Here is a 72089-nt window from a genome sequence, read left to right as displayed (position 1 = left end):
AAGCATCTGACTCTTGGTTTCAGCTCAGGTTATGATCTCAGGGACGTGAGATCAAGCCCTGCCTCAGGCTCCATGCTCAGCTTGGAGTCTGCTTGAGATTCTCTTTTCCTCTCCCTCTGCCCCTCTCGCTTGTTCTCTCTCTCTCTCTCAAATAAATAATAAATAAATCTTAAAAAAAAAGAAAAAAGAAAAAAGAAAAGGCCATAGAGTGCTAAACAAAAGATAGAAGGGAAAATCCACCCCATATTACAGAATATCATAGACAAACCAAAGAGCAAATTCTAAAAGCTTCTAGAGAGACACCAAAACACCCAAAAGGGAACAAAAACTAGATTGACATTAGGCTTCTCAACAGCAACAATGAAATAAGAAAAAAACGAATTTCATGAATTTAAGGAAAGGATTCTTGAATCTAGAATTTTACATCCAAATTATCACTTAAATATGAGGGCATAATAAAAATATAAAAATATTTTTAGGTATATAAATCTTCTACTTGCCACATAAAGTCTCTCCTTGAAAATACTTTTGAAGAAAGTAGTCAAATAAGTGGAAGTTTATCAATAACAACACAGAACTAAGATTCTAGACTCTTTTCTACAGGAGTAGGGGAGACCAAACCACATGAAAGCATGCTAAAATACCTGTCTTCTTTGGAAAAAGATTTATCTATCAATCTCTCAATTCTACATCCACAAAAAAGAGACAAAAAGAGAAAAATGAAATATATGTAAAAGGAAACATAGATAAAAATAGATTAAAATCGACATAAAAACAAAGATAGTAGAAAAAAATTCAAATATATTAATAATTATAGAAATGTTAATGTACTAAACTACAAAAATACTGCCAAATGCTATTTTGAAGAAGTATGTCTGAAGTGTGACAGAAGAATTGATGGCAAAAGAATGAAAAAAGATATATGAGGTGACTTACTTACCAAAAGAAAGCTGGTGAGTTAATATCAGACAATATAGACTATAAAATGAAAGGCATCATTAGACAAAGAAGGTCACTACAAGAATGTTAAATTTTTAACTTATGAAGAAGATACTAAAATTTTAATAAATTGGCCTCTAGGGGCATCTGGGTGGCTCAGTGGGTTAAGCGTCCGCCTTCGGTGCAGTTCATGATCCCAGGGTCCTGGGATGGAACCCCACGTTGCCGGGCTCCCAGGTCAGTGGGGAGTCTGCTTCTCCCTCTGCCTGCCACTTCCCCTGCTTGTGCATTCTCTCTCTCTGACAAATAAATAAATAAAATCTTTAAAAAAAAAAGAGAGAGACTTAAATATATTTCTCTCTGTTTTTAGGTCAAGCAAACAAGCCAAGTCAACAAAGACATAGAAGAGCTGAACAACAAAATTACAAGTTTAATCTAATAGACATATATAGAATTCTTTATTTAACAGAGAATATATATTGTTTTCAAGCACACATAAAATATTTGCAAAGCAAGCCTCAATAGATTTCTAAATAATAAATATAATATAGAGCAGGGGTTAGCAAACTATGGCCTGCAGGCCAAATCCAGTCTGCCACTTGGTTTTATAAGTAAAGTTTTATTTGAATACAGCCATACCCATTCATTTATATAGTGTCTATAGTGACTTTTGTGCCAAAATGGTACAGACCATATGGTTCACAAATCCTAAAATATTTATTATCTGGCCTTTTACAGAATAAGTTTGCCAACCCCATATTCTATGATCAACACAAAATTAAGTCAAAGTTAACAACAAAATGATAAATTTTAAAACTTCATTTTTTTGGAAATTACGAAAGTAAAAACTTAGAAGCTCTTTTAAACAATGAGTAAAATAAGAAATCAGAATGAGAATTCAAAATATTTGAAACCGGTGGTTAGGACAGAGAAGGTAGCAGCAGATCACTGTATTCACTTAACAACTGGGAAAAAATGGGCAGCTGAAAAAAATCATATTTATTTTTAGAGACACTGGAAAGCTATAGATACAAAGAAGTCTAATGGAACTAAATTCCAAGGCAGAAAGAACTCTTCTAAGGTGAATGGAGATTAGCTACTGCTTTCCTCTCTGAGGGCATTTGCTGAGTCTGGACATGAACTGACAGAAACTGGACTTGTCAGAGCAAAGGCAAACCTGCTGAGAGAGAATGAGAGAAAAAGCCAGCTTTTAATGGCCATGTAGGTTGGCTTGACAAAGTAGAATCTCAAGAAGCCTCAAGTGCACAGATGGTTTCCCCACCTACCAGTGCTCCCCCACAGGATTTTTACATGTTCAGGGCAATAGAGGAGTCTAGGGGTTAGAATGGAAATTCAGGGAAAGATTTCCTGAAATATTATGTTTGAGAAAGAGAAGTCTGCTTGAAAAGCAGGCCTGCAATAAACACAAGTTAAGCATCAATCTTAAGATATTAGAAGATAAAGTAGACTGATCCAACTGGATATCAAACTGGATTGAAGTAATGAGTCCATCATTTCAGCTGTCTCAGAGAAGAAAGGGCTGTTCTCTCTCTGGGAAAAAAGTAACATCTACTTCAGATTCTATGGCTATTATTATACAAGACAGAGATTGAGAGAGAAATAATGCAAAGTAGGAAAATGTGACCTATAAGCAAGAGAAAAAATAGACAATAAAAACAGTCTTACAGGTCACCCAGAATTGGAATTAGAGTTAGAATTAGCAAACAAGGACTTTAAAATAACTATTATAAATATGTTAAAGAAAATAAAAGAGAAGATGGGCAAAATGGATGAAGAGATAAAGAATGCCAACAAAGGAATTGAATTGCTTAAAAAAAAACCTCATGGATATTCTATAATTTATAAAACACAATATTTTAAATTAAGAATTAATTAATCCGGGGCGCCTGGGTGGCTCAGTTGTTACGCGTCTGCCTTCGGCTCAGGTCATGATCCCAGGGTCCTGGGATCGAGCCCCGCATCGGGCTCCCTGCTCCATGGGAAGCCTGCTTCTCCCTCTCCCACTCCCCCTGCTTGTGTTCCCTCTCTCGCTGTGTCTCTTTCTGTCAAATAAATAAATCTTAAAAAAAAAAAAAGAATTAATTAATCCATCTTTACACTTTCCCTATGCCTCACTCCAGCTTGCCAGTGTCTCCCAGAAAGAAGCTTGTGCACATATCTTGTGCCCCAGGTTTTGCAACTGCCACCCAGAGGATACCCCTTGATTATGTGGCTCTGGTGGTCAGTGGGCCTTACATTCCAGAGTCTCACAGAACTGTAACAAACAAACAACAACAACAGTTTTTAACTGCCTATCCCCTCAGGGCACAGCACAGAGGCAGTAGACTGAAATATCCAGTTTTTCCACATAAGGCCTATTTAAAGATCTTAAAACTGCAGCCTGAGGGTCACTAATTTAACACATATCTAGGGACCAACTGCAATCCCCTTCAGAGAAAGAGAGGCTGGCAGGTGCCATATTAACACTCTCCCTTTACCCTGCCCCAGGTTTCTTGTGTCTCCATAAAAGGAGCTTGTGAGTGAGTCTGGCACCCTGGCTTTTGTAGCTGTGGCCCAGAAGATACAACTCTTGATAGCCTGGCTCTGGTGGCCAGTATGGCTTGTGTTCATGGGCTCAAAAGGACTCTAGCAAGTCTAGTTAAGAACTGGCTATCTTTCCAAGGATCAGTGCAGAGGAAACAAAAAGAAATGCCCATCTCCCAGAATTCCCCTGAACGAGGTGTAGTTGCAAACCTTAAAAGCTGCTGCCTGAGACTAGAGCTTCCAATCAGCCTACATCTAGGTGCTGAATGAGATTCTTTCTCCTGGGACACTGACACACCTTAGCACACCCTCAACTACTGGGAGCCACTAAGAACAAAGAAGCCTGCTTGAACAATTACAAAGACTTGAGAGACAACAAAACCAAAAGCTAGGGTAGGATTGAATGATAAATTTCATCTCCTACATGAGGCCACTCTTTCAAGACTGGGAGAGGTGGCTGTATTATCTAATGCATAGAAACCAACTTAGAGAGTCAAGAAAAATGAAGAAACAGAAGAATATATTCCAAATGAAATAACAAGATAAAACCCCAGAAAAAGACCTTAATGAAACAGAGATAAGGGATTTACCGGATAAAGAGTTCAAAATAATGGTCAAAAAGATGCTCACCAAGGTCAGGAGAACAATGCAGAAACAAAATGAGAATTTCTTTTTTTTTTTTTTTAAGATTTTTATTTATTTATTTGAGACAGAGAGAATGAGAGAGAGAGAGCACATGAGAGGGGGGAGGGTCAGAGGCAGAAGCAGGCTCCCTGCCAAGCAGGGAGCCCGATGCGGGACTCGATCCAGGGACTCCAGGATCATGACCTGAGCCGAAGGCAGTCGCTTAACCAACTGAGCCACCCAGGCGCCCCAAAATGAGAATTTCAACTAGGAGATTTAAAATATAAGAAAATACCAAACAGAAATCATACAGCTGAAGAATACAACTAAACTGAAAAATTCAATAAAAGGGCTCAACATCAGACTAGATGAAAGAGAAGAAAGGATCAATAAACTGAAAGACAGGGCAGTGGAATGCATCCAATCAGAGGAGCAAAAAAGAAAAAAGAATGAAAAAGAATGACATAACAGTCATATAGAGAACACTCCATCCAAAAGCAACAGAATACATATTCTTTTCTAGTGCACATGGAACATCTTCCCGGATAGATCATATGTTAGGCCACAAAACAAGTCTTAATAAATATAGAAGACCCGAAATCATATCAAGCATCTTTTCTGACCACAATAGTATAAAACTAGAAATCAATTACAAGAAGAAAACTAGAAAATTCACAAATACATGGAGAATAAACAACATGCTACTGAATGATATGTCAAAGAAGAAACCAAAAGAGAAGTCAAAAAAATATCTTGAGACAAAATAAAATGGAAATACAATATATCAAAACTAATGGGATGCAGCAAAAGCAGTTCTAAGAGGAAAGTTTATAGTGATAAACACCTACATTAAGAAACAAGAAAGATCTCACATAAACAACCTAACTTTACACCTAAAGGAAGTAGAAAAAGGGCCCAAAGTTAATAGAAAGAAGGAAATAACAAAGATCAGAGTGGAGATAAATGAAATAAAGACTTTAAAAGACAATAGAAAAGATCAATGAAACTAAAAGCTGGGGGTTTTTTATTTTTCTTTTTTTTTTAATTTTATTATGTTATGTTAGTCACTATACAATACCTCATTAGTTTTTGATGTAATGATCCATGATTCATTGTTTTCATATAACACCCAGTGCTCCATGAAGTATGTGCCCTCCCATACAAATACCCATCACCGGGCTAACCCATCCTCCCACCCCCCTCCCCTCTAAAACCCTCAGATTGTTTCTCAGAGTCCATAGTCTCTCATGGTTCATCTTTCCCTCCGTTTCCCCCTCCCCTTCATTTTTCCCTTCCTTCTCCTAATGTCCTCCATGCTATTTCTTATGTTCCACAAATAAGTGAAATCATATGATAATTGACTTTCTCTGCTTATTTCACTTAGCATAATCTCCTCCAGTCCCATCCATGTTGATGTAAAAGTTGGGTATTCATCCTTTCTGACGGCTGAGTAATATTCCATTGTATATATGGACCACATCTTCTTTATCCATTCATCTGTTGAAGGGCATCTCGGCTCTTTCCACAGTTTGGCTATTGCAGACATTGCTGCTATGAACATTGGGGTGCATATGGCCCTTCTTTTCACTACATCTGTGTCTTGAAATCAGTTGCTTTCTTATACACTAACAATGCAACTGTAGAAAGAGAAATTAGAGAAACGATTCCATTTACAATAGCACCAAAAACCTAAGATACCTCAGAATAAACCTAACCAAAGAGGTAAAGGATCTATACTCTAGGAACTACAGAACACTCATGAAGGAAATTGAAGAAGACACAAAAAGATGGAAAAACATTCCATGCTCATGGATTGAAGAATAAACATTGTTAAAATGTCTATGCTACCCAGAGCGATCTATACCTTCAATGCCATCCCAATCAAAATTCCAATGACATTTTTCAAAGTGTTGGAACAAACAATCCTAAAATTTGTATGAAATCAGAAAAGACCCCAAATCGCCAAGGAAATGTTGAAAAAGAAAAACAAAACTGGGGGCATCACGTTGCCCAATTTCAAGCTATATTACAAAGCAGTGATCACCAAGACAGCATGGTAATGGCTTAAAAGATAAACTAAACAAACCTTCAGCTAGATTCTCCCAAGAAAAAAGTAGAGGACTCAAATAAAATCATAAATGAAAGAGGAGATGTTACAACTGATACTACAGAAATACAAAAGTTGATAAGATTCTGCTATGAACAATTATATGCCAACAAATTGGAAAACTTAGAAGACATAAATTCCTAGAAAATAAAACTATTAAGACTAAACCATGAAAAACTACAAAATCTGAACACACTAATAAGTTTTATGTGTGCATAGAAACCAACTTAGAGAGTCAAGGATCAGCAAACTGAAAGACAGGGCAGTGGAACATATTTATGGTCAATTAATTTTCAACAAAGAAACCAACACTATACAATGGAAAAAGGATAGTTATCTTTAATAAATGGTGTTGGGAAAACTGGACAGCCATGTGCAAAAAAATGAAACTGGACCACTATCTTAGACCATACACAGAAATGAACCCAAATGGATTAAAGACTTGAATATAAGGCCTGAAACCATAAAAGTCTTAGAAGAAAACAAAGGGTAAGCTCTTTTACATTATCAGTCTTGGCAATTATTTTTTTTTAGACTAAAAGCAAAGGCAACAAAAGCAAAAATAAACAAGTGTGACTATATCAAACTAAAATGCTTCTGTAGAGTGAAGGGAACCATCAACAAAATGAAAAGGCAACGTAAAGAATGAAAGAATATATTTTTAAATCATATATCTGATAGGGGCTTAACATCCAAAATATTTTTTTAAAGAGAGAGAGAAGGAGAGTACACATGACTGGGGGGAGGAGCAGAGGGAGAGGGAGAGAAGCAGACCACTGAGTGTGGAGCCTGACGCAGGGCTCATTGTGGGGCTCAATCCCATGACCCTGAGATCATGACCTGAGCTGAAACCAAGAGTCGGATGCCCAACCAACTGAACCCCCTTAACATCCAAATATTTTAAAAACACATGTTACTCGGGGCACCTGGGTGGCTCAGTCATTAAGCAGCTGCCTTCAGCTCAGGTCATGATCCCAGGGTCCTGGGATCAAGCCCCGCATCAGGTCCCTGCTCCACCGGAAGCCTGCTTCTCCCTCTCCCACTCCCCCTGCTTGTGTTCCCTCTCTTGCTGTGTCTCTCTCTGTCAAATAAATAAATAAAATCTTTAAAAATAAATAAATAAATAAATAAAAACACATATAACTCAACAGAAAAAAAGAATCTAATTAAAAAATGGGCGAGTATTTGAATAGACATTTTTCCAGCGAAGACATACAAATGGTCAACAGGTACATGAAAAGGTGCTCAACATCACTAATCATCAGGGAAATGCAAATCAAAACCACAGTGAGATATCATGTCATACCTGTTAGACTGTTGTTATCAAAAAGACAAGAAATAACAAGTGTTGGAGAGGATATGGAGAAAAGGGAAACTTGTACACTGTTGGTGGGACTATAAATTGGTTTAGCTACTGTGGAATAAATATGGAGTTTCCACAAAAAACTAAAACTAAAACTACCATATGACCCAGCAATTCTACTTCTGGGTATTAGTCCAAAGGAAATGGAATTACTATCTCAAAGAGATTTCTGTACCTCCATGTCCATTGCAGCATTATTTATAATAGCCAAGATATAAAAACAACCTGTGACTATCAGTGAATGAGTGGATAAAGTAAATTTGGTTTCTATATACAATGGAATATTATTCAGCCATAAAAAAGGAAATCCTGCCATTTGCAACAACATGGATGGAGAGTGAAGGTATTATGTTAAGCTAAGTAAATCAGACAGAGAAAGACAAATGCTATATGATCTCAATTATATGCGGAATCTAAAAAAAAACCCTGAACTCATAGATACAGAGAACAGATAAGTGTTACTAAAGGTAGAGGGTGAAGGAGGGTGGGCAAAATGGGTGAAGGCGATCAAAAGGTACAAACTTCCAGTCATAAGATAAATAAGTGCTGGGGCTGTAATGTACAACATGGTGACTATAGTTAACAATTACTATATTGTATATTTGAAAGGTGCTAAAGAGAGTACACTTTAAAAGTTTTCATCATAAGAAAAAAATTGTTAACTATGTGTGGTGATGGATTTTTAACTAAACTTATAGTGCCAATCAGTTTGTAATATATACATATATCAGATCATTATATACTTTTTAAAGATTTATTTATTTATTTTTAGAGAGAGAGAAAAGGAGAGAGAGTGTGGGGTGAGGAAGGGCAGAGGGAGAAGGAGGGAGACAATCTCAAGCAGACTCCCTGCTGAGCGTGGAGCCTGATGTGGGGCTTGATCTCACAACCCTGAGATCATGACCTGAGCTGAAATCAAGAGTCAGATGCTTAACCAATTGAGCCACCCAGGGGCCCCAATCAGATCATTGTATTTTATACCTAAAACTAATATAATTTTATATGTCAATTATATCTCAATAAAAAATTTAAATACTACTTTGTTTTATTTTGTCCTACTCTATAAGACATTTTCTTATCATTACCCAATAAAACTGGATATCAATATAAAATACAGCAAAAAACATTTTTTTATTAATCCAATGCTGTTGATAATCATTTATTGTGTGCACTCCCTAGTCATGTCCTCTGCTAAGTATTTCTCATGCAGTATTTTTGTTAAAAGAGAGAGAGAATTCATTGGCTAGGCTTAATGGCAAATTGCATACAACAGAAAAAAGAATCAGTGAACTTAAAAGATTGGTTAGTGGAAATTATGCAAACTGAAGCACAGAGGGAAAAAAAATTAATAAAAACAAAACAGAACATGAAAGATGTGTGAGACATGATAAAATAATCTAACATAGGTATATTAGAGTCCTGGGAGGAGAGAGGAGAAATACTGGGTCACAAGCCAAGAATTTTCAAAATCCAACAAAGACAGCAACCTGCAGATTAAAGAAGCTCTCAGCGAATCTCAAGCAGAACAAATAAAAAGAAAGCCACACCCACACACATTATAGTTAAACTGCTAAAAACTAAGGTTAAAAGGAAACCCTTAAAAACAGCCACAATAAAAAGACACATTACTTGCAAGAGAACAACACTAAGAATGATGATTGACTTCTCAACAAAAACTATGGAAACCAGAGGCACCTGGGTGGCTCAGTCGGTTAAGCGTCCAACTCTTGATTTCAGCTCAGGTCATGATCTCAGGGTCATTGGGTGGAACCCCATGTAGGGCTCTGCACTGAGTGGGGAGTCTGCTTAAGATTCTCTCTCTCTCCCTCTCCCTCTGCCCCTCCCCCCTCGTGTGTGTGCGCGTGTGTGTGTGTTTTCACACACACAAAAAAATCTATGGAAGCCAAAAAAATATGAAATAACATCCTTAAAATATTGGAAGAAAAGAATCTGCCAAATTAGAAATCTATTTCCTTCCAAAATGAGTCAAAAAAAAAAAAAAAGACATTTTCAGACAAATAAATGTTGAGCGAATTTTCCTCCAGTAGTACTGTATTACAAGAAATGACAATTGAAGTTTTCCAGATTGAAGGAGAATGATCCCAGATGGAATCATGGAACTGCACAATGAAAGAAAAAACAGCCAAGTGGATTAATATAACACAGTTTTTAATATAAAAAGACTATCAACTGTTTAAAACAACAACAACTATGTATTGTAGGTATTATAACAAATATATATGTAAACTATATGTCAACAATAGCATAAAGGGCAGGAGGAAGGTAAATAGGTTTATACCATAAGATTCTTACATTGCCCATGAAATGGCAAAACACTAAGTCAAGGTAGGCTGTGATACATTAAAAATCCATATTGTAATTCCTAGAGTACCACCTCAAACAATGTAAACTTTTCCAGGGTGAAGATAATATTGTATATTTAAGTTGTATGAGGGCATGCATTTGTTGAAACTCACCACATGGAAAATTTTAGTTTACTCATTTCATTGAATGCAGAGTTTATCTCAAAAGAAAGTAAAAGCATTTAACAATCAGAATAATTTAAAAGCCAATAGATGAAATAAGATGGAATAATAAAACTACTTGAATTAATCCAAAAGAAGTCAGGAAAACAGAAATAAAGAAACAACAAATAGGACAAATAAAAAACAAAGCATTCAGGGGATAGGATTAAACCCACCTGTAATAGTAGTTACACTAAATGTAAATAGAATAAATACTCCATTTAGAAAACAGAAATTATCAGACAACATAAAGACAAGACAAAATAAGAGATCCAACTAAATGCTGTTTACAAAAGACACACTTTAAATAAAAGGGTACACATTGTTGAAAATAAAAGGACAGAAAATAATATAGCATGCAAACATTAACCATAAAACAGCTGATGCAAATACCTTAGTATCAAACAAAGTAGACATAAATAAACAACAACAAAAAGTCTCTGGCAAAATTGATCAACAAAAAGAGAAAAGGCTTAGAATAATGTAATGAATGAAAATGGGGACATAACTAGAGATACACTATTTTTTTTAAATAATGAGAGAACATTAGTTAAAACTTCATGTCACAGTGATAGATACATAGATCAATAGAATAGAATTGAGAGTCCAGAAATGCACCCATACATTTATGGTCAATTGATTATTGACAAGAGTGCCAGGAACCTTCAATGAGGGAAGAATAGTCTTTTCAAGAAATGGTGCTGGGATTCAACAATGGATAGCCAAATGCAAAAGAAAGAAGTTGGTCCTCTCCCTCACACCATATATAAAAATTAACTCAAAATGTGTAAAAGACCTAAATGTAAAAACTAAAACTATAAAACACAGAGAAGAAAACATAGGGGTAAATCTTTACCTTGTGTTAGGCAAAAGTTTTCTAAATATAACACCAACAGCACAAACAAAAGAAAAAATAAATTGGACTTTATCAAAAGTATAACTGTAAGCTTCAAAGGATATTTTCAAGAAAATGAAAAGACAAGCTACCAAAATGGAAGAAATTGTTTGTAAATCATACATCTGAAAAGGGTCTAGTATCCAGAATATATAAAAAACACTTAAAACTCAACAATAAAAAGAGAAATAGTCAACTTTTAATATGGGCTAAGGATTTTAGCAGACACGTCTCCAAAGAGGATATACAAATGACCGATAAGCATATAAAAAGATGCTGAATATCAATAGTCACTAGGGAAATGCATATCTACACCTAGTGAGATATTACTTCATAAAAACTAGGATGGCTGTAATTAAAAAGACTGCCAATAGCAAGTGTTGATGAGGATGTGGTGGAACAACACTCCACTACACACGCGCGTACAAACACACACACTCTGCTGTGGTGGGAATGTAAATGATGCAGCCACTTTGGGAAACAATCTGGCAGTTCCTCAAAAAGTTAAAACATAGAATTACCATACGGTCCAGCAATCCTATTACTAGATGTATATCTAAGAGAATTAAAATCATATGTTCACACAAAATCTTGTTGGCAAATGTTCACAGCGGCACTATTCATAATAACCAAATGTGGAAACCACCAAATATCCATCAACTTGTAAGTGAATAAACAAAATGCAGTGTATCCACACAATGGAATATCATTTGGCATTTAACAGAAGTAAGTTTTGACACATGCTATAACACGAAGCTTGAAAACGTTAAGTGAGAGATGCCAGACACAAAAGGGGACGATATGGTATGATTCCATCACATGAAATGTTCAGAACAGGTGCCTCCGTAGAGACAGAAAGCTGATTAGTGTTTGCCTGGGCTAGGGTTCAGGAGGAATAGTGGTTATTAATGGGTATGGAGCTTCTTTTGGGACGCTGAAAATGTTCTGGGATTAGATGGTAGTGATGGTTGCACAACTTGTTGATATTTTAAAGAACCCTGAATTGTACACACTTTAAAAGAGGTGAATTTTATGTTGTTTGAGTTCTATCTAAATTTAAAAAAATTGTGTCATTATATTTTTAAAATATGACAATGTGGATAAATTCTTGGAAAAATATAACCTAACCAACCTGATTGAAGAAAAAATGGAAAACCTGGATAGTCTGATTATTCAAAAAAATTGAAGCAGTAGTTAAAATCTTAACCCAAAGAAAATACAAGTCCCAAATGACTTTTGAAGTAGATTCTACAAAACTTTCAATGAACTCTTTCAGAGAATAAAAATTCCTTCTATGAGGCTAGTATACACATACAAAAGCAATGACGGTATGAAAAAGAAAAATGATAAGCTTATTTTACTCATAAATATAGATGCAGAAATTCTAAATAAAATATCAACAAATCAAATCCAACAGTTATAAAAATGATAATAATATCATTTTAATATTTATTTCATAAATAATGAAAATAAAAATGACCAAGATGGGTTTACCCAGCATTGCAGTGATGCTTTAATATTATTAAATAGATGTCACTCACTTTTGTTAAGTAAATGAGAAAAAAAATTTTATACTACATCAATAGTGTAGTAAAATAATTTGATAAAATTCAATACCTGTTTGTGGGAAAACAAAAAGTCTTAGTAAACTATGACTAAAAGAGAACCTATGTAAGCTGATAAAATGTACTCCTAAAAACACATAAAAATCATTCTAGGAGGATGGAGCAGAGGCACTGCCTCACGGAGGGCCTGCATGGGCTCAGCCTTCAAGATCCACAGGTGGGGGGTGCCGCTGGGTGTGGGAGGGAACCCCCACTTTTCCTAGTGGCTCTGTTTCAGCCTCAGTCCAGCAGGTAATAGGGCCCGTGAAAATCAACAAGAACTTGCCATCAGGAAAACATGAAGAAATCCCAGGAAATTAGCAAGGGAAAAAGAAAGGAGTTTACCTTGACTACCTCTCAGAGGAAGCAGAGGGACTCTGAGATCACACAGCACAAGCAAAAGGCAGCTGATGAGAAGTAGTCTGTGCAGATAAGAGAAAAATGCTGAGTGACTGTCTGGAAAGCCCGGTGCTGCTTCCAACTAGATGTATCATAAGTTCTGTGAGCGAGATTTTGTAGAGTGAACAGTCATTACATATGTTATAACAGATCCTTATAAAACTATTTTAAATTTTACTGTACAGCTTGTGTTGGTGTGATGTTTCAGACCCATTCTTCAAAAATAAAACACTAACCATGCATATGAAAAAAAATGATTCTAAATGAAGAAATGTGTAGGAATAAGACAAAGATCCTCACCACCGCCATTTCACATCAACATTGTACTGTATGATTTAGGTGATATAGACAAGAAACAAAATTAAAAGTGGAGAAATAGAAAGAAAAACTGATAATGTTGGTGGATTATATAATGGTCTATACATAAAATCCAAACTAATTTAAATAACTAGAGGAGATTCCTAAATTTTATCATTTCACTGTGGTTGTGTAAGAGATTGTCCTTGTTCTCAATAAATACACGATGCGTTATTTAGAGGTGAAGGGTCACGATCTTTGCAATTCACTCTTTTTTTTTTTTTTAAGATTTTATTTATTTATTTGACAGAGAGAAACACAGCGAGAGAGGGAACACAAGTAGGGGGAGTAGGAGAGGGAGAAGCAGGCTTCCTGCTGAGCAGGGAGCCCGATGCGGGGCTCGATCCCAGGACCCTGGGATCATGACCTGAGCCGAAGGCAGACGCTTAACGACTGAGCCACCCAGGCGCCCCTTTGTAATTCACTCTTGAATGATTTTGCAAAACTAGAATATGAGTAGTAAATAATCCCTATTATATTACATTATGTATCTACACAGGGAGATAAAACAAATCTGGCAAATATTATCTATCAATGAATTTAGGTGAAGGATAATGGGAGTTCATTGTAACATTCTTGCCAGTTTTCTATAGATTTTGGATTTTTTCAAACTAACAAGGTTAATAAAAGTAATCCAAAAGTCTAGTAAGGTAATTGGATATAAGATTAGTAATAAAAGTCAATTGCATTTCTTTGCATTAGCAACCAGACAATTAGGAATTAAAACTTTTTCTAAAGGACTGAATTTTTAATCACAAAACTGTATCACAAAACTATCGCAAAACTATAAACTACTTAGGAATAAATCTAAGAACAAAAGTGTGGAAGATCTATGTAGGAAATCACAAAGCTTTTTGGAAAACATTAGGAAAGGCCTAAATTAATGGAGAGACAAGCCATGTTAATGGCTAGGAAGAATTAGTATCTTAAAGAGATCATTCTCCCCAAATTAATCTACAGATGCAATGCAAGATCAATACAATTACCAAAAGGCTTTTTTGAATTTTGGTTTTTGTGGAATTTAAGAAGCTTGCATGTTATGTCAATGGTGAAGGAGAGACTATTTAAGAAACAGAACTTGTAAAACTAGTTACTTAAAGGGGGAAAAATAAAATTGGCTTGTAAATTATCCATATGTAAAAATCATCTCCACTTGGATTAAGAACAAATGTCAAAAGCAAAACTTTATCATTTTTTTTTTAAGTAATATCTACACCCAACATGGGGTTTGAACCCACAACCCTGAGATCAAGAGTCACATGCTCCACCAACTGAGCCAGCCAGGTACCCCTCAAAAGTAAAACTTTTTTTTTTTTTAAGATTTTATTTATTTATTTTTTTGAGAAACAGAGACAGAGCATAAGCAAGGGTAGGGGCAGAGGGAGAGAGAGAAGCAGACTCCCCAGTGATCAGGGAGCTGACTCGGTGCTTGATCCCAGGACCCCTGAGATTATGACCTGAGCCGAAGGCAGCTGCTTAACTGACTGAGCCACCCAGGTGCTCCTCAAAAGCAAAACTTTAAATGTTTTTAGAGGACAATATTGTTGAAAATCCTTCTGACCTTGAGGGTAAAGAAAGATTGGTTAAGAAACAAAAAATGCAGGGCGCCTGGGTGGCTCAGTTGGTTAAGCGACTGCCTTCGGCTCAGGTCATGATCCTGGAGTCCTGGGATCGAGTCCCACATCGGGCTCCCTGCTCAGCAGGGAGTCTGCTTCTCCCTCTGACCCTCCTCCCTCTCGTGCTCTCTCTCATTCTCTCTCTCGCAAAAAAAAATTAAAATTAAAATTAAAAAATAAAAATTTAAAAAAAAAAGAAACAAAAATGCAAACATTTTTAAAGATTTTATTTCTTTAAGAGAGAGAGTGAACGAGTGAGGGCAGGAGCAGAGGGAGAGGGACAAGCAAACTCTGGGCTGAGCACAGAGCCCGACATAGGGCGTGATCCCATGACCCTGAGATCATGACCTGAGATAAAATCAAGAGTTAAATGTTTGACCAACTGAGCCACCCAGGTGCCCCCCCCAAAAATGCTAACTTTTTAAAAAAGATTAAGAATTTTGACAATATTAAGAACTATGTTCATCAAAACCTTAAAGAAAATGAAAAAATGAGAAGATATTTGTAATGCCTAAAACTGACAAAGGACCAGATCCATAATATATAAAGAACTCCTACAAATCAATAAAAAGGAAAAAAGAGCTCAACTTAAAAATAGGCAAAAGCCATGACTAAAACATTTCTTAGAAGAAGGAAAACATTTGGTCCATAAATATATGAAGAAATGTTAAATATCAGGGAAATACAAATTAAAACCACAATTATATACCACTATATACCTATTAGAATGTCTAAAATTAAAAAGACCAACCAATCCAAGTGTTGACAAAGATGTGGAAAAACTCAAAGTCTCATATACTACTGATGGGAGTATAAAATGGTTCAACTACTTTGGAAAATAGTTTGGCTTTTGCCTAAAAATTTAATTCAATGACCTAGCTATTCCACTCCTAGGTATTTACCCAAGAGAAATTAAAGTATATATCCAAACGAAGACTTGTATACAATGCTCATAGCTGTCTTATTTGTAATAACCCAAAACTGGAAACAACCCAAATATCCATGAATAGATGAATGGATAAACAAACTGTGGTATATCCATATAATGGAACAGTCAGCAATAAAAGGAATGAAATCGATACTTGCATCAACATGAATGAGTCTCAAAGTAAGTATACTGAGTGAAGAAAGCCAGATTTAAAAAGTATACCAACTATATGCTTCCATTTATATAAAATTCTAAAAAATGCAAACTAAATTATATCAAAACAGAAAGCAACTCAGTAGTTAACTGAGTAAAAGGAAAGAGAAACAGGGCAGAAAGGAGGTATTACAAAGGGTCACAAGGAAACTTGGCGGTGCAATGTTTATTATCTTGATTGTGTTAATGATATCATAGCTTGAAATATTGGCAGTTTGCTGCATGTCAAGGAAAAAAGTTCGCTGTAGCTTGACTGTAAGAGAACAGAATAATTCCTTTTAGAGAGAAAATCCCTCTTTTTATTCAAATACCTCAATGGGAACTTTTTGGCTGGGAAAGGTGAGGTCCCCTGGGCTGGCGTAGGGTTAGAGACTGTAGAAGAGTCATTAGCTCTATGAAACAAAACGCTGGGAATTTTTCATTTTATGGAAAGAGTCCAGAATTCATAGAAGAGAAGGATATGAGAAAGAAGCTTGCAGAGGAATTGGGGAGAATCCATAATCCATGTAACCAGCAGAGCCTATGGAGAATGATGGCCAGTGAAAAATTCTCTGGGGGGCGCCTGGGTGGCTCAGTTGGTTAAGCGACTGCCTTTGGCTCAGGTCATGATCCTGGAGTCCCGGGATCGAGTCCCGCATCAGGCTCCCTGCTCGGCAGGGGGTCTGCTTCTCCCTCTGACCCTCCCCCCTCTCATGCTCGCTCTATCTCATTCTTTCTCTCAAATAAATAAATAAAATCTTTAAAAAATAAAAAATAAAAAAAAAAGAAAAATTCTCTGGGGTGGAGACAGTCATAGAAATTTGATATCTAATATTCATATTTAAGTTGTTTCCTATTCTGTGAAGTAGTCCCTGTTCCATGGTCTCCAAGCCTTTAGTTCAGTCTGTTCCAAACACTAGCCTTGAGTTAATGGTGTTTGGGGAATCCAAGAGGAAGGGACAGTTCTGTACATCAGACAAAACAGAGAGAGAGAGAATGGCAACCCCTGCAGGAATTGTGACATCGGCTAAGATGAGTGGAAGCAGTTTACTGGAGGCAGGAATAAGAGGAGTAACTGGAAGATGTAAGCATTTCATTCAGGAGTGTTGAAATGTGAGTGCAGGAGACAGTCCTCTCTGCAGCATGTGGGATATGAACCATTTTATTTGAGTATTAGAGGAAAGAATGACTCCAGACTGGCTGACTTTGTGAAAGGTACTCTAGACTGTCACAGAGGTGACTCGGCAGGAACTGGGTCACATACAGACAGTGATTCCATACAGACTGGAATTGTCCCTGTGCTGTTAATGCATCCCTGCTTTTTAGGTCAATCCCCCAAACCATTCTGATTCCCTAAATTATCAATAACCTACCTTTCTGCTATCTCTCTTTCTTTCTTATATATTAAAACAAAACAAAACAAAACAAAACTGAAAGATTTCATTTTCTCACCAGCATCATTCTTTCCCTGGCTGGAACAGAAAGGAATTCAACTCTTCTACTCTAATTGACCCTCTTAGTTCACCCCAAATATGAGCTACCAGATCCCTCTATCATCCCTGACTTGGCCCAAGTCCCATCCTTCCTCTAACAAAATATGGTTCGCGAGGAGTTTCAACTGTGAAATAGTACAAGAGGGAATATATCAAGACAGTGGAGGTGGAAGGAAGGGGTTGTGAGAAACGCATTTCTCTCAATTGCCATTCTTTACCCATCTGCATACCTGGGCAATCAGCTTGGAAGGACTTTTGGGTTGATGTTCAAGGTGACCACACCAATCAGACAGGCCCCCTAACAATATAGCAACCACCATAACACAACTACCTCACATGCGTACCAGTGGCTCATAGCTTATCCCAGTGTCCACGTATTTAGCTTGTATAGTTGGCATAACCTTGTTAGCTGTTATATGTGAGGAAATTGCAGCTCAGAAAGGTTGAATAGCATGCCTGATTCTTTCTGAGTCCAAACCACACTGCCTCTCCGCCATCTAAGATGCTTTCCCTAATTAAGTGCCAGGTTTAGTAGGACATTTCCGTCAGAGATTATTAACCTAAGCCCCCACAGGAAAGACCCCCAAAATGGGGAGTCCCTAAGCTTCTTTGGGACTTATTTTCAATCACCTCTAATTGAAATTTGGCATTTCCTTCCATTTTGGATGCAGACAACAAACCACAGTACTGGCAGCAGCCCCTGGGACTCTGTCTCCAGGAGAAACCGTGGACATTTTCATGTCTGCACTGTGGTTGCAAATGTCTCAAAATACTACTGTTTCTACTCATCAGGATTTCAGAATTATGGTTGTTATCAGGTTCCTGCTGGATCTCATTACAGTGCAATAAAAAATAAGCACATATGTTACTTTAATCTAATAATTGTAATTCAATACCATTGGCTTCCCTTGTACCCCTACATATTTTAGGCATTTAGAAGCATTAGGTGGGGCGCCTACGGGTGGCAGAGTTGGTTGGGCAGCCGACTCTCAATTTTGGCTCAGGTCGTGATCTCTGGGTCATGAGATTGAGCCCCACATCAGGCTCCACGCTCAGCACAGAGTCTGCTTAAGACTCTCTCCCAGGGACACCTGGGTGGCTCAGATGGTTCGGCATCTGCCTTTGGCGCAGGTCATGATCCTGGGGTCCTGGGATTGCGTCCCACTTTGGGTTCCTAGCTCGGTGGGGAGTCTGCTTCTCCCTCTGCATCTCCCCCTGCTTGTGCTCTCTCTGTCTCTCTCAAATGAATAAATAGGATCTTTTAAAAAAAAAAAAAATTCTCTCTCCCTCGCCCTCTGCCCCTCCCCCCACCATGCTCACACTCTCTTTCTCTCTAATAAATAAATCTTTAAAAAAAGAAGCATTATGAGAAAGGATCTGTAGGCTCTGCATGATTGCCAAAGGGGTTTATGGTGCACATGTACACACACGCATACACATATATACTCCCACACAGGCTGAGAGTTCCTGATCTAAAGGACGAAGCACGTGGTCAGGAATTGTGTTCTCCTCTTGTTCCTGTTTACCATATTGTATTGCAGGTATTTATATGTCTTTCCCTCCTTGCTAGCATGTGAATTCTAATAAAGCAGGAGTGCTATCTTCTATTCCTTTGGGTCCTCGGTGCCTAGAACAGGGCTTGGCATTCACTGAACGATCATTTATAGAGTATCTCATGTGTATAAGGCTCAGGTCCCATTGGGGGAGGCTAAAGAATGAAGAGATTCAAGGGAGAGCAATAAATTCATTCACATACTTGTTTGAACATTCATTCATTCATTCATTCATTCATTCATCCATTTAGAGAATTATCTAATGGCTATTCAATGCCAGTCACTGTGGTAGGCTTTGGGGAAAATAGGAAAGATGAGATCCAAGTCCTTATTCTCACAGAGCCCCCATTCCAGCTAATGGGAAGAAGAGTACACAAGATTTCTGAAGACAGACAAATGGGAATAAGGTCACTTCTTCTGGAGAGTCAGAGTCATGGGGAAAACCTAGTTCTTAAATCTATCAGCTCTTTTTAGCCAAAAGGTTACTGGGAGAAACTAACCACAGGGTAGAAATGTAGACTAAGATGCCCCTCCTAAGAGGAAAAGTCGGGTCCACATGAGGATGATTTACCTTGTTGGTGTGGCTGCTGGTCTTGCCTAGTAAACTTTGAGGAGAAGTTAGCCTTCCATTGCCCCTGGTGTTTCAGGGGCTGGCCTGTCCAAAGACAGCAAGATGAATGTGTGCCCTCTCAGCAGTTCCGTTCTGATTCAAAGATTCTATGATGCTCTTAATTAGTCAGAATGTGCAAGGTTGCCTAGATACCTTGGGGGTTCTTTTTCTGGTAAGAGCCCAGAGCTGGATGAGCTCCTCAAACCTGCCAAATATGTGGTGAGGGACCAGGTATGGGACAATGTAATGGTCCAAGTGCCTGCATCTCTGGGCCAGCTCACCCATCCAGGTGGGAGGGTGGAGGCAGAGACTCCCATCAGAAGCAGGAGGAAAAGGGACTGGGGGGCTGGGTGTGTCTTACCAAGGAAACAGAGAACTGGGGAGAGATAACAAGGGCAACAGGTTTGGGGTTGATGAAGACAAAATCAGATAAGGTGGAAGATTTCCTGAAAGTATAACTTCAAAATATAAAAAGATAAATTCAATAAATCCATACAACATCTCCCCAGAGAGGTATAACCTTAAAATTAAAAAAAAAAAATTCATTTTGGTAAATCTAGGCCCCACCCACAGAAGTATCTCTCTACATGTTTACTGAATGTATGAAAAAATATTTCCTAGGGAACCTCAGCTCCCTCATCTGTCCCCAGCCCTAGCTGGCCTCTCTAACCCTCCTTCAGCCTCCTCCATTCTGTCTGTCTGAACATCCTGCTTCAACAAATGGTGACAATTATCACTAGGAATTAAGTACATAAATCAAAATAAAATCAGCCTGGATGATCTGGGATATTATCTCTTCAGTCTGTAGCCCATGATAATGGCCTCTACATTTTCCAAAGAAATTTTCTTGGAACACTTCATTTTTCAATCATGCCTCCATCTAGTAAGTGTTTAATAAGAACAGCATCTTCCTGGGTTCACTGGAGCAATACAAAAATGTATTTAACAAAGAGCTTTCAGTCTCCTAGGCTAGATGAGAAACACATACGGGCACCTCTGTGATGAGGTAGGAAGTCACAGGTGGTTCGGATTAATGGGTGGTGGGGAGGTTGAGAAAAAGCAAGGACATCCAGCGGGGAAATGGTCAGGGACAGGTCAACTCCACTTAGTTCTGGAGGCTAGAATGCAGACTAATGGGACTGGTGGGGACGGCTGAGTTCCAGTGAGGTAGAAGTCAGCTTGGAAATCAAAAGGACCTCCAGCCAACTTTAGCTGTTCAAAAGCAAGGGCTGTAGGATCATGTGGTAAATGCCCAGGCACGAGAAGTATTCGTTCAAATGAGATTTGGATAAACTGTTAAAGGTATTATAGAAGATATTCCATATATTTCCCCCTGTTGGGAAGAAGCCTGGGCTAGAGGGATGCTCTCAGAAACTTCAGTGTCCCTTATTCCACCAGCAGAGCATGAAGTTAGCAAGCGAGCCTCCCAAATGAAATATTGATACCTCATGCAAAGATTCTTAGGAAATCAAATATTTTTTATTCATTTACTGGATTTCATATACCTAACAGTCCTTAAAACAACTACCCACAGTAGCAACACAAACCACATGTAAAATGAAAACAGGTGCCCCAAACGGCACCCCTCCCCATCACACATGCAATATTGAGAAACAAAATCCTACAGATGCTAACATAACTCACTTTAAGCATGAAAGGATTTCTGCAGGGCCGCCTGGCAACCAACCCTTCTTCATCCTGGGGCTGATACTCCCAAGTCTTTATTCTCTTTCCATGTTCCAGGTCAGCATGATGAGTTAAGGACAAGTTAGATTAGATCTCCAGTTTATTACATGAATCCCTATCCTTCTCAAATGTGCATCCACAGGTGAGGACCCAATCTACTACAATCAATGGCTGAAGTTCCCCGGTGGGGAGCCAGCCAGCCAGGCCACATGGGCAACAGCCACAGGACCCAAAGCCATAGAGAACTACCAGCTCCGTCCTCAACTGAAAATTTGCTAAAAGGGGACCTCAGGCCCAAATGCTTTGATTTTACAAGTTGGCCCATCTTTGGCCCAAATATGCGAATCAGAAATATCATTTAATGCCCCTGAAAGCACCGAGTAACCAAATGCTAGAAGTACCCGAGAACCCGGGGTTCTCTTTCGGCCATCCAGAATGTGAAGTCAGCTAGAAGCCTGCTTCTGGTCCCTGACCAACGCATCTGCCAGAGGAAAGGCAAGCCAGTATCCAAGGCACATGGGGCCCAAGCCCGAGGGGGTTCCTAGTCCTCCTTCTGGGCCTGCTGTAACCTCTTGGCCACAGCAGTGATCAGAGCGGCTCCTTTTCCACTCCCATCTTCGGACAGCATGAGCGTCACATCACATCGAGGTGCTAGTTCTTTCACAGTTTCCTGTAATATCCGAGAAAAGCTATAAGAGAGAGAAAGAGAAACATCATCAGCACTTACATATAGGATCAACATATTTATGAATGATTCCAATCTAGTTTGTTCCTTCCAGCTTGCTTCTCCAGGCTGTAGAATGGCTTCCTATACTGCTTGCTAAAGAGCTGTTTTAATTGTACCTTTTATTGAGCAGCTACTAATGCCAGAGACTATTCTAGGTGTTTTATATACAGAATATACATATAGTCAAAGTGTAATAAATAACAGTTTTTGGGGGGGTTTGGTTTTTTTTTTTTTTTTTTTTAAGATTTTATTTATTTGACAGTGAGAGAATGAGCACAAGTAGAGGGAGTGGCCGGCAGATGGAGAGGGAGAAGCAGGGAGTCCGACGCGGGGCTCGATCCCAGGAGCCTGGAATCATGACCTGAGCCAAAGGCAGACGCTTAACGACTGAGCCCCAGGCACCCTTAAATAACAGTTTAAAAACAATTATTAGGGGGCGCCCGGGTGGCTCAGTCGGTGAAACATCCAACTCTTGATTTTGGCTCAGGTCATGGTCTCAGGTTCATGAGATCAAATCCCACATCCCTCTCCCTCTCTCTCCCCCTCAGCCCCTCCCCCCCTGCTGGCTCACTCTCTCATAAATAAATAAATAAATAAATAAATAAATAAATAAATAAATAAATAAAATCTTTAAAAAAAAAAAAAGAAAAAGAAACGATCACTTGGTTTTTGTCCCTTGGTCAAGTTTTGGTTCAAGAGAGAGGCTTGTAGGGATCACATCAGAAATAAGTGACTCTTCTGGAACCAAAGTAGTGAAAATATTCTTTAACTAATTTTGCTAGAATTAGAGTTCTTCAACTCTACACTCCATAGTATATATCACTTCATAAACAATCCCAGCACAATGGACCAACTTAAATAAAGATGTTTATCCAGGGGTCTCATTTGAGAGGACAAGAAGTTCTATTTCTACATCCATTTTTATTTCTATAATCCCAATTCTCTTATACCTAAAATCTCAACATTAAGGATATACTCTCTTTTGATAAGATTGGCCTATTTCCTTTGATTTTAAAATACAGATAAGCCTTAAAGTGTTAGGGCAGAGATGTGGGTGACAGAGGGAAAGGGGTGTGAAGTGCTGGTTACTAAGTAGGTCCATAAACCCTGCCTTTCGGCATATTGACCTTGGTGGTTAGATTGGCCATGGGATGCTTTCTGGTCAATAAGTTATGAATTAAGATTTTAAAAGTCGGGCGCCTGGGTGGCTCAGTTGGTTAAACGACTGCCTTCGGCTCAGGTCATGATCCTGGAGTCCCAGGATCGAGTCCCACATCGGGCTCCCTGCTCAGCAGGGAGTCTGCTTCTCCCTCTGACCCTCCCCCCTCTCATGTGCTCTCTCTCAGATAAATAAATAAAATCTTTAAAAAAAAAAAAAAACTAATGATGTAATGTATGGTGATTAACGTAACATAATAAAATAAAAAATTTAATTTCCTTTGTCATTTTTCCATTAATAAAACAAATGAGACAAATGTAAAAATAAATAAATAAATAAGTGATTCTAAGGGGAAAAACAAGAAAAGATACCAGTCCCTTATTTTGGATAAATTAGTCATCATCACAGGAAGAGCTAACGATCCAGGATTACAATAACAGTATATTCGTGTATATGTTTCAGTGTGATTGGAAATTGTTATGAACTTGTTAATACTTTTCCTCTTCACCAAAACAAAATGTTAAACATTAAATAAAAATAATAGCTTTCAAAAAAATAATAACAGCTTTAATGTTGACTTTTTTGTGACATGCCACGCACTCTACAGATACTGTTTAACTTCGTCCTCACAACAACCTATGAGGTAGGTAAGATTTTTGTCATCATTTTACAGATTAAGAACGGAGGCTCAGAGAGGGCAAGAAACTGGCCCTAGGCCTTCCAGCTTCTTCTTCTTTTTTTTTTTTTTAAGATTTTATTTATTTATTTGACAGAGAGAGAGAGAGACAGTGAGAGAGGGAACACAAGCAGGAGGAGTGGGAGAGGGAGAAGCAGGCTTCCCACTGAGCAGGGAGCCCAATGAGAGGCTCGATCACAGGACACTGGGATCATGACCTGAGCCGAAGGCAGACGCTTAACGACTGAACCACCCAGGCTCTAAGTGATGGAGCCAGGATTCAAACTCACATTAATCCTTCTGTCCACTGACTCTGAGCTAAGAAAGTTATAACCAGTTCACACTTGACAAATGCTCTGTGCTGTGCAAAATGTTCAGTTCTCATTACCTCCCTGTGAGGTCAGATGGGAGTACTTAGTACTAATCACTTGTATTTGTTGAGCACTTACTCAGCCCTACGAGGTAGAGATGACTACAGCCTTGAGGAGCATGGGGTTCAGAGAGGATGGCGAGCACTCCCACATCCTAACCACTAGGAAAGAGAGCCACGCGGGCTCCCTTTAGATGCAGTGGGGGCCTCTCTGGGGCACTCACTGCGGGTGCAGCTTGTACAGGGTGCCGTCCACTCCCACGGTGATCTTCAGGTACTCCAGCCCCTGGTCTTGCCTCCTCTTCTCCACGACAGCAGCCAGGCCGGCGCCATAGAGCTGGGCTGCCCGCCGGGACACGGCTCCGCACACCTCTTTCACCACAATGCTGTCCTCACACGTGCTGTCCAGGCCGAGCTGCTGCAGGATCTTCCTGACCTGGAGGAGGGCCAGCCGATCGCTGCAGGCAAGCAGAGCAGGACGTCAGGACCTGCTTCCTGGGGCCCTGGACCCTGCTCCGCGTGGCTCACAGCCCCCACATCCCTATATGCCTTAGGCGGAAGGAGGAAAAAAATGATCCAGGCAATGGCTGCGTTAGAGCAGAATGCCACAGCAGCTGGGACTCAAGGAAGCCTGCGACTCCCCCCCACCACCAGAAGTCCCACCATCTTTAAAAAATAAAGTGTGGCCCCTCTGGTGTTAGGCATGTTCAAACCTATTATCTCACTAGAAGCTATTCTTAGATTCAGCAACCAACACATCAGGTGTACATTTTCAGAAGATGAATCTGAGGTTCAGAGTTGCTAGAGACTTACCCACAGACAGCAGAGAGCGGGGATTCAAGCACATGCCTTCTCACACCAAGTCTATCCTCTCCCCTGTGCATGCCAGCTCCCATTACTCTGGCCCTGTTCACCTGGAGGCCAACTTTCCTTCTACTTAATTTTTCTGATTTTCTGCTTTCTCTTCCCAACTAGACTACATGCTCTTTGAGGGTAAGACTGTATTCTCAGTAGTAACCCGCATAGGGCTGTGTACATTCAATGGGGAAGTGAATAAATTAGTAAACAAAATACAATCAGCACTTCAGTGAACAGGAACCCACACACAGGACCATAAGCACATAAGCACAAAACAGAGAAGCACCTGCCATGGGGACAGGCTGGCCTCAAGTCTAGACCCTGATTATCTCCCAGTGAACTCCTAGAGCTCTGGCTTCCAAGCTAAACAAGGTAAAATTATATCCTTGACTGTTTCAAGGAATACAAAGGGAAGAAGAATGTTATTAAGGGAGAAAAACTGAGAAATAACCTGTCTGGCTATACAGTGGATTCAGCAGGTAAATGGTGGTGTAGTCAGAGAATATAATCCTTTGTAGACCCTAACAATGAGCTTGAGTGACAATGTTTAATGCTATGGCAAACGTTCATGACATATAAGTTAAAAAAATAGATGATAAAATACTATGTGCCATATGATCTTGGTTTGTTGTTGTTTTTGAATGTTTGTCTTTGTGCAGAAAAAAAAAAATCAGAGCAGAAGGAAATCTGTTCAGATGCTGGTAGGATTACTGGTAGTTCTTATTTTCTTCCTTTTGCCTTTTTTTTTTTTTTTAAATTTAAGTAATCTCTACACCCAGGACACCTGGGTGGCTCAGTAGATTAAGCATCTGCCTTCAGCTCAGGTCATGATCTCAGGGTTCTGAGATCGAGCCCCGCATCGGGCTCCTTGCTCAGTGGGGAATCTTCTTCTCCCTCTCTCTGTTCATGTTCTCTCTCTCTGTCTCTCTCAAATAAATAAATAAAATCTTAAAAAAAAAAGTAATCTCTATACCCAACTTGGGGCTTGAACTCACAACTCCGAGATCAAGAGTCATATTCTCTTCCAACTGAGCCAGCCAGGTGCCCCTTCCTTTTGCTTATGAATGAGTAATATTTGTATAGGATTAAAAAAGTGGATTTTTTTTTTCAGTATGTAAAATAATAAAACCTGAAATTCCTTCCACAGTCTAGCCCATCACAGTTTACCTAGTTCTTTGACGTACATTCCCCTGCTCAACCCTTGGGTCAATCACTGGGGTTAAACAGTAGAGCATTTATCTTCTATAAGGAAAGAAATTGTCATCCAGGGGTGCCTGGGTGGCTCAGTCGTTAAGCGTCTGCATTCGGATCAGGTCATGATCCCAGGGTCCTGGGGTCGAGCCCCACATCGGGCTCCCTGCTCCACGGGAAGCCTGCTTCTCCCTCTCCCTCTGCCCCTGCTTATGTTCCCTTCTCACTCTCTCACTGTGTCTCTCCCTGTCAAATAAATAAATAAAATCTTAAAAAAAAAAAAAGAAATTGTCATCCAGAGAGGTAATGCGACTTGCCTCAGGTCATACAGCACAAGCAATCTTAAACTCAGGCTTGGAGACTGTAGAAGCCCAGGATTCCCCCCAAGAATCCCTGTTGCATCCATTGGGCAATGTGCTTTGAAATGGGCCACAGTCAGCATAGCACCTCCCATTCCCAACTGGCAGGACATTGGATATGATTTTCTTTTTATTCCATGATGTTTAAAAATAAAATACCTCGAAACAGGAAATCAAAGCATCCAGAACAGACACCTTTTGTGCGGCAGAAGCAAATATTTCTGGAGGCATATAGGTCCTGCTAACTTACTCTTGTCCAAGAACATCTTCCTTTTTATTCAGGCAAAAAAAAAAAAAAAAGGCAAGGCAAAGATAGTCCATTTGAGGAAGAAACCATTTGCTCCCACAGCAAAAGAGGATCCCTCTGGTCATCAAAGGTGATGGCTTTTAACTTACACTTTTGAATCTAATGGGTTGAAGCCAGACAAAAAGGAGGCGGGATATCTGCTGATCAACATTTCAAAAACACAAAATTGCTGCTGCTGCTACTGATTCTACCACCATCTCCTTAGACGGCAAGATCTGTTCTGCAACAGTCCATCTGATCTCTCTCATTAAGTACACTGCTTTCACTTCTAAAGAGTTTTCCTTTTCTCCCAAAGTGATTTTTGGCTTGCTGGCATCTGGCCATAAAGACCAGTAAAGGGCGCCTGGGTGGCTCAGTTGGTTAAGCGACTGCCTTCGGCTCAGGTCATGATCCTGGAGTCCCGGGATCGAGTCCCGCATCGGGCTCCCTGCTCGGCGGGGAGTCTGCTTCTCCCTCTGACCCTCCTCCCTCTCATGCTCTCTGTCTCTCATTCTCTCTGTCTCAAATAAATAAATAAAAAATCTTAAAAAAAAAAAAAAAGACCAGTAAAATTAACTGAATGAATGCAAATTGACAGAAATTCCAAATACCAAACTTCTGATAGAACCAGTGCTGGTAGGAAAAGCAGTGAAACTGACATGTTTGTACATAACTAGTGATGGAAACTGGAACTATATTTTTAAAAGTGTGTCCTTAGGGAAATACTTCTTTTAACCAAACGCTTCTACTTCTAAGGAAATAATCTGTGAGATGCGAATGATAACACAAAAAAGAAATATAATGGTGTTACACAGAATTGCGGAAATCCATAAATTACAAGCTAGATATCTTATACTAAAGGGAAAGTTTAGGGGCGCCTGGGTGGCTCAGTCGTTAAGCATCTGCCTTTGGCTCAGGTCATGATCTCAGGGTCCTGGGATCAAGCCCCGCATCGGGGTCCCTGCTCCGCGGGAAGCCTTCTTCTCCTTCCCCCACTCCCCCTGCTTGTGTTCCCTCTCTCGCTGTGTCTCTCTCTGTCAAATAAATAAATAAAATCTTTAAAATAAATAAATAAATAAAGGGAAAGTTTAGTAAATTACAGTATAGCAATATAATGTAACATTACGCAGCCATTTAAAATGATAATTACACCAAAGAGTTGAGATGGGGAAGTTTCTCTTTCTAGAAGTATTCCAGCTAGAAGATGTAGGAGTGTTAGTATTAACTTGTCATCATTTTAGAATCACAGATCTAAGCAATGAGCATCAATGACTGCTAAGATCATAAAAGACAGACAGACAGACAATTCAATGCCACCTATGAAATATTCTTGTCCAAACTTCAATAGTGAATCTAACCAGGCATCTGGGTCTTCCTGTGAGTTTGCAAGAAATACAAGGGAGAGGAAAATGCTAAATGCTGTAATCAGCAAAATCTAGAACACAGGAAACTTCTAGGATACAATGACAGTTTCTTCATCAAATATATTCCAAGGGGAAACAAGAGGAGAAGTCTATACATTAAAAGAAATTTTTAAAAGACATATCAACCAACTGCACTTTATGGACCTTGTTTAGATATGGATGCAAACAAAAATTATTTGTAGGCAATTTGGAAAATAGAAACACTGGCAGGATATTTTGAGATTAAGGTTTATCATTAGCTATTTTAGATGTGATGATAGTATATGGTTATGGGTTTTTTTATTACTTGTTTTTAAGGATTTTTTGTTTGTTTTGTGTTGTTTCAATTTTTTATTTAAATTCTAGTTAGTTAACATATAGTGTAATATTGGTTTCAGGAGTAGAAGGTTATGGTTTTTTCAAAGAACTAATATTTTAGAAATACATTTGAAAATATTTATAGATAAACTGACATAAAATGTGAGATTTGTTTCAAATCAATCCAGTTTGGGGGTGGGAAAAGCAGGAGTATATTAACAGACTGAGTTTGGCTGTGAGTTGATCATTGTTGAAGGTGGTGATGCAAATATTAGATTCATTTTACCATTCCCTCTACTCTTATATATTTTAAAATTTTTCGTAATTATTTCAGAATTGTAACTGAAAATTGTCATGTACAAACACTAAATAAACAATATATAGAATGATATGTGTGGTATGATTGCAATTATGTTTACACACATTTAAAAACTTGAAAGGTAATATGCAAAAATCAAAACAGCTATATTTAATCATGACCATATGGGTGATTTTTTCAAAGAGTTTTCTTTCATATTATGGACACATCATCTTTTCAGAAACAAAAGAGGATCACTTTTTAGCCGAAGTTCACTCCCGTGTAACAGTTTAGGAAGCTCAGGGCTCAGGCACGCGGCTGGCCCTTCAGCTGTGTGCTGTGGTCCCTGATGCAGCTAGAGAGACAGAGCAGCTCTAGGAGGAAACCCCTTGCCCAGCCAGGCTCTTACTGTTTTTATTTTTAAATCTCAAGTCTGCTGGACCCCAGCCTGACAGTAGCACATCCCAGTCAGGGCCTCTAACACCGAGCAGGTGAACGTGATCCCACATCACCTTTCAATCTGGGACAGGAACTTGGTTTCAAAGATGCCCCTAGTCCGGAGACGCTCTGAAATCTGCCCGCGGAAGAGGAGACCCTGCTTGGTCAGGTCAATCAGGATCTGCCGCACAATCTCCCCCAGGTACATCCCACTGGTCATTTTCTCGTATCTGTTTGGAGAATAGGGATAAGGTTGATACAAGCAGGAAAATCAGCACTGGTGAGTGGTTCACAAAAGGACCTTGAGTCTGGGTATGGATGGTATACCATTGGCATCCAACAACTGCCTGGTTTGGAGTGGTTCAGAGTGGGTAGTAGGCCCAGAGAAATGCAATGCAGAAGGCTGCACACTATGGGACAGCCAGTCTTTGGAGCCCGTTGATCGGGAAGAAGCCAGGTCCCAGCGATGCCCCGTACTGGACGCAGGAGTGAGCACAGTGAGCCATCATTCATAAAACAGAGAACTTGATCTCACAAGAGTGTCGGGAGGCCAGCATCTGGTACACAGCGGGCACTGAGCAAAAGCGAGTCCCTTTCCAGGTCCCAAAGCCAGTTCTCCTTGGCTTTGTATTATAAATCTGGTTTACTAGATTCCCCTTGGCTTTGTAATTGAAGAAATCTGTTCCATTAGAGATGCTGCTTCATGAAATACTCTACTTAAACCGCACACACCAGGGGTTCTTTAAGCATGTTGGAAGGGAGCCAAGCCCTTTCTACCAGGCTGTGAGCTCCACGAGGGAAGGAGCAAGAGGAAAAGGGACTTTGTAACCAGCAGGCACTGACCAGGCACTGTGCACGGGCATGAGAGACAGCGTTACTAACAGTGATGAGGAGCTGGACCACCAAGGCCTGCAGGTCAAGTGGGAAGCTGTGTCTGAGACTTGTGTGCTGGACCTGTATTCACTTTACTGCTCAGGACCTCAGCAGTCTAAGGAACCAATACTCAAATAATAGTGACAGCGAAGCAAACTCAAATGTGTTGCCCCCTTAAACTCTCACTCTAAAAATGTGAGCCTCCAATGGATTCAGACACAAAACTAAGTCAGAAGGCACTTACCCCTTGAGAAGAGCCATGATACTCGAATGCCCCAACTTGGGATTCAGAGATAAGGTCCCTTCTTTTTGGAGCAACCCCTGGTTCAGCTGGGCTTCCCACAACTCACCTTCCTTCCAGCTATGAAGGCTAGTGCCGAAGGAAGACCAAGGACCATTAAGGCTGGTCCTGGCCTTGCCCAGGTATCTTCCTGTACAGGATTGTTGGTTCCACAGTTACCAAGGCATCTGTGGCCCACATATCCCATTACATTTCCTATCTGTTCAACTTCGCCACTGGGATATCATCATCATGATAAATCTATATTTTCATCTTATTTTATATACTAAGACACTGAGTTTCATTGTGACAAAGACCATATGGCCTGATAGTAAAGCATTTACAATCTGGTCCTTTAAAGAAAAAGTTTGCTAACACCTGCTGTTCTGGATGGGCCTGAGTTAATTATCAATTCCTAGCATGCTAACTCTATCTCTACCTACCCCTTTCTCTTTGACTCAAGAAGCTAGATGAGAACACAAGTGAAAATGTACTCAATTTTTTTTTTAAGAATCATTCATTGATTTCAGTATTTTTAGTAATATGGCTGGTAATTAGAATCTACCTCCCCAGTGACTGTGACCCATGATGGGACATGACATCATGGTTGAGAACCAGTACTCCCATCCACCACCTGCTCGCACTTCCCCACCCCCAGAACAACAGAGGTCACCAACCTGGTAGCCAGACCTTGAAAGGCTGAGGATGTTGACCTCTAAACTGGATCTACTAGAAGCCCATCCCGAAAGGGCCCACTAAGTCAGCATGCCCCTGCTCTATGACACTTGGCCCACACTGAATGAACTTGGTGACCATGTCTAAATCACTTCCAAAGCCACCACTGGACCTTATGGTACCTTATGGTGATTAGAAAAAGCCACCCCTTCTTTCTACTTCTTGGAAACTTGTCCTGTATTTTGCTTTTGTTCCAATAAGACACTTCACTGACCTCTGATGTGGACTAATAATAAAAATACAAAGCTATAGCAGCTATGATATGAATATAGTACCCCCCCGATCTGATAAAGTCATACACTGCACAACCACATAAATATACACATCCACCCTCCTCACCTCTGTTTGCCAGGGTTCAAGGACCCCTCATCCACCTTCTTGTCATATCGGGTCCGGATGTCATCTATGCAGCCGTTATCTCCAAATGCTCCCCACTCTGTGTTAATGCACATCTTCCCTTCGTCCCCTTCCACCAGTTCAATGTTCCTCATCTCCTCCATGTAGCACATGTTGCTGCCTGTTCCTAAAAGGAAGCATGGAGGGACTTTAGACTTCAAAAACCTCACCAGGTCCTAAAGAGGCAGAGGGGGGCAGCGGAGAGAAATTTAGGCTTGAAGTCAGGTATGACTGGGTGTGAATTCCAGCTTTACACTCATAACTAGGGGACCATAGACAAGTATCTCATCTTTTAGAGGTCCAATTTCTTCATCTGTAAAAAGGAAATAATACCTGCCTTATAGGCTTGTTCTAAAGAAAACAGTGAGATGCTTCCTCCACATAGTAAGTGGTGCCTGAGAGAACACCATCCTCCCCCTCCTCGTCACCACCATCACATTATATCACCATCACATTACATCCTCATCCTCACCATTACTGTTAAGCTATAGGTACACAAGATGGGCTCCCAAGTAGTCACAGTTAGCAACCAGAGCTAGAAGGGACCATGAGGAATTATCTAGTCTTGGAGAGGTAAACATTGATATCTGTAGGCCACTTTCTTTCTCCTTTGCCCCTGACCTGGTCTCAGAACTATTCTCAGTGCAACAGTCCGGGCAACTATTATATGCAATCAAATAAATCTCACCCCTTTGCCCTCCTAATCCTAGCCCCCGCCCCAACAGATGAGGAAACTCAAGCCCAGGCAGAGTAAGTAACCTGTCCATTGTCACAAAGCAGGTAAGAGCTACAGTGAGATGAAACCTCTTAGTTGGCATTGGAGGTGTCTCACTATATCCCCATCTCCTTGTTCTATCCCCTGCTCACCATCGGGAAGCCCAGACAGCCAACTGGAACAACTTTCCCAGATTCCGTCATTACTAACCTGTGCCTGTCCCTTGGAATGCTCATCTCCATCTTCACCTGTTCAAATCCTACCCATCCCCTCACCAATTAGAGAGTCAGCCCCCTGAAATCCACCCTTGCCCTTAATCACTGCCAGAATTCTCCCCAAAGCCCCTTAAATGCCTATATCATGTGCCAGGCCACTCCCTTCCCTTCTAGGTTTCTTTCCAACTCTCCCCCATCCTGCACATCCACAGCCAGAAGAGGTCAGTTAACAGAGGAGGTGTACATTGGAGCTGATGAAAATCAGCCCCAAAACAACAGTGGTCTCTTTCCAGTCTGAATAATCTACCCCAAGGCCCTAATTTGAAAACCCCTCTTTCTACGCTATTCCCCTTCCTCAACAAAAGGACAACGTTGGCTTAGGACCCTTAAGGAGAAAGATATGAAGTAAAAATTTAGAAATTAGGAGACCTGGAATCCTAATCTTAACTTAATCTCTGCGTTGGACAAAGCTGGCTTTAGAAGCTCTGTGTAATGGAACAATGCTCCACCCAACCCCACCCCCACCCCCAGCCCCACACTATGTGAAAAGGAAACCACCAAAAGATCAGACAGGAGTAGGCTAATGGGACATGCCTGACCACTTACCTGCAATCAGGCCAATCTCACAATTAGGATCTTCATAGCCACAGGTCATCATTGTCCCCACTGTGTCATTTACAACTGCAACTATGTCCAGGTCAAACTCCTGCAAAGGGAGTAGCCATACTATAAGTAGGATGTGCACGCCAAACAGGCTCAGGAGGGGCATATCAGCCCAAGGGGGGCAGAGACCAGAGCCATAGGAATGGGCACAGGATGGCAGAGCAAAGGGCCCTGGGAGAAGGTGCAAGGTTGGGCATGAGCCTCAACACCATAACATACATTTCTCCTCTTGATGGCTTCCCTGAGCATGTCCACCATGTCTTCCCCTTCACAATCAGTGGCCTTGAAGCCTTTGGTCCACTCAATGAGTGTTCCCTGAAAGAAAGGAGAAATTTATTTGAGCAATAGTTTGCTGGGACCACTACCCTACCTCAACATCAAAGAGATGCAAAGTGCTATGGTCGGCTGCTAGTCACTGTCTATGTCTATGTCTAATTCAGCCAAGGACAGATTAAGATGTGATGAAAGATAAAAGCTACAACACGTCCATCAAAGCACGGTTCCACAATGAAAAACTAGAGGCAGCCTATCGTTCCAATGATATAGATCTATTATCTTGTGCATCGATATAGGAAATGTTTAAACAGTTATAAAAAATCAGGCTGTCAGAGAACATTGACTCTTAGAGAAAGATGTTCACCATACACGGTAAAGTGAACACAAATTAAACAAATACATTATTCTTTTAAAAACCACACAGACACACGCACACGTGCACACACACATACACACACACTCATATGTAGAAAAAGGTGTGCAACAATGTCCACACCAGGAAGTTGACAGGGTTCTTTCTGGGTGCAAGATTATGGGTGCCTTTTAGTCTTTCCCTTTTGTGTTTCCATATTTTCTAGTTTTCCCAAAGTTCACATGTATAATTTTTATAATACTGAGAAAAAGTATTTTTCATTCTTTTTAAAAGAAAGCCCAAGATTATATTCTTAGCCGGAGGCAGGAGTTAGTCTAGCCTCAGAATCCACAGCCTAGGGCTGCGGGTGGGGTGAGGGCTGGTCACGCTGGGGCGTCTAGGCTCGGAGAGCTCCTGGGATAGGGGAGGGGGCTAGCAGCTCTGATGGCAGTGCCCCCACCCCCGTGGGCTAGATGGCCATCTCACCCTGGGGCCCTCGGCCTTGGTCTCCCTCCTTCTCTCCACAGTCCTTGGGAGGTTCGGCTCCCTCGTTCCTTCCCTGGTGGATGTATGTAGAACATCAGAGATTCACCCCCAGTTGAAAATCTTTCGTCTTAGTTGCAATTACACAAAAATAGTATTTTTTGAAAGTCTTTCTTTTTGCTCCCTAGCCACTGTGGCTTTGCTCCCAGCTGTCCGTTTGTCTCCCCCTCCCTCTTAACTGTGTATCCATGAATCTGTCAGAACCCCTGGGAGAGGCCTAGAGACCCGGTGTCCTGGTCAGGAGGAGCGGCTGTGCCTGGGCATGCACTGATCATTCAGGACTGTGGACAGCGGCACACGGCTGTCTGAATGGCGTGTTAATTTTTAATGGCAGCAGTCATACAGCGATATGTCGCCCTTGTAAAAAATTAAAGTGTTACTGATAAGGACAAAGTCCCCTTTAACTTACCATCCCCCCAGTCTGAGAGGTAACCTCTACTATCAGGCTGATAGGACTCCCTCCAGACCCTTCTCTCTCCATTTACATGTATTTTAAAATAAATTCACACTGTGTGTGGACTACTGTAATTTGGTTTTCCCACTTAATAATGTATCTTCTAGACCTTTCCGGGTCAGTTAATATGGATCTGCCCCCTCCCTTCACGGAGTGGAATATTCCTCAAATATAACTGCATAGAAATAAAAAATACCTATGAAATAAGTACTATTTTATCCCCGTTTTTCAAATGAGGAAACGAAGGTCCAGAGGGGTTAAATAATTTGCCTCCAGTCACACAGTCAGTAAGTGGAGAAGCCAAGATTCCATGACCTTCCAGACCCAGGCTCTTAACCACCGCGTTCACTCTGCTGCCTCCAGTCAGGTGGGCGATGTCCGTGAGGCACTTAAAACAGTGTCCGGCACCGAGCATGCACTATGCATGTGCCTGGTAAATGCAGATCAGGTAAGTAATTCCTTATGATTGCTCTGCCAGAGTTTCTTTAGCCATCCTCCACTGCCATGTGAGCGATTTCTCATGTTTCCTTATTAAAAAGGGGGTGCTATAGTGAACATCCTTGATCACTCCTTCTCGGCGCATGTTTGAGAAATGGAATCCTAAGAACTGGATCTTCTGGCTCTTAGCATTCTGGCATTTTTAATTTTAAGAGAGCCAGCCGTATGACCAGATAATTCAGCCCTTTGAGCCCCTCTCTCCCCATTCTCTGAATAATAGGGTGGGAAGGAACTGCTTGCATGTGTGCTTCCATGGTGTTCTCAAAGCCCTGAAGAGATCTGTTCCAGTTCTGATTTTGTACTGACCCATCAGATGAGACCTGCGTGGCTTGAGTTTCTCATATGCAAAATGAAATGGGATAAAAAATAGAGTGTAATGCATACAATAAGAATATTATTTCTTGATCTTGGGGTTTTAATTATATATATGTAGGTGTACTCTGTATTATAGCCAAGATGGTTCCAGGACATTGATTCTGGGTCCTGGTTTCCCCAAGGGTAAAGTGCAAGAGCCTGGGCTCTCAGGCCGGTGTCCTGGGTTGGAACCTTCCACCACTGTTTATAGATGTGGCAACTTGGACAACTGACTCAACTTCTCCGTGCCTCTGTTTTTCTTAACTACAACGTGGCAATTAAAGATAGTGTGTAACCAGTCAGAATGGCTAAAATTAACAAGTCAGGAAACGACAGATGTTGGCGGGGATGCGGAGAAAGGGGAACCCTCCTCCACTGTTGGTGGGAATGCAAGCTGGTGCAGCCACTCTGGAAAACTGTATGGAGGTTCCTCAAAAAGTTGAAAATAGAGCTACCATATGATCCAGCAATTGCACTACTGGGTATTTACCCCAAAGATACAAAAGTAGGGATCCGAAGGGGTACGTGCACCCCGATGTTTATAGCAGCAATGTCCACAATAGCCAAACTGTGGAAAGAGCCAAGATGTCCATCGACAGATGAATGGATAAAGAAGATGTGGTATATATATACAATGGAATATTATGCAGCCATCAAAAGGAATGAGATCTTGCCATTTGCAACGACGTGGATGGAACTGGAGGGTATTATGTTGAGTGAAATAAGTCAAAAAGAGAAAGACATGTATCATATGATCTCACTGATATGAGGAATTCTTAATCGCAGGAAACAAACTGAGTGTTGTTGGAGTGGGGGGTGGGGTGGGAGGGATGGGGTGACTGGGTGATAGACACTGGGGAGGGTATGTGCTCTGGTAAGGGCTGTGAATTGTGCAAGACTGTTGAATCTCAGATCTGTACCTCTGAAACAAATAATGCAATATATGTTAAGAAAAAAAAAAGAAGAAGAAGAAGGTAGCGGGAGGGGAGGAATGAAGTGGGGGAAATCGGAGGGGTAAACGAACCATGAGAGACGATGGACTCTGAAAAACAAACGGGGTTCTAGAGGGGAGGGGGGTGGGAGGATGGGTTAGCCTGGTGGTGGGTATTGAGGAGGGCACATTCTGCATGGAGCACTGGGTGTTGTGCACAAACAATGAATCATGGAACACTTCATCTAAAACTAATGATGTGATGTATGGGGATTAACATAAGAATAATAAAAAAAAAGATAGTGTGTATACATACAATGAGCTATTTCATAGAGCTCATTCATATATATATGAATATACTCATAGAAAATATTAAATGGTTCAAATGCTTAGTTATGTTTCCCCAGCTGCCCTGAACCTGAGACCCTTAAATTAGGCAACAAACAGTGACCCAGAGGTACTGCAAGTTTCCTCTGGTGGACAGCGCACCGGGCTGTCTGGAAGGCTGTTGGGCTGTCTTACCTTGTCGATGCTCGTCTGCCTGCAGGGAAATGAGAACGTGAAGCCCAAAGGCAGCTGGGCTCCCTTGAGGCCCATGTAGTCCAGGAAGTCAGCAATGCACTGCACAATGTGGTCGAACAACTGCAGAGAGAGAGCAGCAGTCATCCCAGGCCCGCAGCGATACGGGGGGCAGGCGGCACCTCGGGCACAGAACTCCCCCGCCCCTCCTGTACCTCCTCGCCGGTGCCCTGCATGATCTCCAAGGGGATGGCAAAGATCTTGTTGTACATTCGCACCGACCTCCGTCCACTTCTGATCTTTACCAGGAGGACTCGAAAGTTGGTCCCCCCCAGATCCAGAGCAAGGAACTTCCCTTTCTCTGTGGTGGAGAAAGTGGGAGCTGCATTCCACCAGCATGCACAGAGCAGGGGCTCATGTGGAGGCACTGAGAGGGAGAGGAGCCGCCAACACAGAGCAGACTCAGAGCCTTCTCCCTTGGGGCTCCCGAGCCAGAGGAGCGTGGGTCACCCAGCACAGCATCCCAATGCTGGACGGGCACTTGGAGCCTGTCTGAGGCCAGCCTGCTTTTCTTGGTATCTGGTAAAGGCTATGTATGATACTTAAGCTCAAGGAGCCTCTGAAGATGAATCCAAGTCAGGCTACACTGACCGCAGTGAAACCTGGAGGATGTTTCCATCTTATCTCTATGGCCCACAGGAATTATTCACCATGAGCATGAAATGATTCTTCCTGCCCCATGCTCCTCCCATTTGTGGATTCCCACACCTGCTCCTGACTCATAAGAAGCCATGTCGAGGCTGATGCCCCCCACTATCATCCAAGGCCACCCCAATAGTATCTCTCATTTCTCTGACATAGCAGAGCATCAGAGTCTGTCCTGTATGATCTTTCACCTTGCCCTCTGCCTCTCTCACTCTGTTCTGTCCATAGTGGCTATTCTGCTGTTTCTTGAATTTGCCAAAGACATCACTCCCAGCCAGCTCTCTAATCCCTTCTCCTGCTCTATTTTTCTTTGTAGCACCTGCTGCTACATGGCCTCATATGGCATTTATTGTCTGCCAGCCCAACAGAATGTAAGCTCCACAAGGGTGGGGATTGTGTTTTACTCCCTGCGCTATCACCCTGCCTGGACCAGAGCTTGACATATTGTAGATGCTTAATGGAACTTTGAAAAATGAAGGCAGGGGCACCTGGGTGGCTCAGTCGGTTAAGCATCTGCCTTCAGCTCAGGTCATGATCACGGAGTCCTGGAATTGAGCTCCATGTCAGTCTCTCTGCTCAGCAGGGAGTCTGTCTCTCCCTCTGCTCCTCACCCTGGTCTCGTGCTCTCTCTCACTCTCTCTCTCAAATAAATAAATAAAATATTTTTAAAAAATTAAAATTAAAAAATGAAGGCAGAAGGATGAAAGGAATGAAAGAATAAACACTTGAACAGTGTCTTTTACTGCTCTTAGTTTCTTTCCCATGTAGACTCGAAGGATATTGGCTCTGGAAAAGATCTCTGTTGTTGAGAGACCCCAAGTGCGGCTGTGCGACCTTGAGTATGTCATCTGACCTCTCTGAGTCTCAGTTTTGGCAGCAATAAAATGGGAATCATTTTTTCTTTGTGTAACATACAAAGTGGTTGTGAGGATGAGATGAAATTAAAGATTCCAAAACAAATTACAAGATATAAAGCATTTTACAAAGGTCATTATTTCCAGGTGAGGCTCTTGAGGTTCAAAGAGGTGAAGTCACTCGCTTAAAGACCTGACCCCTCTTGGCTGAGCACAGGGAAGAATCAAGGATCAGAAAAGTTAGGGGCAGAAAACAATGAGAGCAGAGAGGAAGAGCCAAGCGCCAGGAGAAGAGAGAGAGGGAAGCAGGCAGGAGACAAGCCAGACGAGTCCAAGTATCCAGATGGCAGCTCCGGGGGACAACACCTGGGTCTTCTGTTTGCCAGCAGCATGGGGTACACGGCATGTTCTCAACTACGCAGGCACGCACATATAACCTCACTTAGGTATTCTTCCATTGCAAATGCCTGGGATCCACCAAGGCAAACAGATTTGGAAGGAGTACTGACCTCCTACCTTACTCCCCCTCCCTCCATTACAGAAATGAATCCAAGGCTTTTAAAACTAAAAACCTGGGGTGCCTCTGTGGCTCAGTCAGTGAAGCATCTGCCTTTGGCTCAGGTCATGATCCCGGGGTCCTGGGATCAAGCCCTGAGTCGGGCTCCCTGCTCGGCGGGAAGTCAGCTTCTCTCTCTCCCTCTCCTTCTCCCCCTGCTCGTGCTCTCTATTTCTCTCTCTCTCTCTCAAAGAAATAAATAAAATCTTCTTTTAAAAAATTAAAAAAATAAAATAAAACTAAAAGCCTAACTGGATTGAAGGAGTTTTGATGGGAACTCTGGGCGCGGCCCACCTGTGCCATCCGGCATCCCGCAGACGTAGGTGGGCAGCATCTTGACTGTGGCCATCAGGTGGGTGTCCTTTTTCAGCCCATACTCAAACTCAGTCCTCATCTTGCTCTGCACATCCATAAGCTGCTCTCGAGTCAGCCGGAACAAAGCCAGCACCTCATCGATCTGCTTCCGTTGGGCCTGCACACGGGAGGCCACCGCGGTCACCATGGCAGCCCCCTTGGCGCTGCCACTCTCGGACAAGAGGAAGCGGACGTCACAGTTCGGGACCAGTCTCCTCACCACCTTGTGCAGGCGTTTCGGGTATCTGAAGCAGGGGCGATGGCAAAATATGTAACAATCATAAAGGCCCAGGCCTGGACCATGGGAACAGACGCAGGTATAGCAGTGGAATGGGGGTCCTGAGGAGCCTTGCTGGGCTGGGTTTACCCCTTTAGTTGCCGGATGATGATGGGGCAAGGGGCTGACTGGGGGAGGGACTAGGCCAGCTAGGGTAGTGGAAGGGACACTTGGAGGATCAAAGAAGTGGTTATTTTATCACTAATATTTCCATCAGTAGGGCACGTCCACACATAATGTATTGACTGAGCATCATCTGCGTCCAAAGGGGAAGGGTCCTTTCCCCAGCTCTTTTCATTGTGTACCTGCCTGACTCCCAACACCACCTCTATTAGCTGGAGGGGCTCTCCCACTCCCTCCTTCTGGGAAATTCTCATTTCCCTGCATTTTCCTACCAGTATCCTTCCTGCAAACTTGGCAACCTCTGCCCTTCAGATTTTTCCCCATCTGTAACTGAGTGTATTTTACTTTCCAATATTAGCAGGTATTCAATAGTAATAGACAGATAGCTGGAGGGATAGATGGACAGATGGATAAATACCTGGATGGATGCCCTTCTAGTCAGGCAACTGGGCTTAGCAGAATATCTCTTTAAGAATGATCCCCCCAAATAACCCAGCCAGCTAGATGAATACGGTCTCTCTTTGCCCTGTAAACTCAGCACGGAGAGGAGATGGTTGGTTCCAGCCATACAGAGAAGCAGCGGAGTTTGGAGAGAATGCTAGGTCTCTGTCCTGGGGAGACTCGCTGGCGGGGGGTGTGCGCCCCAGGCAGCACTCACTGAGGGTGTATCTTGTAGACCGTGCCATCCATGCCCACCGTGGTCCTGAGCCGCGCCAGCTTCTTGTTCTCCCGGAGCCGTGTCAGGATGGCTGCCAGGGCTGCTGCACAGAGGTTGGCTGAACGGAAGGAAACAATGGTGCAGACATGCTGGACCGCGATGCAGTCGGCCTCCGAAGGCTCCAGGCCCAGATCTGTCAGGATCTCTCTTGTATTGGCAAGGCCTTCCTTATACCTGGCCAGGGGACAGGAATGAGAGGGTCACGTTTCTCCATCCCATGGAAGTTCCCTCAGAGAACCAGCTTTCCCACCTCTCAGGATTGTGAAAATAAATAAGCTGACACATCGTGATATAATAATGAAAACTGTATCAAAATCATCATAGCAGCCACCGTTTACTGAACACTCACTATGTGCCAGGCACTCGTCTGAAGATTTGACAGGCATAGAGCGGGTTACTTGTCCACACTTACATAGCTAGGAAGTGCAAGGGTCAGGATTTGAACTCAGGCAGTTAGATCATAGAACCCACCCTTTTAACCACCCTTTTAACTTCCACAGAAACTCAGTCCCTGCCATGCTCTGCACAAACAGATTCTAGGAGTCAGATGTCACTCTGCTGAGCTCAGAATCTAAACTCATTACAAAGCTCAGGGCAATGCCAGGGTTTCTAAGCCAGAGGAACAGGACCCTGAGTGGACTGGAGCCAGCTGCCTTCACCAGCCATCTCCCCATTGCAGGGACCTCTGTGTGAGGCCTCAAATCACCAAAGCCAAGGCCAGTCCCCAACAGTACCAGGTAGAGAAGCCTCTTGCTAGAGCAGGAGTTCGTAACTTAGATTCCATGCATGGGCTTTAATGGGTCAAGGTTGTCCTAATATCGTAAGGAATATTGAGTACAAACACGCATTTTTGTGGTAAAGGGTCCAGAACTTGAATTAGATCCTCAAAGGGGTCTGGGACCCTAAAAAAGCTTTAAGTCACCACTTTGGGGAGAAGGAAGGCAGCAAAATATAAGAAAGGAGTAGATCTCCAACTGCGGACTCCCTGGCCAATGAAACCAACAAGAAGCCGCATCAGAGTCACGGAAGGCATTGCTAACCCACCCAAACCTGGGCCCAGGTCTGAAGCTGTCCTGGTGAAGATCGGGATGGATCTGGTTCCTTCTGCTGTGCCACTACCATGAGCATACCACGCCTTGGCTACCCACCCTAACTCTCTGCGGACTCAAGGTGAAGGGACCCAGCCAGCAGCTTACTTCTCCATGGCAGCCACGTGCCGTGTTTCAATCTTGCCCTTAGTGTGGAGAGCAGAAGACTTCTCACCGCTGAACAGGAGACCTGCCTTGGCCATCTTCAGCAAGATGATCCTGACAAGTTCGCCCAGGTACAGGCCGCTGATCATCTTCTCAAACCTATGATTTAGTGAACAGATCAGTAACAGCTATGGTTATGGTTATGTAGCACCCTTTCCCTATGCCCACAAGCCATGGCCCATCGTCAGGACCATGAGCAATGGAAGGACAACTCCATGGCTCAGGGGGCCTCAGGCCCCATCCCAGCCTGGGGTGCCTTTGGGAGCTCACTTATCTCCTCTGGGCTACACTCCCCTCACCTATAAAAAGAGAGAACTATACTAGAGGAGATCTAAGATTCCGTCCTGCTCATGAAGTGCTTGAATCCAAGAATTTTTATCACAAATCACCCCTGGCCATGGGGGTAGCATTCTCATATTAGGCATAGGAATCTCGAACTCAGGAAATTCAGGTGATCCCAAGATTGCCAACCATGGCGTGACAAATCCAAATTTCAGATGCTTCCAATGCCTACACCATGCTTCTGGCCAAGAGAGAAAGATGCTGTATCTGGGAGTTGGGCTTGAGAGGCTCTACAGCCCCAGAGAGGTTCTATAATAGTATAGATGAAATATCCCTGCTACCTACACCTCAACTCTGAATCTGCATCCGACAAGCAATGACTAACTGTTTCCCAGGCAAACAACTAAATATAATTTTTATTCTCCAAACATAATAGGGCACAAAATCAAGGACAACCTGTTTTCTAACCAACTTAATCTATTTCATTAGAAAAAGTCATAGAACATCGCAGAAACAGAATACAGTCAAAAGAAATCCAGGTTGGGTTTGGGGAAATGAAGTTCATTTTAAGTGAAATGGAGAGAGTGAGGGTGATAAGGTCCAAAAAAATGGTCCTACTTTCTTGGGCCATGACTGCTCTGTGTCACCAGTGAAATGGGTGTGTGCCTGGGGGAGCAGTTATGTCCAAAGCAAAAATTTGCTTTCTGGGTATGCAGTGCTAGTGTTTGAATGGTTTCTAGGAGGTACTTTAAATATTCATTCACCAGAGCTTCTTGGAAAATTGGCCAGGACTAGCAAAATGCACAAGGAGTCTGGAACATTTACTGGGCCAGAAAATAAGGAAGTCTGTAAAGAGTGATGTGAACACATCGAAAGGACACAGGGACCAGCTTGAAGGGGCTTCCATTGGCCAAATGTGAAAATATTTGAGCATCAAAATAAATAATGATAGGAAGAAATGATACCCCATTAAATAAAAGAAAGAATCCCTGTGTTCCTATGAGGATAAACAGATCAATGGAAGAGATAGGAAAGCCATGATTTACAGGAGGTTCACAATGAATAAACATGATGGATTTAGAAATTTGTTAATGGATGCTCAAAATAAAGAGTGAAAGTTTAATGGGAAAGGGGATATTTCCATAGTCACAAAGTATCTCTTCACCAGATACGTATTCACAACAGAAGGAATAATAACAACCTTCTGGGAGAGAAACCTGTTGCGCAGTTCCTTGGCCAAGTGATCTGAGGGAGCATCTCAAGTAGTGAACAAACATCGAGGGCCTCCAGATACGATGCACTGAGGAGGACACACATCCCTTCTGTGATAGTTCTGCCAAAAACACACACCTGAATCTACTCATGAGGAAACGGTGGACAGTTGAGGGACATTCTGTATAATAAACGGCTTGTATGAAAAACAAAGAGATACTACAGAGGCTTTCCAGGCTCAAAGAGAAAGGCCACAAGATATCATGTGTGATCCTGAACTGAGCCTGGACCAGGACCATTCTTTTTTTCTTTTTTTATAAAGGACATTAATGGGGCAGCTAGTGAATTTTGAGTAAGGTCTGTAAATTAAATATTAGAACCAATTAAGTGTTAATTTCCTAATTTTGATAATTATACTTTGGTTATATGACAGAATATACTTGTTTGCAGATAATACACTTTGAAGTATTTACTTCAAAGGGATATTATGTTTGTAATTTAGTCTCAAATGATTCAGAAAAGTAATTTTATTCAGACATTTTGTGTATATGTGTATGTATATACATAAACACAGAAACAGAGAGAGAATATTAGTATTTAAGGAATCTAGGTGAAGGGGAATTTTGTACCACTTTTGTAACTTTTCTGTAAGCCTGAAATTATTTAAATTTTTTAAATGCCTTTTCATTCAACAAAAACTTAATGAACTACAATAATGTGTAAGACACTGCGCATAGAAAGGAAAGAAAAATCAGATGTGCAGCTCTGAGGGCTCAGCATGCAGGCAGAGCTGAGGCAGACCCAGAGACTTCTCCTGGTGAGCATGGAATGAGAGCCGAGAAAGACTCCCCAAGACCTAAGCTAGGAAGGCATCACAGCAGGTGCTGTGATTAGGCCTCTGAGAAAGTGGGGTGGCAGGGAGCACTGGAAACACAAACGAGGAGCTGGCCTGAGTCCTGCTCCCTTGGGCTGCACTGGTTTTGTTCTATTTTTGCTCATCTGAAGGCACCGAGAGGGCAGGACCTGAGTCACCTGGTTCCCAGCTGTATCTCCCCTGCCCCACACATACACGCTCCAGAAATATGGACTGAATTAGAATTGGGGTTATGACCTAGGGGAGATCACTCCATTTCCTTGCCTTCACTTTCACAGGTGCCCGATGAAACTGAAACCCAAGCCTCACCTCATAAACTCCTTGTGACGGGTAACTGGTCACAACTAGAAAGCCTCCCAGGTTCAAGATGTACGTGAGTGACTGGGTATTTACTGATGCCAATGCCCAGATGACAGCACAAGGGGACTCACAGTTGCTTCCCGGGGTTGAGAGAACCAAGGTCCAGCTCCCTGTCGAACTCGGTGCGGATGTCCTCCAGAGCCCCGTCATCCCCGAAGGCCCCCCACTCCGTGTTGATGCACATCCTCCCCTCATCGCCTTCCACCAGGTCAATGTTGCTCATGTCCTCCATGTAACATGCATTGGTGCCAGTGCCTGCACGAGGGATCAGAGCAAATACGCAAAGACCGAAAGGCTTCCAGCTGGGCAAAGACATAGAGAACTCTTAACTGCCTGAGAGCCCTCTGAATGTACCACAAAGTGCTTTTGATCCACTTCCTGGGGCCGGTTCTCACTGAGGGAAGCAGCTTTGGCAAGCCTGGAAGTTCATGAGGAATAAAGCTGACATGCCAAGTCTACACTTCTCAGATGTTAATGGTTTGCTGTCATGAATGGGGTCGATTGTGAAGAAGTCCCTGATGAATATGTATGAAAGCTGACAAAGCACATTTACAAAAAGGATGAGTTAACCTAACCTTATAAATTTAAAAAAAAAAAAAATCACCAACCCACAGTAATTTTTTTAATCCTTTCCTTAAGCTACTTAGCCTCTTCTCTATTTGATACTAAAAATATTCTTTACTCTGCCTGCCACAATTTGTTCCTAGCAGAAGCTACATCCTTATCTTTGACAGTTATTAGCTACCACATAAGAAAGCAACATTCCACTATTCAAACACAAAATCACCCCAAGGAAATGCCTCAAACACTAGAATATTGGGGAGTGGCTACAAATTGGGCAGTCTGTGTGGGACCCACCAGGATGATGGAAATGTTCTACAACTGGATTGTGGTGATGGTTAGGAAACTCTACATATACTAAAAATCACTGGATTGTCCCCTGGCCAGACTTATCAAAAAGAAAAGAGAAAGGACTCAAATAAATAAAGTCATGAATGAAAGAGGAGAGATCACAACCAACACCAAAGAAATACAAACAATTGTAAGAACATATTATGAGCAACTACATGCCAGCAAATTAGACAATCTGGAAGAAATGGATGCATTCCTAGAGAGTATAAACTACCAAAACTGAACCAGGAAGAAATAGAAAACCTGAACAGACCCAAAACCAGTAAGGAAATTGAAGCGGTCATCAAAAATCTCCCAACAAACAAGATCCCGGGGCCAGATGGCTTCCTAGGGGAATTCTAAAAATCATTGGATTGTACACCTTAAATTAGAGAAATTTTTATGGCTCAAAGCTGCTAAAAAATTATTTTTTTTAAGTATCTTCCCCTGTCTAATGCTCTGGTTTGAGGATTTTAAAGCCAACCTAAGAAATTTCTTGAGAGAAGCAGAATGTAATGCAATACCTGGAAAAAGCTTTTCTAAGAAAAGTGTGGACACAATTTAGGCATGTGCAGCCTACCAGACACAGTCACTGAGACACAGTGGACGGTGGCTAGAAGCCATGGCTGGCATGCGCCCATCCCATTGTGAGCTGTGGGGCTCCGGAATTAGGAAGGCAGATCAAGCCCCTCAGGTGTAAAGATCCTGCCCCTTGGAAACTCCAGATGAGGAGAAGGGTTGGAAATTACAAAAAAGCAATTCAGAAAACTCTCTCCAATAGTGGTAAGGGAATGGGGAGATGGTAGGAACTATTCAAGAAGAGCTGATAAATCCAATCCGTTTGGCTTTATTGTCTCCCACACTGCCTTCTCACAGACGCCTCTGGCAGAACCCTGCCAGCTCAGGTGTTGAGGACCACACAGCAGACACCTCCGCTGTGCTGCAATATCCCTGATCTAGGCCCCATCGTGTCCTACCTGCATAGGGGAATGGCCTCTTGGCTGGTCATCTTGCTTCCATTCTTGCCCCCAGTAGTCAAGTCTCTTTGTCTGACACAGCAGCCAAAATGAGCTTCTTAAAAATGCACACCCCCTTTATCCATCCCCCACCCAAAGCCCTCCAGTGCCTTCCTTCCTGCCTCCTCTTGGGATAGAAGCCAAAGACCTCACAGTGACTATGTCCTGTGTCCGATGCAATCTGCCCAGCCCTGTCCACTCTCTCTGGCCTGAAAAGCCCACTCCTTTCAGCCTTCAGTCACTTTGGTTCAGCCACTGTTCAGCTTCTTAGGGTTCCTGGAGCATCCCAGATGCAATCCCACCTCAGAGGCCATAGGTCTCCTCTTTACTTTGCCAGGGCCTCTCCATCTCCACTTTGCTCCCTCCTCCTCATCCCCAAGGTCCCTGCTCAAATGTCTCCCTCAGAGAGACCTGCTGTGACCACCCCACCACACTCACTCTCAGTCACCTCAGCCTGCTTCACTCTTGTCATCAGCCTGCTTCACTCTTGTCATCACACCAACCATGACCTGACATTACCTGTCTGGACCTTTCAGGCCTTTCACCCACCTCCCTGTTGAAAGCTGCACAAATACAGGAACCTCTAGGTATTAACTCCACTGCAAACCCAATGCAGAGCACAGGGCCTAGCACACAAGACGCACTCAGCAAATACTTGTCAAATGAATGCATTAATTTTGCATTTCCCTACGTTATATCTCATAAACACAAAGTGCCAATACCCTCCCACAGAATGTACTCAATTTGCTAAAACTAAGCCCCAGACTAGCCCCTTTCCCGACCTGGAAAATCAAGTCAAACTGAATTACCAATGATGACACCAACTTCACAGTAGGGATCATCATAGGCGCACGTCATCATGGTCCCCACGGTGTCATTGACCAAGGCCAGGATATCCACGTCTATGTCCTGATGGAACACAAGTCCCAGAGGGCATCAGGGGGTGGGAAGGGGGCATCATCCCTTTATCTTTCCCCAGAGAAGAAGCAAGAGCAGTGAAGGTGATGAGACAATCACTAGCTCCTTCCTGGAAGAGACAGGGCCTCTGTCAAGTTCAGGGGTCTAGAAGAGAGAAAGGGCAGTTGGGAACTGAAGAGTAGAACCCAAGCTCCTGGTTTATGGCTGAAGGCCTCTGTGCAATGGAAAAATGAGGGACAGACCACTAGGAATCCTGCCTTTATTGGAAAGACCCCCAAGGAAAGCATGTTTCTCCTGGGAGCAAAGCCCTCCCTCGCCCATGGGGACAGCTTAACCAGCCTCAGCCAAGTCTTCTCCATGGGCAGCACCAGGGATTTCTCATCTGGGTTTCCCATGTTGATAAGTCAACTTGGATTATTACCCCAAGGTAATATGGTTCCCCAAGGTTTGGGGGAGCATTCTAAAGTGAAATGAAACAATAAAAGAAAAACACAGGATACAAAATAGTATGATTGCCTCTTTAAGGAGAAAAAAGACTAGAAGGGTATCCATCAAAATATCACTCTTGCTGTCAGGATAACAAATAAGTTGGGTTTACTTGTGTACTTCTCAGCTCAGCAAGGAGCATGTCTTGCTTTTTCAGTTTAGATTATTATAAAATTTAATCAACGAATAGAGCTAACCCATGAATAGAGAGTAGAAAATAGGAGAGACAGCCAGACTGGAAAGAAAGCAATATTTTAAGCAAAGAGGAAAGGTGATTAGAGTATTACACATGCACGGGATCTAACGGAGACCCTCTGAGGGGGCTGTGGCAGCTGGGGAGGTCCCAGGGAAGCATGGGGCCACATTTCAACAGCCACAGGAACAAGCACCATGTACCGAGGCTTACTGGTAGGTTTACCCAAATTGGTCACAACTGGCCACATCTATACCACAATGACACCTGCCGCAAGATCAATTCCTTCTGATTCTCCTTCTAGGACACACACAGTAGGAGACCCCACCTGGAGAGAAAGGGGCTATGACTGGGAGGCGAACCCCTCACCTTGTGTTTTCTTATGGCTTTGGTCAGACAACTCACTACATCTGTGCCTTGAACTCCCCGTGCCTTAAACTTCTTGGTCCATGAAAGCAGGATACCCTGGGGGAAGATTTCAGAGCCAGTTAAAATGAAGAAGGCACTCAGTTCTGAAAATGAGTGGCAGAAATTTCATGCGTAAAGTGCATCCCCACGGGCTTCTCCTCTTGAAGCTGAATCACCCCCAATTCTTTCAACATTCCTTCAGCTTTTTCTAAACCAAATACACATCTTTATTGCATCTGAGCAGTTTGAGACAATATACGTAATGGCAGAAAGAACAATCACTGAGAACATGGACGCATAAGACATTAGTCAAGTCATTTAACCTCTCTGAGCCTCAGTTTACTCATCTGTGAAATGGAGAAACCTCATTTCCGTGCCTCTCTCACAGGAATGCTCTGATGGGAATACCAGGCCTGTGGTAGGTACACATTATGTGCACAGAATGCATGGATTGCCAGGTCCACAGAACAGAACTAACGTGGTATTACCTGGTAGGACTCCCTTGGGAACTTAAGTTCAACTTAGAAAAATGGCTCTCTACCTGCATTATCAATTATGTGCATAAAAGTGGTGTTTCCTGGGGTGCCTGGCTGGCTCAGTCAGTAGAGCATGCGACTCTTGATCTCCGGGTCATGAGTTCGAGCCCCACGTTGGGTGTAGAGATTACTTAAAAATAAAATCTTTTTTGGGGGCGCCTGGGTGGCTCAGATGGTTAAGCGTCTGCCTTCAGCTCAGGTCATGATCCCAGGGTCCTGGGATCAAGTTCCGCATTGGGCTCCCTGCTAGGCAGGGAGCCTGCTTCTCCCTCTGCCTCTGCCTCTGCCTCTCTCTCTCTGACTCTCTTGAATAAAAAAAATAAATAAATAAAAAATTAAAATAAAAAAAAATAAAATCTTTTTTTTTTTTAATGTTTTAAAAATTGGTGTTTCTCAAGAGTTTTGTAAAATAGCAAATAATCAGAATGTTTCAGACTGGAAGAGAATTTTGGAGACTAAGAGATTTGCCCAAGGCCACACAGTCAAAAATAGCTGAGCCCAAACTCACAAACTCCCCACCACACCCTCCCAATCCTCTCAGTTTACGGATAAAGCTGGGAGGTTTTCAGAGGAAGGAAACTGCTCTAGATCTCAGTGAGTGAAGGACAGAGTCCAACTGGAATGCAATGGTCTAACTCCTGACTAGGGACCAGGGTTTGTTCCCTGCACCACAGCGCTGCCTACTGGCAGCCCTCCCTAACTTCTGCCTTCATAGGTCAGGGAAACATCCCTGCTTCATGGGATAGAGGAGTAAGAGACTGTAGGGTGGCATCCCCCCAAAAAGGGTGCTAGGGACAATGTGGGATGCATTAGGAGCAGGATGTATGGGGGAGTGGAAAATAAATGCTTGTGATATATAGTTAAGTGGAAATTTTAAAAGGACATGCAATTATATTTTTTAAAACTGTGCATACAGCATAACTGTAGCTGCAATTTTTCTCAAATATGAAATGGAAATAATAATATCTACTTCCTATGATTGCTTGGGGATTTTAATGAGATAATACACATAAAGAGTTCAGCACAATGCAAGATACACTGCCAAAATCTGGGGTATGGTGTTGCTATTTTTTTTTTTTAAGATTTTATTTTATTTATTTGACAGAGAGAGACACAGCGAGAGAGGGAACAGAAGCAGGGGGAGTGGGAGAGGGAGAAGTAGGCTTCCCGCCGAGCAGGGAGCCCGATGCTTGGCTTGATCCCAGGACCCTGGGATCATGACCCGAGCTGAAGGCAGACGCTCAACAACTAAGCCAACCAGGTGCCCCTATTATTATTATTACATAAAGATGCTGGTAGAGATTTGGCTTAGAAAAATGCCAAAATCTTGGATAAACAAACCATACATTCACCCCCCAGGTATCAAGAAGATATGTAAGTTTGGTTCTCAAACTCAAATGAATTCCAGCAGAGCTTGAGAAGTCTCTTCCTTCTTCCTGGGGTCTCCATTTCTGAGCTCGGAGAAGATCTGTTTAACTACTCCGTGAATCTGATCTCCATCTCGGGGCCTGATTCCCCATGACTCCTCCTCCTACTTCCTCTACAGATTCTGGGACCTCTGCTCCTCCAGTCAACAAAGACGGTGACACCTCACAGCCTGACTCCACCTGGCCTCTTCTCACATTCTCTGAAACCTTCTTCATACTAGTTTTTTCCAATCCTTTTTTTTTAAAAATAAAATAATAAAAATGTGAACCTCAGCCCATCCCCTGTCTGGATAGATCACGGCAAGTTCCCACTCAGTGGAATCAATTAAATGATTGATTGTACTTTTAATTGTCAGATAGTTAACAATCACCTATAAAATACAAGACATCATGCTACAGACCCTGCAGGTGGAGAAAAATATAAAACAGGGGCGTCTGGGTGGCTCAGTCGGTTAAGTGTCTGCCTTTGGCTCAGGTCACGATCCCAGGGTCCTGGGATCAAGTCCCGCATCAGGCTCCCTGCTCCGCGGGGAGCCTGCTTCTCCCTCTGCCTCTGCATCTCTCTCTCTGTCTCTCATGAATAAATAAATAAAATCTTTTAAAAAATAAAAAAAAATAATATAAAACAATGCCTGCCCTCCAGAAACATCTGTTGAGTCAGGGGACAAGGTACAAAAGTACCAAGAGACCAGTGACATAGGGACAATCCTTGTCGTGGCCCTGCAGCTACGCACCAGGCACAGTCTGGGGCCCGTGGCAGAGGTTTGGTCTAAGCTTCCCTTCAACCCGGCAAGGAGCTATTATTACCCCTGTTTTCCGGATGGAAAATCAAGAAGCTTAAGAAGTTATGTAACTTGCCCCGGGGACACAGCTTGTTCTGAGCCATGATTCAAAGACATGTGTGTGGGACGTGATAACCCATTCCTTTTCCACTCTTCCCCACTGATAAATGGCCCATGCCAGCAACAGCAAACACATCCCAGGGCAGTGCATGATATCAAGGTGCTCCATGAACTGACCATCAGCTGGGCGTCATGACCGGCACGTGCAGGAGGAGATCACGGGCTCCCACCCCAGAGGCGTGGGGCCTGGGGATACCTGACTCTTGACCATGACTCGCTGACCCCAGAAAACTCATTGTCCTTTTCTGTGGCCCCTTACTTATTCTCACAGATCTATATAAGATTGGGTTTGACCTCTCCCTGTTTATCAGTTGAACGTATGAGGCACACAGAGATGAGACCCCCGCTGGGTAGTGGCCCAGCTGAGACTGTACATCCCAACATTGTCATTCCAATGACCCCATCTGCATCCTCTTCCTAAGGGCTCACTGGAGATTGAGATTCCCTGAGCCTTCCTCCTCTTATTCTAGTCAGCTATGTCAGGGGTGCTAGGTGTGGTCCCCAGACCACCAGCATCCACATTCATCACCCAGGAAGCTGTTAGAAATGCAAATCTGAGGCCCCACTGATTAAGGAACTCTGGGGTGGGGTCCAGCAATCTGTGTCTAACAAGCCCTCCAGTGGATTCCCATGCAACCAAGTCTGAGAACTAAGGGGTAAAAATTGTTCTGCTGCCTTGTGCCGTGCCCACGTCAAGTGCAAAATCAAGGCTGCTGCATTTACGAGTTCTCTGCCTCACATTTCCACCTCACTGTGCAAAAAAAGAAAAAAACAAAACAAGAAGACTCCTGCTGATCTCTCCTGTTCCCAGCCTGACTCCTTGAACATGCCCACACTCCCCAGCCCCAAACCCAAATCCTGTACAGCTTCTTCCCTCCCCGGCATGAACCTTACCTCTTCCAATTTAGTCTGTCTGCAGGGAAAAGAAAAGGTTAGGCCAAGGGGCAATTTCTTATGCTTCAACCCTTTCGTCTTCATGAAATCTGCCAGACAGTCAGCTACGTAGTCAAATAGCTAGAGAGAAGAGAAAGCACAGGATGCTGCGCTAAGGCATGGTCACTTATAAACTTGATGCCAAGGCCATCCCCCATCCCCTGCTTCATAAGAGCCCCTGCCCGATACCTCTGAGCCATTCCCTCGGATAATTTCATTGGGTGTTGGATAGAACTGACTCTCCATCTGGACATTTCTTTTCCCCTCTTCAGAGACTTGCACCTTCAAGACGCGAAACTTGGACCCTCCAAGATCCAGGGAAAGAAACTCCCCATTTTCTATGAAAAAAGAAACAAACAAAAAAGTTGTCATTTATGGAAGGCTGTTCTATGGCCAGCTTAGCTTTAGAAGTCGGGGCATGACCCAAATCTGCCCACCAGGCCATGCTGGAGGGCGTAAATGTGGAGAAGGCAAATCTAAACCCACTTCAGGCAGGTAGTATCAGACATGGGCCTCGAGGGTGGAGCCGAGTCCAGAATGCCAGAACCAGGCTGAAGGAGCTGATACTCCAAGTGTGGGCAAAGTGCCGGTAAGGCAGGAGGAAAAGGCAGGGAAGCGTGCAAGGAAGGGAAACCAGCCCCATACAAGCCTCAGTCTCTTGGACAGATGGAAAACACCCCAGGAGGGAAAAGAGACAGGGACCAACGGATGGACCCTACAAGCCAAGGATCTTCAGATTTGGGGCCAGACCCAGCCTCATGCAAGACCAATGCTATTAATAAAAAGGTGGATATGACACATGTGTTAAGGAGAGGCAGCCCACTTCAGTGACTTCAACTCGGGATCCAGCCAGTATTCCTGCCAGGACACCTGCCAGTCTTCTGCATTGGCCACAGATACAGGATAAGAATGCAGGTGTGCATACTTGTGAACCAACAGGCCTTTGTATAGAATTATCTGTCCCTGAAAAGTGGCAACAGGTACCAGGTGTGTTTCATGATATACGCCCAAAGCACATGTGAGTGAAATTCCAGGACCGCAAGTCTGGTCCCCCCAGTGGCCTTGTTTTGTACCACATGACCCTAGATACAGCTGCATGCAGATAAGGGACCAGCTGGCCATTCAGATTTACTCCGTGTAACATGTGAAATAAAACAGTGAGAAATTGCTAGTTCATGGTAAAGACTGAAGTGGAAGCATCCCCCAAACCAGAGGTTAGCTGGGTAGCCAAGGTGGCCCCATGTATGTAGGCTGAAACCACAGAGGAAGACCCAAGTCCCACCCAGTCCCCTTGCGGCCTGAGAGGACCACAGCTCCTGCCCTTGGAGTCCCACAGGACCCTACGTGTCCCCCTTTTTGCTCTCCGTGTCCTTGTACAACAGACCTCCTTTTCTGACCTGGCTTGACTGGGTTCTCTGCTCCTGGCAATCAAAGAGCTAGAGACAGTGCTCTGCAAACTTGAATGTGCATGTGAATCTCCCAAGAATTTTAACATGCAGATTGTGATTCAGTGGAGGTGGGGTCTGAGATTTTAGTGTTGTTGTTTTTTTTTAAGTTTACTATTTATTTATTTGTGTATTTGTTTATTTATTTATTTAAGTCCATCTCTACAGGGGCTTGAACTCATGACCCCGAGATCAAGCATGCTAGCAGGGCACCCCGGAGATTTTGTATTTCTAAACAGGTTCCCAGGTACTGCTGCTGCTGGTCTGTGGACCACAGTCAGAGTAGCACAGGCCTTAGTCATTTCCAGACCCAGCTAGCAGGATCTTTTATTTTTGTGGAGATTATCTGGAAAGCAAGATTCTTATCTCCCTAGATCTGCCCCCAAAGAAGCCTGATGGAGCCATTTATTATTCAGGAAGGGAATCCAGGGACCTAATATTGTGCAACTTTTGTTAGCATTCATCACATACCAAGCAAGAGATGCTTTCACAGATGTTATCTTGTTGAGCAGGAAATAGGGTAGATCACACAGTCCATGTACGAACATTTACTGAGCGCAACTCTGTGCCAAATAGTATGCCAAGTGCTAGGGAAGCACAGGGAGCGCTATCTAAACCCCAGGGGAGGGGGGACAGAGCTGAGTGCAGAAGAATGCAAGGGAGGGAGGCAGCCAGAGCAGGTCCCAGGGAGAGGAACGGAGCCAAGGAAGGAGCTCACATAGGGAGGGCAGGGTCTGCTTTTGAGGAAGGAGGGACGTGTGACAGAAATGAGGCTGGCATGTAGTCTCTGGATAAACTAGGAAGGATTTGGGAAAACTGGCCCACCCCAAAGAGCTTGAGCTTTCTCCAGAAGGTGAGGGGGAGCCACAGAAAGATTTTAAGCAAGGGAGTGCCAAGTTCTGATTGAGATTTGGGGAAAATGCCTCTGGCACCAATCCGGATGGACGGGAGGATTTTCATAAAAGAGGAGGCTCCTGTGCTGCGATTCAGGTTGGAAGTGATCTGTGAACCCTCGTGCAGCCTAGCACGGAGTCATTCCTTCCTCTGGCCTCCAGGGCCACTGTCGGCGTGCAATCACCTGGCTTCACCAGTGACTCAACACGCCATTTCCTGTAAACCGGGTGGGACCCTTTCTGTGACTTTGACCCCAGAGAAAGGACTCATTGGGCCCTGAGGGAGGCAGGACCTGCCCAGCAGAGGCAACAGCGGCAGAAGGGCCATCAGGATCTCTACAGTAATTATTAAGATTATTATGACCTTCGTCATGGGGATGGAACGTACAACGTGGTGACTACAGTTAAGAATAACACGCTGCATATTTGAAAATTGCTAAGAGGGTAGATCTTAAAAGTTCTCATCGGAAGAAAGAAGAAATTTGTAACTATGTGTGTTGCCAAACGTTATTGTGGTGACCACTTCGTGATATGTCCAAACATCAAATCATGTTTACACCTGAAACTAATATAATGTTATGTCAATTATATCTCCATAAAAAAATTCTTTTAAATAATAAAAAGATATCGATCCGCCTCTGTAGATAATCCTCCTGTGACCTTTCAGGGGCTCCAAGGTTTCCTTCTCCTCATCCGTCCCCAGGGCAAATGCCCCAGCTCCTTCCCATTCCCTAGTGCAGCGTCTCCCAAAGATGCACAGTGACTGACTGTGTCGATTCCTAGAGATTCAGGAAACCATATGTTTAGGAATTGCTCCAAGTGAGTCTTATACTAGGGGGAGAGCAGGGGACCCCTGTCCTAGGGCAGACCCCAGGGCCCACCAGCCGACCACATCAGGGCTCCCTGGGCTCCCCTTCAAGGCCCCCCCCTCAGTAGCAGCAGCTGGAGTTGGGCCTCCAGAACCAGAGACCCCCTCACAAGCACGCGATGGGCACCTCCGGTCCCCCTTCCCTGTGGCTGCTAGAGGGTAAGGCACACTTCTCAGCCACTTTGTAAGAACAGTCGATTGCAGCTCCCTGACGGAAAGGCTAGGGGGAACCTCATCTCATAGGTTTGGATGAGAGGACAGAGAGTAGGTGAACCCGGTATTTCTCTGGAAACTGCATACATTTTTGAAATGGAAGCTCCAACAGATTAGTAGCATTTGTTTGCTTTTGTTAGTGACCATGAAATTACACCACTAGCTCACAGGAACTACGGAAGACTTGGGCAATATTTTGGAAATTTTAAAGTACTCCTTCCACATGACTTCATCTGATCCTAACAGCCCTGATCTTTTTACTGATGCGGACAGGAGTGCAGTTGTCCTGGGACTTACCAAGGCCCCCTGGCTGCAGGGACCCTGGGCTCCAAGACCTCACTGCCACAGGCTCACTGGTGAGATTTATTATGTGATGAGATGTGAGATATTATGTGATGAGATTTATTATGTGAGGAGACAGTGAGGAAAGGAGGTGGTGCCTCCTGGCCTGAGGAGGGTTCTTCTAAAATTTGGTCCATTTCACTTCCAAACCTTCCTGAAGCAGCCAGGGCCAGGAAGACTCATCCAGTCCAGCATTCTCCAGACCCTCACAGTCACTTTCCCTTGCTTCTGGGGACACACCTCTGCAGGAGGAGCCAAAGCACAGGAAGCCAGGAGGACTTCGCCCTGGTGCCCCCTCCCCCCGACACACCCATGACTCAGGTGCTTACTCTGAATGGCCCTGGATGACCTGTCAAGGACCACAGTCCCTCGGCACTCTCATAGAGCAGTGTCTGGAACTCAAGCAGATTTCAACTCAAGCAAATTTCAAAGCAAGACTGTCTCTGTCCAAAGCTTATGTCCCTCCAGGGTGGACATAGCCCACCCCGTCACGCACCCACCATTGAGGGAAGAGGCCTCCCCCATCACAGTTCCCGGGGACCTCTTGAATGGTAGAAGCTATTTTGACCCCGTCATTGGCCCAGAGGGGCCCAGAACCTGGCTGATCTAATCAAAGTCCCTGAGAGCTCCCCAGACTTCAGCCCCTGCTCCTTCAAGGGCCCCAAAGCCCCCACTGGAGCTTGGTCAGAGCACTGGGACTCTGACATTGGTCCTCCATGCTCTCATCTGACCTGGGCATAACAGTTACACTTCAGGGTTCTTATGGGGATTATGTGAGAAAGTGAGTTCCTAACACCCCTGACCACAGAAGGTGCCTTGCAGATTCCACTTCCTGTCCCTCCTCTTGCTCTGCCCAGAGGCTGAGAATGGAGGAGTTGGATGGAACCTCCTGGATTCCATCCATAAAGGTCTCTAGGCTGTGGTCAGGAAAGTAATAGTTCCCCAAAGATGTCCACATCCTAATTCCCAGATCCATGAATATGTTAGTTAACATGGCAAGGAAAATTAGGTTACAGATGGAATTGAAATTGCTCATCAGTTGACCCTGACATTAAGAGATTATCCTGGATTATTTGGGTATGCCTAATGTACTCACAAAGTCTTTAAATGTGGAAGAGGGAAGCAGAAGGGTCAGAGTCAGAGGGAAATTTAAAGATGCTATCTGGCTGGTTTGGAGATAAAAAGGGGCATGAGCCAAGGAATACAGGTGGCCTCTGGAAGCTGGAAAACACAAGGCAAGAGATTCTACCCTAGAGCTTCCAGAAGGAATGCAGCCCTGCTGACACCGTGATTATAGCCCCGTGAGACCCATTTCAAACTTCTGACCTTCAGGACTGTGAGAGAATAAATTTGTGTGATTTTAAGCTGCTAAGTTTATGGTAACTTATTACAGCAACAATAGAAAACAAATACAGAGGCCAACTCTCTCATTTCACAGATAAAGAAACTAAAGCTAAACATTTTGCCAAAGATCACTGAGAAATGTCAGAGCTGGGCCTAGAGCCCAGGTTTCTTGAATTATCGTTACTCTTCCTTCCACCACATCATGTTGTCTTCCCTTACTTACTATCTTGGGCCTAGAATCTAGGAACTTAGGCATGAAATACCACTTATTATCCATTTGGCAAATATTTCAGGGCCTAGTAGGCATCAAGCACCATGCTAGGTGCTCAGAACACCGTGGTGAAGAAGACACAGGCCCCGTCCTCATGGAGCATCAGCCCAGTAGGGAAACTCGCACACAGCAGGTGTCAGGACAAGCACCTAACCCAGCATGGGAAAGCCTCCTACGTGGAGGTGGTGACCTCTACCCTGAGATTGAAAAGCTAAGTTGGTGTTCATGAGGGGAAGAAGGTTGGGATGCTCCAGCAAGTAAACAGACAAAATGTGTGGGGCCAAGGTGCACAGAGAAAAAGCAGAGTACATTTGAACTTTGGTTCAAAACTTTTGGTACTGAATGGACTGAAGCATAGAGAGTTTGGGAAGAGTATGCACAGAAGGTGGGAGTGATAAGCCAGGGTACAGGAGCAGACTCCAGGTACCCATCAGCCAAGAAGAAAGCAGGGAGATCAGGGTCCCTGGCAGCCCCTAGCCCCACTCACCTGAGCCATCTGGAATGGCCCTGACAAAGGTGGGCAGCATCTTCACAGATGCTGTGGGGTTGGTGTCCTTCCCCAGGCCCTTCTGCATTTCAGCCTGGAAGCGAGCCATGATGTCCAAAAGGGTCTCATCGGAGAGCCGCATGTGATACAGGAACCTGTCCACCTGCAACAGACGCCAGGGTGACCAGGGATGCCTGCTGCGGGGTTGGGGGGGAGGCAGGTTGTGCTCCAGTCAAGGTTGTAAATTCCCACTCCCATCACAAAGCTATTTTTCTGACTCTGGGGATAGCTTCATGATGTGGAATCCCAAAGATTCCTTGCCTGACTCCTCACCAAGCTGGAGACAAGGTGGGGAGTTGGAAGAATAGAATGGAATGGAAGGTTGGGAGATAGGAATTTATTCCTCTGAAGGGCAAGCTCTCAGGAAGAAAGGATTCTCCCATTTTTCTGATGGGGCAATAGAGGGGGCAAAAGCGACAAGGATTCAGGGTTTCTAATTCCTAGTTCAGGGACTGCACCATTGTCCCATTGCCTCTCCACTGCAAAAGACTAGCTAGAGCTTGAACCTTAAATTCCTAAGCATAGAACCTTTCTTTTCCAATGATGACCGTATATACCCCAAATTGTTTCCGTTTGTTTATGGGCTGCTAGGAAGCTCAGAGCTAAATACAGTTTCCAACAGCAATCTGTAAATTCTAGTTCTTTAAATTTTCATTCTGTTTTTAACTGAGGTTGTTTTAATTAAGATGAAGTTTAATTTTGGGCGCCTGGGTGGCTCAGTCATTAAGCGTCTGCCTTCAGCTCAGGTCATGATCCCAGGGTCCTGGGATCGAGTCCCACATCGGGCTCCCTGCTCAGCGGGAAGCCTGCTTCTCCCTCTCCCACTCCCTCTGCTTGTGTTCCTGTTCTCGCTGTCTCTCTCTGTCATATAAATAAATAAAATCTTTAAAAAAAAAAAAAAAGATGAAGTTTAATTTTTAAAGCCAGCTCAAACTGCTGCTGGAAATGGGTGGATGGACACTCAAGTAACCAGGAAATTGGGGCAAAGGACCACTGCCCTAATGGAGGGAATTTATAAAAATCACTACGGCTAGATGAACCATGAGAGATGATGGACTCTGAAAAACAAACTGAGGGTTCTAGAGGGGAGGGGGCTGGGAGGATGGGTTAGCCTGGTGATGGGTATTAAAGAGGGCACGTTCTGCATGGAGCACTGGGTGTTATGCACAAGCAATGAATCATGGAACACTACATCAAAACTAATGTATGCATGTAATGTATGGTGATTAACATAACAAAAAAAATTTTTAAAAATAAAAGCAGACACAATAATAAATAAATAAATAAATAAATAAATAAATATCACTATGGCTATGCTCAGTCCACTTGAAGGTACTGTGTCGTATCAGAAATGGCAGAACAGCGTCCTCCTTATGCTAATGCTAATCATTTGGAGTGGCAGCCTGGATTCCCAGGCTCGTTGGAATGGATTATTGAGGGGCACAGAAGTAGGGACAGTGGCATAGATGCCCTGTATTTGCCCCTCCTGCTTTATACACATACTGAGCAGCCTCTCTACCCATCCAGGTCACAAGAAGACTTGATCCCAGCACATTCCTGGAGGAGTCACTCTCCCACACTTTCCTCTAAAGCTAAGAACATCTGCAGGAGTCTACAGAGTGCTTTCACATACATCCCCTCATTTAATCTCCCTGCCATTGCTTTGAGGCAGCCCGGTGAGGCCAGAGTTCTTGCTTCTGACTGAGAGGTAAGGACCCCAAGGCTCAGAGCCATGATGCAGCAGTGGGACAGCTGGGGGTGAGGGGCGCCCTGGGCCTGGAATGCCGTCTCCATACTTCTTGCCCCACCGCCTGGTTTTGCTTCACAACTGCATGCAGGACGCAGGAGTCCAACAGAGACATTACACCAAAAGGGCAAGGGTTACCTGACCTATATCACAGGACAGGTGCCTAGCCATAAGCCAGGCCCAGTTGGCAGGCATCCCAGCTCAATCTAGGGCCAATCTGGAGACCCAAGGCAGTGAAATGACCCAGGACTCCAGGGATTCGGGGGCCACAGAGAGTCCAGAAAACCGTCGGAGAGCCATTAACAAAAAAAGGACAATTGGGCTTTCAGTGCATTTGAAGAGATAGGAGGGAACCAGGTCATGCTTCATTAAGGGCTTCCTGTGCACCCTGAGTCTGTTTACGACTAATTGGTTGGCACAGCTACAAACACGGAGCAACCCGATGGAAGGGACGTGACCCAAGTAATTGGGACTTGGGGAAGGGTGAGATGTGCTACACAGCCCCAGAGCATAAAGAACTTCTCCAGCATCCCCAGTGTCCTCCCTCCCGTAGAAGGATGGTTTTGAGGCCCTGCTCGGGTCGTTTGTCAGCTATAGTTTAACAGAGTCATTCAGAACTTTGGGTTCCTGCTCCCGCTGTTTCACTAAGTTAAAGTCATGATAGACAGAATGTCCACCTAGCAAGTTTCTTGTTTATTCTCCGTACCTCCCACAGGCCCTGGTACAGTAGCTAGAAGGGAAGAATGAAACACATGTTGGGGCCAAAAAAAGCTCTATTTTAAATCCAAACAGGTGATCTGGGGTCTTTGTAGCCAGGCACATTCTTTGCAGACACTAAGGGAGGGTGTTTGAGCTGCAGAAAACCAAGCGCACTTTTGGAAAGACTCTGAAACCATAAAACAGGACATCTTCTAAACAAAAGAGCCAACGAGCAGCACATTTAACATAGGAAGAACAAAATTCAAAACTGTAAGCTCAGACCTGCTGAATGACAGAATGTGGGGGCCAGAAGTGACTTTGGAGATCACTTAGTCCAAAGGTCCCATATGAATTGAGAGTCATAAAAAGTTTCACCTCTTTGACCCAGTGATTTCAGTTCTGGAAATCTAACCTTATAATAATCCCAAAGATGGAGAACATTAAACACATTCCTATGTTTTTCAAAGCAATATCTTAATTGTTAAAAAATGTTTTTGAAAGTAGCCGAGTTACGATGAGCACTGGATGCTGTATGTAAGTGATGAATCCATGAATTCTACTCCTAAAGCCAATATTGCACTATATGTTAACTGACTAGAATTTAAATAAAAATTGGGGGGAAAAAAGGTAGCCGAAGAGAGAAAAGTTTGAATTATAGTATATCCAACTGGATTGCATATTGGAAGACATTAGAATGATAATTATGAAGAAATGGGAGAAATGTACATAAGTGGTTACAATATAATAATAAGTGAAGGAGACAAGATTTAGAATTGTAGGTATGATATAACTGTAGAAACATACTATAAGGGCTTCCACAGGGTAAATCTGACAGTGTTTGTGAGGGGGATGGGATTAAAGGTAACATTTCCCCTTTTCGTAATGTTGACTTACTCAACTGTAAAAAGTACACATTGAAAACCTAGCCAGTCCTTCTCTTATGAGTGAACAATCTGTAGGTCAGTGACCAGACTCAGCCCAATGTTATCAATAGGTCAAATAATGTCAATATACTGAATTGGAAAGGAAGCTACCAGAGTGGTTTCTCCTTTCTTCTTCCTTCCTTCCTCCCTCCCTGCCGCTTTCTTCCCGTTTTATTTTGTTTTGTCTTTGTTTGAATGTTGGTGTAGGGAAATGTAAAAAAAAAATTTTCCAGGGTCTGAATAGTAACCCTCACGGCAAATATGGCCCAGGATCCTGACAACTCTGGAAGCAGGAAGCATGGAAACTAAGGAGGGGATGGGCTACCTGACCCGGGAGAGAGAAAGGTCTGTTGTGCCTTTTGACCAGGTGTGTTTTCACCACATGAAGGAGTGCATGAGCCCGTGTTCTCAGAACCTGTGAGTCATCCAGCAGCCCATAAACCAGACGCCCATCCTATCTCAGTCACCTGTTGCTTCAGGTGGCTATGTGGTGCTCCTGGCTTTCCCGACTCCGCTCACTCTTCAGCTTTCTTGAAGGGGTGAGGGAAGGGTCAACTTCAGGCCTTGAAAAAGGCTGACCCTCCTCCCAGACGACCTGGAACGAATCAGTGGAGGTTGCATAACCTCCCTCCTGAGCCTGCACCGTTCCTGATTCTAGGATGTAACAAAAGGCCTAAGAAAATGAAACGAATTTGCAGAACCAAATGTAAAGTTTCCAAAGGCTCCCCTTTGGAGTTTAGACAGACACCGTGCAGTTTTCCTCCTTACTAAGCAGGTAAGAACAGAAAGTGAATCCTTGGGCGCCTGGGTGGCTCAGTTGGTTGAGCGACTGCCTTCAGCTCAGGTCATGATCCTGGAGTCCCGGGATCGAGTCCCACATCGGGCTCTCTGCTCAGCAGGGACTCTGCTTCTCCCTCTGACTCTCCCCCCTCTCATGTGCTTTCTCTCTCATTCTGTCTCTCAAATAAATAAATAAAATCTTAAAAAAAAAAAAAAGAAAGTGAATCCTTCAGCAGTGCTGTGTAGGACTTTTCTACCTCCTTAAGAAGCCAGGAGAGGACTCTGTGAATCTAATCAATAAATGAAAATTAAGACAGCCTAAATCAGACTGCTTTATAATATTTTAAGATTTGCTATAACTACTAACCCAAATCTCTAATGAACAGAATTCCGTGCAGGTTTCTCCCAGCAAGCACATGAGGGCTGTTACAAGGCCACGCTCTCTCTCTCTGTTCAAAAAGCCAGGAGGCATTGTGGCACAATGGAAAGAATGCTAGGGGAGTCAGAGACTTGGGTTTAATCTTCACTCCACTTGAAATACTTGGGTGACCTTGGCTAAGTCTGCCTGCTGAGAGGGCTTCTATTATCTCTAAGTTGAGAGACACCAGCACCCAGGGAGTGGCTAGCGGGGCAGGCTGGGCTCATGCCAGGCCTCCCGGAGACAATGCCGATGGGCTCCAGTTGAGGCTTGGCAACTGTTAAGCAGCCTACCTTGGAACGTATTTTGTGCAGAGGTTTCTTGAGCAAAGTGACAAACTAATGCACACCAGTAACAGCACATCTTTGGCAAACAGCACATGCCAATAATAAATAGTTCAATTATTGTACATTAAAACCCACACCCCTCTTAGTTCCCATGCTTATATTCCTTCAAGCACATGAAGAATCATGTGATTACTTTAAAAGTTCTCAAAATTTCTCTCCCCTCCTTTGTAGCCTCTCCTCCCAAATACCCCTTATATCAAACACAATCATCTTCAACCTTTCTGAAGACTCTCATCCCCTCCCATCCCGTATCTACCAGGAAGTGCCAAGTGAAATGCAAGGCTCGGAACAATGTGTAATGTCCAGCCTGTGGAGGATTCACTTCCTCCCCCACTCCCATGAGCTCTTTACTGGTCCTCTGCTCCCTGTGTCTTTTCTAATAAGCTTTCTTAAATCCTTTTGGATGCAGGCACAGTATCAATTAGTTCTGTCAGTGAAGAATGAATCTCTCAGCTTTGTGAGTCCTTACCTTCTTGATCTGATCCTCCTTTAGCTTGCTGCAGTAAAATGCCATCAAGTGTACTGCAAACATTTTTTCCAAGTTTGGTTTCTCTTGAGATGGGCAGAGATTTCTGTGCAGTGTTTACTCCTGCGTCTCCAGAGAGCTGCCCACTTCCAGTTCAGGCTGGAGGCCTCCAGGAACTAGGTGCTACAGATTAAATACTACCAGGCTGCTTAGAGTTCAATGATTAAACTTCGCCCCCTTTCTCTGGTCCCTCCCTCCAGCGTACACTTGATTGTCTAATAGGAGGCTTGGAATGGTAGCTGAAAGTTGGTGGAGGGGAGGCAGGGGATGGGTCGCCTGACTCTTTGAGAATTGGGTGCCACAAGATCTCGTTGCCAAGCAACACTCTCAAGCCAGGGCTCCACCAAGCCCACTCAGCCGAGGAAAATCTCCTGAGAAGCTGGGCATTAAACAAAGCCAACTTTCAACCAGCTGAGCTGCTCTGCAAATGTCTGGTCTCGGCCTTTTCTCTCCAATCCTTTTCTTCTCAACACAGGGATGGAACTCCAGACTCCCTGGCCCTCTGCAGCGCTGTCTTAATTAAGACTAAACACTGCCCTGGTCAGGGAGACTTCAAGAATGTTGGGGCAAATCCCTCCCTTTGTGACAGAGCAGATCTCTTGCCTAACAGCCCATGGTAACGGAAAATAACTGATAAAAATTTATCTATTCCACAATGATAAGCCAGAAAACCTTGACTGCACAGGTGGGGACCCAGGAAAAAATATCCATGAGAGAGGATGAACTGAAGTCACGGGTGCTCACTGGAAAGCTGCTGCTGGAGAGAAAGACTGAAGTCACAGACAGGAAATGTCTCACGCCATGAAGATATCTGGTTTACTCACTCATCTCATGCATCATACTTGATGTGGGAAGGACACAGAAAGGGGCCGATGTGTGAGTACAGTACCTGCACTCTTCCCACAGTCATTGGTCAGCTAACAAAATCAATAACAATTACAGTGTTAACAAGAGCAGCTAGCAAGGATAGAGCACATACTGTTCCCATTTCATAGATGGCGAAACTGAGGCCCAAAAAGGGAAAGTGACATACTGAAAATCACAAAGTCTATAAACGGTACAGTGAGGAATCAAACCCAGGAGTTTCATTCCAGGGCCCAGCTCTTAACCGATATATAATATTGCCTCTCTTCTTCCTCTGTGCAATAGATAATCAACTGACAATTACTAATAGCAGCAGCCTTCTGTTGGGGACTGTCAAGAATTCCAATTACTTGGATAGCTAAATACAGAGATACCATTCCAAGAGGGTCCTCCCAGTGAGGGGAAATAACAAATGAAGGCATCCCTGATCATAACTTCCCAAATATTAATCAACTGCTCCTAAAATTAGCAACTGACCAGATGTGAATGCAGGTCTGCTGGGCACCCCAATGTTTCTCGCTCCTTCATAGCACCTGTTCCTCAATACAAGGGAAGAAACGTGTGTTCCCCGCTGGCTTAGCAGCCTCAGCTTTGTTTGCTTCTCTACTACACAATCTCGTGAATCCAGTGATTACCAAGCACTTGCCTCGTCAGAGAACCTTCAACTGCAGCCTCTTCGGAAGCCACTGATTCTCCAGTCAGCGCCCTTTCCCCATCCACCATATGTATGAGGCACTGCAAGTCTAGCATAAGCACTGTGTTCGATTAAAATTACTCCAGATACTTCCCTCAGACTGCTATAAAACTGTCTCCCAGATTGAGAAACCCTATCCTTTCCAATCTGTTTACCCCTCAGACTATGAACTCTCTTTTAGCTCCTTTACTTTGTCTATTATACAAGCAAACAAAGGTTAACCTTCAGTTGCTAAAACTGTTCAGTTCCCCAAACCATGTGGAATTGTTGGTATCCTGAAACAGACGAGCTCTGCCCGTGTCCGTACAGGCTGCGGATAACATCCAGGGGCAGGTCACCTGCCCATAGGTGATAACAAGACCTGTCTTAATTCCTCCTTTTAAAAAGTAACCTCTGCAGTGCAGTGTGGCACCAACTGCCATTGACTTATTCACACTTGGGACAAGAGGGTACAATGGCCAGGGGACGAAAAGACCCAGAGCCATGACCAAAGGTCTCCACAATGTCATGGCCACTTGTGCACACCAGAGAGGCAGCCTTGGGAATCTTAATCAGGCAGAGGATACCAGAGGATGTTCATCTGTTACATCATTCCGTTTCTGATGTCAGCACATCAGCATCTCCGTTCCAGGTCTGAGGGAGCCAACAAGACTGAGAAGCTTCACAATATAAGGATCACATACATTTGGAGTCATCTGGCTCAGATTTCTAAAGACAAAATAATTTGCTTATTTTACCATTCCTCATCTGATTATTCCAGTCCAACCCTTGGAATTTTTCACTCTTATTAAATTTCTATGTAGCCATTCAAGGACATCTGGGTGCGAGTCTTATAAGCACTTAGATTTTATTTAAGAATACTCATTTGAGGGTTGGCACTGCTGAGTGAGATTTTGGTTAAAGGACAGTACCAGTCTGACTCAAATCTTCCATGGAAGAAGGCAAACTCTCTATACACACCTGTTTCCCTAGAACTCTCCCTTATGGCAAGGCCTAAAGATATTATCTGCTTTCTTTAAAGTACTGAGCATGGTAGGAGGACTAGAAGTATAATAGAATTTATCCACTTATTTAGTAAACACCTGTGTAATATATACTAAGTGTCTTCAATATTAATTTTCCCAGAGCAACTATCATTTCATTCTCTCCAATTTACAGATGGAGAAACTGAGGCATGAGGCCCAACTGGTACATGGTGGAATAAATATTTGAGTGCAGGTAGTATGGCTTCAGAGTCCACGTGTTATACTGGCTCTCACTAACCTGGAAGGAAAGTACAAGGGAACGTGGGACCTAAGCTGGGAAAAGCAGCCCAAAGCCCCAGGCAACACAGTGGAGAGTGCCCATGCCCTGGGATCCCACTTTGGCTCTGCCCTCACTGAAGACAAATGCTCCAGGCTCTTATATGTAAAGGGTTCATAGCTACCCCAGCGGTCATTTTGAGAATAAAAGTAAATGAGATCACGTAAGAGAATCTATGTGGCCCACAGTGGGCGCATTAAAAGCATTTCTTTAATCTAAGCCTTCGCCTGGGGGGGATCCCTTCTTAAAATTGCTCTTTCATCTCATCCCATTTGGTCCCTTCAAATAAGAAAATGTATGCAGCCCTTTCAGTACATTCAGTAAAACAACTGCAAACCATTAGAAGGTACCAGTTCCATTTACTGGAATTACTGGAATAATTAGGAATTTTATAAATATTCTATTACTGTTACTAAAGAAAATAATCTTGAATTCTGTTCCATATTCTTTTTCATGATAAATCCAAAACTAAGTTGTCCAAAATATAAATCAGTCTAACCTGCTGGCATTCCGCTTGCTGCGAAAGAGTAAGAGAGTGTGTAAGAGAGCAAACTTCCATACAAGAAAGTCAATGTAGAAACTTCCAAACCCTGCCAACAGTTACAGTTACTATGGTGTCTCTATGGGAGCAACCACAAATGAAGCAGAAATGTTAACTTCAGCAAGTTTCAAAAGAATGCTACTGATCATTTTTTATATGTTTATTCCTGACCAAGAGAGGACTGGGAATGCTCATGAAGAAATTAATTGCACACAATTATTTTTATCACAGCTACATTAAGAGCTGTATTTGCAAAATACATATCAAGGAGAAACAAGTCATACAAAGAAATGCAATTCATGTGGCTTTAACATTTTTCACAGTAGTTACAATCTCAATTGCACAAAATAGCAAACTTCTAAAAGCAAACAGGACTCTAGTTAAACATGGGGTAAACCCCAAGGCAAAGAGAAATGAAACAGTGAGTAATAAGAGATCTTAACATAATTTTGGAAGACAGAAAGCTGACAGAGACTAGCTTAGCAGAGGAAACACTGAAACACTGCAGAGAGTGATTTTGCTGAGAAATGAGCAATGACATTTTTAACTTTAGAAATGCTCAGGAATGGGAGGCCCTGGTTCCTTGGAAGAGCAAGAGGCAAGACACAGAACCAAAAATGGGAGATTGGCCACAAGTGTATATAAAAAAAGCAGACACCAGGTGTGCTACTCCACCTAGAGTAATGGGTGACCGACCAACCACCAGCCTTACCAGAGAGCTGGGGCTTTTATTCTCTGGAGAGATTGAACCCCAAAGCCTCTGGACTTGGGACCACCAGGCACCATGAGCAGTGGGAGTGAGGCACAAGACTGAAAATATGGCCACCAAATGAAACCCTCAAACTGAGCAAGGAGACCCCAAACCACTTTTTTTTCTGTCCAGTTTCTGCCAGCAGACATCTATCTGTAAACATCCCTTTCTCCCTCACTGGGAGGAGTCGGGGGATTCAGCTTTTCCTCTGGCCTTAGATGTGGAAAAGGCAAAATTATAAAGACAGTGAGCAGATCAGTGGTTGTCAGGGGGTTGAAGAAGAGGATTAAGTAAGTGAAGCACAGGGGAGTTTTTAGGGCAAGGAAACTGTTCTGCATGATGCTGTAACAGTAAATACATAACACAAGATGTCTGCCAAAACCCACAGAACTTTATAGCACAAAGAATGAATTTAATGTATGTGAATTTAAGAAAATACTTAGGAGATCATGGGTGCAATGTAGACTGACAAAAGACTCTAACTGTATTAGAAAGGTGTGAGATAGCCTTACTGAAGGGAATGGGGAGAAAAGATGCTGACCTGACCAACAGCAAAAGGAACTATACCCAAGGAACTGGAGCCTGGGAAGAGTGAGATGTACTACACACACGGGAACTAAACTTGCTCCTTTTTTTACTCCAGGGCTCCTGAGACCTGCCCCTGAACCTATTGCTCATATTTGCTCAGCCCCAGAGGACAGAGAACTTCTCCAGCATCCCCAGTGTCATCCCTCCCGTAGAAGGATGGTTTTGAGGCCCTGCTCGGGTCATTTGCCAGGTACAGTTTAAGAGAGTCATTCAGAACTTTGGGTTCCTGCTCCTGCTGTTTCACTAAGTTAAAGTCATGACAGAAAGAATGTCTACCTAGCAAGTTTGTTGTTTATTCTCCGTACCTCCCACAGGCCCTGGTACAGTAGCTAGAGAAGTAAGGGTGCTGTGCTCTGGTTGCTAAAGCTGTTTCCCCTGGGAGCACAGCTGAACTATTCTGAAGCCACTATACATGGACACTGGAATCGGATCATTAAATGGAGGCAGGCTGGCAGGAGGTGGTTTTCTTACTGTTGTAGTGGGAGGTTACTGACAAGCAAGGGAGAAGGCTACTGTGATCCATGTTACTGGAGTACAATTGAAGAAATCAGTATAAACTCGTGATTAGCTTAATATAGATACATATGGATATATACATATGTGGATGTATAAGTAATTATAAATATATGTACCTGGGTTAGTGTACTCATCTGTTTCCTTGCTCTGTCAGCTGAAAGACCCTAGAAGCAATGATACTCAGTAGCAACAAGCACATCTGGTACCCAGATCTTAGTTTCTAATATCATTCTACACACACACACACAGGAACCTGGGATCCTTGGGAAAATGTCTGGTTCTAGAGCTGGGGCAAGGTATACACAAAATGAGCCTAGAGCATCTTGTGCCAGAAAATAAGTAAATGCTTAAAAAAAAAGTTAGGGACATGTCAAAGGGATAAAGGACCAACTAAAAGACCTCAAAATAACCAAAGCTAGGACAATTTGAGCAATAAAAGTATTATTGGATTATAACTCAAAGTGTAAAATAAATATCCATGAATCCATACTGATACAGAGAATTGAATAAATAAATAAATGGGGGAGAAAAGACAAATCTCCCATGCAGAAGAATTCCAAATAATTTATGTAGATAATTCCCCCTCAAGGAAGTGGAGCATAACACCCCCCTTCTTAAGTGTGGGCTACGACACAGTGACTTCCTTCCAAAGAATACAATATGAAAGGGGGAGAGAAGGGACTAACTTTGCAAGAGAATCTGCTAAAACTCTACCGGTCAGATAATCAAGGTCAACATCATCAGGGATGTCATGTTGATAGTATGTACCTTTGATATGATATGATTAGAATAGCACTTTACCTTCACTTTACCCTCAAACAGCAAAACTCCAGTCTAATCATAAGAAAAATATCAGACAAATCCCAAATGAGAGACATTCTATAGAATATGTGACTAGTCCAGTTCAAAGCTGTTGAGGTCATCAAAAGCAAGAAAAGTCTGAGAAACTATCATGGCCAAGAGGAGCCCAAGGACACATGATAGCTAAATGTGAAAATGTATCCTGGATGGGATCCTGGTACAGAAAAAGGACATTAGGTTAAGAACTAAGGAACTCTAAACAATTTGTGGACTTTAGTTAATTACAACAAACGTAGCACACTGATGTAAGATGTTAACGACAGGCGGAACTGGGTATAGGCTATATGAGAGCTCTGTACGATCTCTGCAACTTCCTGCACATCTAAAACTATTCTAAATGTTTTAAGTTTATTTTTTTAAAACCCTATAAATCCTGATATTTGGGGAATACACTAAAAAAGCCAGCTAATAACCCAGTGGCCAAAGTAATCCTGAGAAAGAACAGGTATCATATCTGATTTCAAGCTATGTAACAAAGCTATACTCGGGTGCCTGGGTGGCTCAGTCAGTTAAGCGTCTGCCTTCGGCTCAGGTCATGATCCCAGGGTCCTGGTTTCAAGTCCTGCATTGGGTGCCCTGCTCCGTGGGGAGTCTGCTTCTCCCTCTACCCTTCCCCCCTGCTCATGATCATTCTCTCTCTCAAATAAATAAATAAAATCTGAAAAAAAAAAGTATACTAAGCCAACTGTGGTATGGGCATTAAAAACAGGCTGACAGATCAGTAGAACAGTAGAGAGCCCACACATAAACCCCCACATATATAGTTAACTAATTTTTGACAAGGGTGCCAAGAACACACAATGGGAAAAGGATGGTCTCTTTTTAATAAATGGTGCTGGGAAAACTGGATGTCCACAAGCAGAAGAATAAAACTGGACCCTTAACCTTACACCCCTCACAAAAGTAACTCAAAAATGATCAAAGATTAAATGTAAGACCTGAAATCATAAAACTCCTAGAAGAAAACATAGGAAAAACAACCTTTGACATTTGTCTAGGCAATGACTTCTTAGATAAGTCATCAAAAGCACTGGCAACAGAAACAAAAATAAACAAGTGGGACTACATTAAACTAAAGAGCTTCTGCACAGCAAAGGAAACAATCAATAAGAGACAATCTACAGAATAGTAGAAAATATTTGCAAACCACGTCTGCTAAGGGACTAATATTTAAAATATATAAAGAACTCATATAATAGCAAAAAAGAAAACAATCCAATTTAAAAATGAATGAAGGACCTGAATAGACATTTTTCCAAAGAAGACATACAAATGGCCAAGAATATGAAAAGGTGTTCAACATCACTAATCATCAGGGAAATGCAAATCAAAACCACAATGAGATATCACCTCCCACCTGTTCGGATGGCTTTTATCAAAAAGACAAGAGATAGCAAATGTTGGCAAGAATGTGGAGAAAAGGGGACGCCTGGGTGGCTCAGTTGGTTAGGCGTCTGCCCTCAGCTCAGGTCATGATCCCAGGGTTCTGGGATCAAGCCCCACATCGGGCTCGCTGCTAGGCGGGATGCCTGCTTCTCCCACTCCCACTCCCCCTGCTTGTGTTCTTGCTCTCACTATCTCTGTCAAATAAATAAAATCTTTAAAAAAAAAAAAAAGAATGTGGAGAAAAGGGAACCCCGATATACTGTTGGTGAGGGTGTAAATTGGTAGTTATTATGGAAAATAGTACGGCAGTTCCTCAAAAAATTAAAAACTGAACCACATGTTGCAGAAATCCCACTCCTGGGTATATATCCAAAGGAACTGAAATCAATATCACGAAGGGATATCTGCACACATATTTTCACTGCAGCACTATTCACAAATAACCAAAATATGGAAATAATCTGAGTGCCTGTCAATGGATGAATGGATAAAGAAGGAATATTGGGGTGCCAGTCAGTTAAGTATCTGACTCTTGATCTCAGGTCAGGTCTTTTTTTTTTAAGATTTTATTTATTTGACAGAGAGAGACACAGCAAGAGAGGGAACACAAGCAGGGGGAGTGG

General features: G+C 43.0%; 1 protein-coding gene and 1 pseudogene across 1 annotated transcript; one reads left to right on the top strand and one right to left on the bottom strand.

Moving 5' to 3' along the window:
* The first annotated feature begins 11695 nt into the window (after positions 1-11695).
* LOC118018567 lies at positions 11696-13049 on the top strand (annotated as a pseudogene).
* Positions 13050-20939: 7890 nt separating this feature from the next.
* On the bottom strand, positions 20940-64337 carry LOC118018915 (hexokinase HKDC1). Its single transcript, XM_035017709.1, has 18 exons — positions 63907-64337; positions 58464-58626; positions 52790-52938; positions 52562-52681; positions 48764-48859; positions 47607-47706; positions 44962-45145; positions 42106-42261; positions 40850-41083; positions 39732-40036; positions 37538-37683; positions 37326-37445; positions 33615-33710; positions 33339-33438; positions 31746-31929; positions 29593-29748; positions 24592-24825; positions 20940-22124 (listed from the first exon to the last, which is right to left on the bottom strand). The coding sequence occupies exons 1-18, from the start codon at positions 63967-63969 to the stop codon at positions 21977-21979; spliced, it is 2754 nt and encodes a 917-aa protein (XP_034873600.1). The 5' UTR covers positions 63970-64337; the 3' UTR covers positions 20940-21976.
* Between the last annotated feature and the right edge of the window lie 7752 nt (positions 64338-72089).

Source organism: Mirounga leonina, unplaced genomic scaffold, assembly GCF_011800145.1.
Source record: "Mirounga leonina isolate KUSES-001 unplaced genomic scaffold, KU_Mleo_1.0 Mir_107, whole genome shotgun sequence".
NCBI lineage: Eukaryota > Metazoa > Chordata > Mammalia > Carnivora > Phocidae > Mirounga > Mirounga leonina.
Note: the sequence above shows the minus strand (reverse complement) of the source record. Positions and strands in the feature narration are given on the sequence as shown.

Coding starts and splice junctions, on each gene's coding strand:
- LOC118018915 (XM_035017709.1), bottom strand. CDS start 63,969: ATGTTTGCAGTACACTTGATGGCATTTTACTGCAGCAAGCTAAAGGAG. Junction 52,682..52,789: donor TCCGAGGGAATGGCTCAGAG/GTATCGGGCAGG, acceptor TCTTCTCTCTAG/CTATTTGACTACGTAGCTGA. Junction 45,146..47,606: donor TGAAGTTGGTGTCATCATTG/GTAATTCAGTTT, acceptor TCCCTCGTGCAG/GCACTGGCACCAATGCATGT.